The sequence below is a fragment of the Cydia strobilella genome, chromosome 14, assembly GCF_947568885.1.
Source record: "Cydia strobilella chromosome 14, ilCydStro3.1, whole genome shotgun sequence".
Lineage (NCBI taxonomy): Eukaryota > Metazoa > Arthropoda > Insecta > Lepidoptera > Tortricidae > Cydia > Cydia strobilella.
Window position 1 is genome coordinate 2862564 of NC_086054.1, and position 72089 is coordinate 2934652.

Here is a 72089-nt window from a genome sequence, read left to right on the forward strand (position 1 = left end):
CGCTAAGGAACGGACGCCTGCACGCGCTTGCCACCTAGCGGTCATATCTGTCGTAATTGACGCGTTTTGTTAGAGTGTAACTTCTATATCTAGTACTATTATTTATTCTGTGACACCATATGTGTACGTACACTCTACAATCAGCATCAATAAGTAGTAGCAGATGAAACAACGCGCCAAAATTATCTGTCAATACTCTTCTCAATAGTCTAATTTTTCTACATATCGAGACGATATCCACTACTTTGGATGCTGAACTACCCTATCTTTCTTAAACAATTGAAATGTTTTAAGTTTTTTTTTATGTACATTCAGTTACCAAAAACCCATTATTAAAATTAGGTTTTTTTATTTATTTGACAACGCTTGCAATCCTACCAAAAAACTCTACCAATAAATTTAATTTTAAGTGAAATTTAATTCAACTTAACTTGTATGCGCCATAGACCGAAAGTTAATAAATATATAGGTAGGTACATATTGACACTGCACAAATAGAGTTTTGAATACACTGAAGATCAACAAAATAAAAACCGGCCAAGTGCGAGTCGCACTCACCCACCGAGGATTCCGTACTTTTTAGTATTTGTTGTTATAGTGGCAACGGAAACACATCATCTGTGAAAATTTCAACTGTCTAGCTATCATGGTTCATGAGATACAGCCTGGTGATAGACAGGCGGACAGACGGACAGACAGACGGACAGCTGGACAGACAGACGGACAGCGGAGTCTCAGTAATAGGGCTCTTGGGTACGGAACCCTAAAAAGTACTTCATTTGAAGTCGACACTCGACACCTATATTTCGCAACCAATTTTTGCACTAGTTTCCAACATGTATTATTTTTATAATTTCGTTTGAGGTTTCTTTCCCTTTTACTCCAACATAATTGCACTGATAAAAAGTATGTAGGTAAAATGACATTTAAGAAATTTTACAAACTTTTAAAATTAAGTTTTTTCTTGAAGCATTTTAAAGTGGGACCTAGCAGTCAAGTTTGTTTCAACTCCAGGCCAAGTCAATAATGACTGAGTTTCTCACGAGTTTTTTAAGTAAAAGTTACTTTCGAGAGTTTCACTTCAATATTTATGGCTTAATAAACGATGAGAGTTTAAGAAAAATACGACCACCATTAACCCTGAGGGTGGTGCTTTAAGTATTAAATACTGGCCATTTGAGATAATAATATATTTTAAACTTTGTCCACGCAGCAACGCAGAAATTTAAATCCTATAAATGGTATATTTCTTTATATGAATGGCTAAACCGCTAAACGTAATATATCAAATTAAGTGAACTATTTTACAATCTGGAATAGATAATACTTTTAGCCAAGAATTCATCCCTTAATGCAATCTTGTACTGGAGTACTAAGGTCTTTCTTGGGAGATAGTTTAGCGACTTTACGAATATCTATATAGTCCCGGGAAAATTAGATTATAAGCCAAAAAAATGGTTTTCTGAGGGCCTGCGACGAAAAACCAAATCGAAATTTGTTATCTGCCTCTGTATCGCTCTTACTTGTTTTAACGATAGATACATAAAGAGGCACATAAACAAATTTCGATTTTCAGTCGTGTTTTAATTTATCGCCACTTGTTGCCAATCTCCTACTTTTCGCACTTTTATTGCTGAAATTGTAACTCATAAAATATAATACAAATATAAAAACGCTCAACTCTAATATGGGCTCAGTCTCACCCTCACCTTAAAACAAATTTCGTCATCCCGTTGTAAGGTTATTTTGATCTGACTTATATCAAAACAACCAGTGCAGCGAAATGTGTTTCTTTAACAAACAACATTTCACAATTCTGCATAAAGCTGTATAAACGAAAGCAGAAGTTGCAAATCCTTTTATTTTCAGTCAGGATTGGCACGGCCGGCGTGAGCCCGCGGAGACAAAACTGATTTAACTTTAGCTGTAATAGTTTGTGCCGCCCAGCTAGGGGTATCTTGGGTGACGATCGTTCAAGGAGACAAAAAAATATATTACAATTTCATTAGATTTACTTTCCTCAGAAGCTATTTCAAGATTATACATATATAGTTTTTGCATCCCGCTTTGGGCTATCACAGGATCATCTCTCATTTTCTTTAAATCACGTCGGTGACACCGAAAATTGTAATTTATTTAAAACTTGTATAGTGGAACAATCGAACCCATAGTAACATTAATTATACCAGAATAAAATCTGCACTAAGTATGTATTGAGTTTGAGTCAAGAATATGTTTCGTTTTATTTATTTAAATTAAATGCTACCCATGAATCACCAAGTAACTGAGAATACCAGTGTAATTATATAAAAAGAAAGACAGTCAATTTCTTTTTAATAGCCTATCTTATCTTGTGCAGGAAAGTCGCCTACGATGGTATGGCCATATATAAGCCGCAGACCGGTAGACTATGTCGGAAATAGATGCCTCGACTACACTGTCCAAGGCCCTAGATCAAGCGGCCGCGGTAGGCCTAAGAATCGCTGGCGGGCGTCGTGATAGCGGACATACAAGAGAACAATCTCACACCTGAGGATGCCGAAGACCGGGCAAAGTGGAGAAGATTGAGTAGGAAAACGGACCCTGGCGCTAAGCCGGGAATACGCTAGGTTGAAGAAGAAGAAGCCTATCTTGTATTCCACTGCTGGGCAATGGCCTCTCCTTACTTCCGCCACTCATCACGGTTTAGTGCATGCCCCCGCCAGTCGCTGCAAAAAGTGTCGAGGTCATCCCGCCATCTCTTTTTTGGTCTGCCTCTGCCCCGGCTAATCTGCGGTGTTCATTCGGTAGCCAATTTGGCCCACCGATCCGGGTGCATATGGCAGATACGAGTATGTCCCGCCCAATCCCACTTAAGCTTAACGGCCAAATATATATTGGCCCAATGTCCTTGGTTCCTTGGAGCTTGGGACGGATGTTGATGTGGGATGCTACCTGCGTAGACACACTAGCACCGTCCCACCTCCAACGGACTAATGTAAAAGCGGGCGGAGCGGCGGAAGCGCTGAAATTTTCAAACGAAAGAAATATAAGAGCCTCGGGAGACATCATTTTGTACCATTTGGAGTTGAAACTCTAGGTCCATGGGGTCCTAGCGGGCACAAGTTGTTTGCACAAATCGCGAAGCGTCTGGTTGACGTAACTGGTGACCGAAGAGCTGGCGGCTTCCTCGCAAAACGTATCAGCATTGTGATACAGCTTTGCCGCCAGCATCCTTGGTATAATACCTCAAGGGCCTATTTTAGGTTAGTTTAGCTGACATGTTTATATCTTGTATGTAAATAACTGACTTTTTCATATTTGAAATATTTTGACGACTAAACTGTATACTGCCAATGTGCCAATATCGTTCCCCCGCATAGCCGCGGTACTGCAGTCTCAGTGGAACGTCGCAAAGATTGCTACAACAAGTTTTTGAGACTTGCACAACTTAATCCGGGTAAGTGACGTTGATGAATCACCCTTGTATAACTTAACCGGCAATAGGAAAATGTAATCGCATTAATTGTTACACCAGGGTTGGATATTAAACATTTATCCAGTAAATGTATTAAGCAATTAAGTATTTTATTCTAAATGCGGCTAATTCTCATTTTATTTCCCCAATTTGTACGACCGATCGTTTCTTTCGAGGACGATTTATAGTAAATGGGATAATTTAACTTTCATTTTAGTTTTTGGGATTTAAGGCTCTAGTTTTATATCAGAGTTAAAGATTAAGTTAAGATTAATGTTTTTCTCTTTTTAGCTAAAGCTAAAAACGCACGTATAACATTTGTCATATACTGCTTTTATGACTTTTAAACGTAAAATCCGACTTTCCTGGCCGCTGTTATTTGCACAAAAGTACAATTAAAGCATAATAGGCATTTTAGGCATATTTAATGGCCCCATTTAGTTATAACATTTTTAAACATTTTCTAAGGTCTCAAAATGCTTTATTTATGCTTTAAATCTACCTTTGTCACTACAATTGTGGTCAGTAGGATGGCCAAAAATGTACGCAAAAACGAAAAAGTAATAATAATATTTATTTTTATCTACAACATTGACGATTCTCGCGACACTGTACGGGGGCTGTCAGTCTTCTTTGTTTACTGACTGCTTTAAACATAAATAGTTAGTTATACGTTGTTTTAAACTAACAGAGGATTTAATCGCATAAAAACTTACGTTTATTTATGGCCTGACGTTTCGAACGTGACGTACGAAGGGGATTTCTTCTTCGTGGAATCCAGTGATTAGCAAAAAAAAGGGGGAAAAACATCCCATCACATACCATCAGATGTCGTGTGTTGTATGTAGGCAGTGACAACCCTAGCGTACAAGTTAATAATCAAGATCAAGTGCGGGTAGTTCGCAAAACCCGTGCAGCAAGATGATGTTGATACAATTCCTCGCCAGTCTACCTGTAATCACGAACGTAACGTCACGTTCGAAACGTCAGGCCATAAATAAACGTGAGTTTTTACGCGATTAAGTCCTGTGTTAGTTTTAAAATTATGAGTGAAAATCGTGTTAGTTTAAATCAGTATATAAAGTCCTGTGTTAGTTTAAATCAATATAAAATACGTTGTATGTATACTTAATCTTCTTTCCACTGTATTTTCGTAGAACAACTGTCTTTCAACTGCAAAACTTCTCGGCGTCACCTACTTCTCGACTATAAACAGTTGCTAATTTAACAATGAAAAGTCGCTTTAGACTGCTTCCGGCTCCGTTCACCGGCGACCAGAAGTCGCACTTACAATTTAATTTGGTCGCGAAGCAGTAAGCTGAAAAGCTGGAATTAATCAGACTGGTTGTGGTCTAAATTAAGAGCTTAGCGAGGAGCGTAAGCGTTAAATTGCTTTCGATTATTCAAATATAATATAATATTAAACCTCATCTGGATAAATGTGTATACTTGAAAATACTATTAACTATTTTTCCTATTGCATGCGTGTTGCTTTCTGTTAAATTCCTGTAAAGGACTCGGCAGGACAGGCTCAGCCTAGTGTCAGTCACTGTGAAAAATTTGTTAACAATGTTTTCTGGCAATAAATATTTTGTATTTTTGTATTTGTAAAGTAGGTACATGTGACCTATTATGTGCATCACGCTGACATCTGATAACCTGAGAGCCTACTGTATAACGATACGAATGCAAGTATCAAGCAGGTGTTTACTCCTTTATTGAAGTTGAAGACATTACTTTTCCATTTTGACATTGTGTACGTTTAATAAAGTGGTTAGTTAATCTGATTCAGAAATGTCTGCCAAGTTAAACCAGTTTGACAGCACTGGCTTCCCTCGAATGCGGCTGACCCTTTTACTCCTTTATGCCTATACAACGAGTTAAACAATAAGTTATGAACGAAAAGTAACTCGTGTTTAACGCGGTGATATCTGATAGTAACCTGAGAGCGGTCTTTAATGACGATACAGATCCAAGGGCCAAATTTTATAATCGAAAAGTGACGTAGCCTTAGGATATCGAGTTGACATCGTCGATATATCTCTAATTTGTGTTTCATGTGACTATAGAGCCCTTCAATCACATATTGATGTAATCGGTACCATTGCAGAATTTCTATTCTAATATGGCCATACACTGCAAGACAAAGTAATATTTAGCTACATATTACATACCTTCCTAATATTTCTTTACGAAGGAAATTCGGAGTTTGATAAGTACCGAATAAAGACACAATTGTCAGTTTTATTGTTTTCACTTTCAAACTGAATTAATTACTCAATTGTTCCTAACTAATACCTTGGCTCCGAATTCGATAACATCATAATGTTCTAATGTACAGTGAGCTGTGAAGTGACAACTGCGAGCTGGAGAAATTATAAATGAATTCATTGATAAAGTCGCCATGCACTTTTGCGGCTGATGGTACCCAGCTACAAAATTGCATGGTTTATGAATAAATTTATTCTTGCGTCTGCTTGTGAAGTTTCAAAGAAAGTGTGGAAGTGACACAAGTTTATGGTGGCGTTCTTACGCCTTGCCCTCGAAACGCACGGTCACACATGGATTAAAACAAATGTATGGCGATCTACGTCGGCGTGCACCGAGTGCGTTTCGTGATGGCCAAAGCGTTACATTCTGTCACTCTAATCTGAGAGCGGTTTCAGATTAGCGTTTTATACGTGCCTATAAGCTCGTTTTTCGAAGCGCGTGTTGGCGCATCGTATAGACCAAGTGTAACGCCTAACGCCGAAATGACCATATACGCGCAGAAAAAAACGTTAGCCTAACCCCGCCCTAAGTGACCTCTTCTCTTATGCCTTGTACCATCGGACTGTGAATAGTTTGCCCTACTGAGTTGTCGTTACAAGATGTTCTAATTCCTACTTCGCGCTCCTGAATTAAACAGTACGCGTTTTATGAAGACAATGACTCCTTAATTATTCACTTAACAAGTTATTCTCAGTAATAAAACGAACGGTTTTATCTAGGATGGAAATCGCGTTTTAGTATAAGTAAAAATAGAAGATTAGAAATGATTTGTTTGCGATGCTGTTTGGATTAATATCGGATCATTTGGTAGGTATATTTTGTAAACTTGCAAATTTTGACAATTAAAACAAATTAGACAAAAAACTTATTTCCTTTAAGTTTATAAATGTAAACTTGTTCACGACAACATATGAAAACATAATATTAAGGCCCAGTAAGTTCGTGTTCTTCTCTCACTCTCACTGAAGCGAGCGAGATGGAAGTGCGGGCCCGGGAGCGCGGATACCTATCACATTTTAATACTTACGTACCTGTTCAAATATCTGAAAGTAATGTGTTATTTAACCGTCTGTTTACTCCCTAAAATTTGAATAAGAATAGGCCAATCAAAGCCAATTCTGATATGCAAAACTGTTATAGTTTTGATCTGACCTGTTAATGTCCCCGCGCGCGCGTCATAAAGTCGTATTATAACAGGATGAAAACTATGACATTAAATAATATTGTCTTCGGTTACCGCGGTAACTATCGCATATCATGAAATAAAACTATGAAAACGGAATATATCGCGTGTATTGAATTCATAATACATCCCGACGTTTCGTGTAGTTTCTCCTCAGTCACCCGTTGACGACGAACGCTGTAAAGGGTTCAAAACGTCGGGATGTATTATAAATTAAATATATGCGATATAATCCGTTTTCATAGTTTTATTTTATGACATTGAATATTGACTTCGTCTGCGTGGAATGATGATGATGATTGATGAAAACTATTATTTTTGTCCTTCCTCGAGCCTCAAACTAACTAACTATGTCCATTTAGTATTTATTTATTTATTACAGTGCACTTACAGTATTACACCAATTCACGCGTGCGTGTAATCTTTACGCGCGATTGAAGTAAAACTTCTTTCACGATGACGTTTATCGCTATGTTGGCACTTTGACTTGTGTCCTATTGTGCGTGTGTCACTACTGAGCGTTACTTGCGTCAGAAAAAAAACTGAGTTACCCTCTAGTCGCGCCTAAACAAGTTTTACTTCAGTAAAATAGTAAGGATTGTTGAATTTGAATCGGCCTCTCTATCGCAGAATGCAGAAAGTTTCCAGCCGTTTCATCCATTTGATTCCGAAGCGCTGGTAGCCTGGTAGAATCAGACTTGTAAAACTGCCCCGTCGCTTCGTACACTACGTATGAAGTTAGTTTGAATTTGAAAGAATCAGAATTTCTGGTATAGCCGTGTCAGACCTCATGTCGAATAACATATTGCTTATATCATATGGCAGCGGCATTTTATGTTGTATTAACACAATAAAAGTAACCATTTATAATTAGATAACATGATGTATACGGATACAGCTAAACAGTGTACAACAAAATACTAAAGCTCATTTTTCTCTAATAATCCATGAAGATACTTGTGCTCAGAACTGGATTCGAACAAGCTGGATTTAATACTATTTATTAGTATTATGTATTCAGTACAAATACTCTCTCGCGTAGGTCATGTCAATATTTGCACCGACAAATGATTACATCCATTAGATAGAATATAATGTAATAATTGTAATATGCATGAGTTAGTAAAAGACCATAGGAGTGGCGCCGGTTTGTTTAGACCTTTCACTTCACACATTCACTGCCAGCGAGCTGTTCTGTTTGTAGGCGAATTTCGCTACATGCGGTTTTTAGGGTTCCGTACCCAAAGGGTAACAACGGGACCCTAAGAGCCTATTACTAAGACTCCGTCCGTCCGTCCGACTGTCTGTCCGTCTGTATCTCATGAACCGTAAAAGCTAGAGAGTTGAAATTTTCACAGATGATGTATCTATTTCTGTTGCCGCTATAACAACAAATACTAAAAACAGAATAAAATAAATATTGAAGTGCTCCCATACAACAAACGTGATTTTTTTGCCGTTTTTGCGTAATGGTACGGAACCCTTCGTCCGCGAGTCCGACTCGCACTTGGCCGGTTTTTTTTAATCTTCGTAGCCGATAGCTCGAGCTGATAGTGAATGTGTTAACTCTTTACATCACATATGATGAGTTTCATATTTGCCAACCTGCGGTCACAAGATATACATACTTACTTACGCGGATGATAATGCGGGATCCTGTAAAAGCAATCTGCAGCATCGACACAACGTGACAAGGAAAAATAAACACCATTCTTACGTGGGCTCAAACACTTGAACTCAACGGTGCTTATGTTATATTTTCCCTTTCTTACACGTAAGATACTTATCTTTTTCCTTGGGACTTTACCGCCTTTAGATGTTTGAGGAAAAGTTTGATAATGCTGTTTAAGAAGCAATTGTTTGAATTTACCGCTCACGGAGTGCACCTTTGGATTTATATAGTATGTTTATTGATATAAAAAGTAATAGCTGAGCACAATCATTTTAACGTAAATAATTTAAGAGACGACGATGGAAATTCTTTTCTACCACGTTCAGTTGGCTGCAGCCAGCGTGTAGTTCCCGTACAAATTGCAGTCGGGTCGCAGTCAGTTTGCTTAGGCCCTATGAAAGATGACATATGTCTAAAATAAAATCCGGCCAAGTGCCAGTCGGACTCGCGCACCGAGGGTTCCGTACTTTTTAGTATTTGTTGTTATAGCGGCAACAGAAATACATCATCAAATTTCAACTGCCTAGCTATCACGGTTCATGAGATACCAGCCTGGTGACAGACAGACGGACAGACGGACAGCGGAGTCTTAGTAATAGGGTCCCGTTTTTACCCTTTGGGTACGGAACCCTAAAAAGAGTGATTATAACCTGATCTTCTAACACCTGGACTTCTCATGTTTATAATATATTTAGGTACCTACTCTGATTTTTAATTAAATTCCAAAAAACTAACCTCACTCGGATCTTTTTTCTTTCGTAATAATGGAAAATTATGTAAAGAAGTAAACTCAAATTTCCCTTTTGCATACTCTAGCATTTAAATATATATAGATGTATCCGTTTAGCTTTGTTTAGTTTCTTAAAACATACGGAAAAGAGAAAAAGTGAGGTTAGATTATTGGAATCTAATGGTAGCGTCGAGTTTAATATTTTGCAGATATTTCTCCCGAAACGCGGCGAGGTGACGGGCAACAGGTTTTCTCTCAAGACACATCTTGCTCCATCCTTCTGCTATAAACTTTGGATATACGGAAACCCCTCGGGGCTTTGCTGCTGTTAGGTAGTTTACTGTTATTATGTAAGATAAGATATATTAAAAAGGTAAGTCCCTGAGTTTGTAGCGAATTTTCTTAAACTGAACGTTGCTGGTTCAAACCTCGGCTCGCACGAATGAGTTTTCGGAACTTATGTTCGAAATATCATTTGATATTCACCAGTTGCCAGGAGAGCAATTAGAATATACCTAACTAATCCCAATAAAGCCTAGTTTATACTAGGTTACTAGGTAGGTAAGATGGCAGTCGTTTTTATTTTATTTTTTGGGATAAAAATGCGAACTTATTTATTGGTCGAGGTGTGTTTGCTATTTCATGCTCGAGGGAGCCGGAAAGCGGCAAATTCGTTTAGCGCAGCGGGCCGAAAGTTGACGCTTTCCGGCCGGAGGGCAGAAAATATATTCCTGTATACACAACATCATTTGTTTTTTTTGGTTGTTTGTTTTAAAACACACATAAATCTTACACAATATTTTATTTAAGTACTCGTTTAAAAACAAATAATACATTTAACATATTAAAAAAGAAATACACAAAATGAAATATAGTACTGTAACCAGGAGGTCTGAGCGACGGGTTGAGAGTGAAACGGCGGGTGTGAAAGACACTTTATATTTGAAAAATTAAACTAAGTGTACCTACGCTGTACCTTAATTAATTTTTCAAATATTAAGGCCGTTCCGTCGGTTTGCCGCTGTCTCTGTCACATTTCGCAAGAAAGAACGGGAAAGATCATGCGCGCCAAGTGTCAATTTTGATCGAATTTTGTCGATTTTTATTTATTTTAAAAACGTTACCTTACAATATCGAAATTCGAAAGCTATGAAATGATTATTTAAGTTAAGATTGTTTTTTCTTCTTTTTTTATTTATAGTATCATATAATAAATAACCGAGTAAAGTTGGATTAAAAGTCCGAGCTAGAGGTTACTTTGGGAATTAATTGTATCGAGCGAAGTGTCATAATTCGTGTAACGGAAGCTATGATATTAAAGATAATATAGTCAAGAACTACATATATTTTTTCCACGTCTAAGAATATCAACGCCTCTTAGAAAAACAGGATCATATAAGGAGATTTTTCGCCTTCTGGCTCAGGGAACCGCCTTAAAGTGTCTTTCACACTCGCTGTTTCACTCTCAACCCTTCGCTCAAACCTCCTGGTTACAGTACCTACTTAACTAGTTACAATAATTATTATTATTATTAAACAGTAACAATCTACTCAAATTAACGTATATAATTTCTATTGACAAAAAATCTTAATTAATCTCTTTTTTATTCAAGTATGTTAATTAATTTTATAAATACATCACATGCTTAGCTTGCCTTATTTCAGGAATAGTAAGGAATAGTAATATGTTTAAAACATTTTTACATTAACTTCATAAGAAAGCAATTCGAGATTTATCTAATATTCTTAATAGTGATTCCTTTAATACGGCAAAACCTTTAAAAGTTTTGACGTTTTTCTAATTACTTCAGTTTTACAATTGTTTGGTTTTAAGCGTCATTGAATACATATTACATGCATTTAATTTCATTTGCTGGCTATGTATTTATTAATAAAATATAGCACTATTCAACGAGAGTGGAAAAAACTACTAACTGTTTTAAACTTTATTATTTTATTCATAAAACCGTTAAAGGTACAGGCACTTTAAATAAATATGAATCTAAAATCAGTTCAATGAACGCGCTAACGGCAACACATGTTTTTGTAAGCTCATAAAATATTTAATTATTGCACATCCCTCTGTAGGTATTTTTAAATTAAATGAAAAAGAGATTTAGAAATAAAAAATAGTAACATTTCAATCGTGAATGCAGCAACATTGCTCTCGATAAAAAGAGTGGTGGACTGAACATTCTAAATGCGATTTCAATACGGTTACGACAGCAACGCTAATTATTAAAATAGTTATTAGAATAGGATTTAAAGGCCCTGTAGGTGTTTAGAGCAGGGAAATCCATGTTATTTACAGGACGCGATTTTAGTTGTGTTCTGCTTTCAGTGACAAAATAACGGCATTTTTGTGTCATTTTCAACCAAAAGGTACCACATTGTCGCTAGTCAATTATGTTGATTTCAAATTGAAGCTATATGGAAATAGCGCCTTATTGACAACCGACAATAAGTACCCTTTTGGTTGAGAATGGCACATTTCAACTCTCCTAATTAAAAGATGGACTCACGTTAGACAGGACCGAGTCCGGCCCGAGACGAGTACTCATCGAGCAGACACCGAGCTTTACGCAGCTCCATCGGATCCTCGATATGTCTGAATTGTCCGTAGGCCAACGGTTCGAGTACGTATTCGTCGGCACAACGAGTTTTGCTCGTAGCTTGAATGGCCGTCAAAAAACAAAACATGACCGACCCTCCTACGTTCCAGCGGGCTAAGCACGGTCGCATTTGTATCGCCTGTCACCATGCCTGTCACGTTCTAACAAGTATGTAAGTGCGGAAGTGACAGGCATAGTGACAGGCGATAAAAATGGAACCATGCTGCTACCGCTGGACCCATCGAACTTCCGAGCTTCGGTGATTACGTGATGCTTTACGAAACATTGTCGGAGCTGTTCTAATGCGAGTCATCCTTAAGTGTGGTGTGGTGCTGGAACTCTGGGACTATCTACAGAACAAGCTTCTCCTTATCAATCTTGACAGGATAAACGAAGGAGATGTCGTTAGCAGGCTCGGGGCGGGTCAGCTGCAGTTCACGCTCGAGGTGAACCGCGTAGATGTAGTACACCAGGATGAAGTAGGCTGCGAGACCTGTGAACAGGAGTGAAGTTAGGCGGTTTCCAAACGTTAATAATCCAACAACGCGATTCGGGAAATGAATTAGAGATTCACTAGATATGAAATAGTAAAGATATGTGACGTCCCACGGGTAAAGGTACCTAATGGCGGTTGGCGCTTACGCTATTATTAACGCCGCTCCAATTAATATTGCCAGCTGCCATAAGGTACCCTTTGCCGTGGAACGTCACATATCTTTACTATTTCATATCTAGTAAATCTCTAATTCGTTTCCCGAATCGCGCCGCTTATTTTTTACCAAAAACATATTTCGTTGCGTACCTGTGTACTAATGTGCGAAGGTGAATGACATGAAATACTCTAATGATGAATACCTGTATTCGAAACGTGTCACGCTAATTGTAACTCAAAATACGTGAGTTTATTATGTTTATTAAATTCATGATAATAGGATGAAGATACAAATTATATTAAACATTACCTAAAAACTTCAGTAATATTGAGTTGTTTTAATATGAAATTGTAGCAAAGACACAAAAAGATCAACAAACGCAGTACAATTTATATAACTTTCACGAAATAAAGAATAAATTCCCAAGTTTATAAATACAATACCTTCTAACGGAACTTAAATTAATACGCCATGACATTACAAGTCTTCATTTAGCATCAAAAGTTTCTAATTTAGAACAAAGATACCTAATTATTTATTTGTTTGTTAGTTAAGTACCTAAGTTAATTGTGCTTATCAATAAAAAAAAAGCATTATTAGCCATCAGCGTAGAAACCATCTGCCACAACATGCGATTCCAATATACAATGTAAAGATCATAAATTGTGTGTGGTTGTGGTTATGACCATCCATTAAACGTGCTTAGCTATTGCGAATAGAATACAACAAATACAGAGAAAATATATTTTCCACTTTTTACGACTTTAAGTACTATAGTTTGCGCTCCGTTTCAAACTTTAACTTCTGTTACTGAGTTGTATTTTTAAACTTGCTCTGCAATTTTGTTATGTAGTTTTGCTAACACTATTTTGTTTGACCGGTTTATGTAGCTGCGTGCTAAATGTCAACAGTTTCTGTCGTATATATACGCCAATGTCTTACTGAAACGTGAATTTTTCGCCATATTTTATGTCTCTTTCCTTTATGTTGCTTTCTTTTTGTCTGTTACCTTCCGTAATTCTCACCTGATGGTCTCATCGGAAGATCAGCGCTGGAAGTCGCCAGCAGCATGCTGAGATGGGGCCATTTCGTGACACTTTATTTTCACTTTGTTCTTTTAATGTATGTCTATTGTCTGTGTGTTTACGAATAAAAACTATTCTATTCTATTCTAATACAGTCAGCAAAGTGGATGAAACAACTAGAGATACGCAAAACGCTTCACTAAGTTGAAAATATTGATTCATATTTTCGCTCGCGGTGATATATATTACTCATTTCGCTCAGTTGATCTGTAGGCTATATTGTTCACGAGTGAGTAAAGAGAGATGTCAATCAATCAGATACACACGGCCATAAGTTCAACCAAGATGGCGAATCACTCCGAATTAATAATATAAATAAATAAACCGCAAACCTATTCGCATTATCTCACTCGCTCGTCACGCTCGGCCGGCTCGTTCAAATCATGAGTAGAAAAGAGCGAGCAATGAGCACTGAGATAGATGAGGTACTGAGCCAGTTAAATCATGAGTGAGTTGAAGAGTGAGTCCAATTAAAAGATATAGTTTATTTAAATCACTCACTCGTGAACGACACATGTCTAGAAACGACGCGCCTAAATCTGCCACCCTGGAATACTTTCCAAATAAAGAAAGATCTCTAAAGTTCGCGTTAAAAAGTCTTCTATCCCTACTGATTCTCCCAAGCTGTTCCCTTGGCTGTGGTTTCGCTAGATATACATCGAATACAAATGTTTTAGTGAAAAATGACGTAGTGTATTTTACTATGCAATATAAAATATATACCAGAATATACTACACAGTAAGGAAGGCTATGAACATCCCAAGCAACCCCAGGGGAAGAGGCAGAAGGCCAGCAACCTGGTGGTCCAATGTCGAAAAAGAGATGAGGACACAAAACCTTACAACACAGACAACCCAGGATAGATTGTCCTGGCGCCGACGTACGAGGAGGCCCGACCCCAGCTAAACTGGGAAATGGGCTGGACAAAGAAGAAGATACCAGAATATACTGGAAACGAAAATGGTGTGATAATTTGTAGTGTATTTTTTACTCGTTTTTGTTTCACACAAAACCTACTAAACATTTTCGGACAGTGTAGCTAACTAAAGTTAATTACAAAATAATTCGAAAAATCGCAAAGTACGTTTTCATGTGCATTTGACCATAAAATTACTTTGCCAACGTATTTAATTCCATTAAGCATTTAAAACTAGCCATGACTTTGTTTCATAAGACGTTTTAGTAGTAAATGACACACGACAACATCCTGTCATTAACAAGTTATTATGAATTAAAGGCGTGTGTTTCAAAAAACACCTTTATTGCAAAGGAATAAGGATGTGACATGGTTTATTTTGCTGTTTTGAAAAGTAAATATAACTTGGCGTGGCTTCTGATTGTTGAGATATGCTATGACGTCAAAATTAGCGATGATAGGAGAGACATAATGGCTTTATGGTTTAATAGGTACAGTCAGAATATTGAATTTCCGAAAATTTATAATCTGATTTCGTAACTAAGCTTTACGCTGGCGATATAAATATTTTATATGGATTTTGCACTGTCCAATAAAACCATTTTGACAGCCTACTGTTTAAAACAAAATAAATACTCCGTTTTAAAAAACTGCTCACTAGCTGTGCATTGTTGCTACAAAGTAGTAGGTATGAAACGGTTTTATGAAAATCTCGCAAATACACACGTACGTGCCCTTTTTTAGGCATAACCCTAAAAAAACTTGCTTTAACGCTGTTTCTGTCACTGACTGTACACTCGAATAGGTAAGTTGACCGACGTTACGAATACAAATTCTCCGCGCGTTTGAACCCGAATTTGTACGCAAACACCTCTGGCGGCCCGTGAAAAATGTCAAAGGCGAGCTTTTTGACGATTCACACGGAAATACTACTAACGGCTTTGCTTCTCTATTCTAACTCCGTTATAAAACAAACTCCGATCTAAACTTTATTCATTCGCAACAAAGTATAAATTAGATTGTGTTTTCAAATGCAGATATTGCTTTACGCTTGGCGTGGAAATAGCTAGTTGTCCCCCTGTTACACGAAAAACTTCAATGGAACATTGCGTAAATAAATACTATTCGTATTTTAGGAATCAAAGGAATTCGTGAAATTGTAGGATTAATTTTGTAGTACTAAAACTATAGTACATTGTGCAACATGGGGCGTAAGTTAAATATTGTAAACGAGAGTATAGTTAAATCGCGATGGCTTGCCGGAGCGTTTATAGACTCGATTTTGCAATATTATTACGCCCTGAGTTACACACAATGTTTTTCATCACACTTGCGATACAAAAGTGAAGTATAAAGACAAAAAACTGTTAATTATAATACTAGAAACCCTTTTTCTATAGTTCCCACTAAGCCTGCGTGCAATTCCACATTTACTGAGCGAGTGTGATGAAAAATATGTTTAATGTCATTGAATAACTATTAACGGTTGGCGCCCTATAAGTATCCACTATTATATACAGCTAGTATGGCGAATTGGGTCCTGAAGTTGGAGCTATTACTGTACTAGATTGTTATAAATATTAAAAAAACTAATCTCTTGTTTAACGTAGTAGCGCCGTTATTATTTTATAAGTAGCCTTTTCTCGTTTTCAATGCACTGCAACATAACGGGTTAAGCTCTAGCGACCCAGCATATAAGAAAATTTGGCAGTCTTTGAGAAAATTTTATTGAATTTGTTTCGTTTTAAAATCAAGGGATACAAGAACAGCAACTCTGTTCCATTTAACAAAGACTTAAATTTCATTTCAGGTCATTTGTACTAGTATTAGGACAGTGGGACGCTAGTGGTTAAAATGGCTGCTATTTGCAGGTCGTCGTCTTTATTCATAAAGCTTCGCTTTAATACCAGTGCTCGGGGAATAGTTGTGTTCATGATTCATTGCATATATTAAAGTATTTCATCATCACCAGACAAATAAGTATACTTTCAACGGGATACAGGTTTCTTGCTAGCTCGACGTGGATTGTTTGATTGTCACACACACTTGAAGTTGGGCAGGTTTCGTCACCATGTTTTCCTTTACCAAATAGTAAATGCTATAGGATTTCCTGCCGAGAAACATAATTAGGAGCCAGATTCGGATTCTCTAGAACACGGAAAAATCTACATCTAAATCTAATCTAAAACTCCCCGAGATTCAAGCTGTGGATCGGAGTCTGAGTGCCAGCACTGCAAGACATCACGAGGTAGACGAAACCAGCGAGAGACGGCAGTCGTACGGTGGCGATGCCTATGTAGACGCGGATCGGGCCGAGACTTTTCTAGAACATTTTCTGCAAAATGCAGTTTCTTGTAAAACTTACCGAGGTCCAAGCTGTGGATGACGATAGTCTGAGTGCCAGCACTGCAAGACATCACGAGGTAGACGAAGCCAGCGAGAGACAACAGCAGTCGTACGGTGGCGAAGCCGATGTAGACGCGGATTGGGCCGAGACTTTTCTAGAATTTCAGAAGAAGAAGTTAGTCTAGCTGAATAAAAATGATATTAGGTATTTAGACTTCCATCACGCTTAATCGCCTGCTACATTTGATGTGAACTTTATCGTTATTGGTGCTATTGTATATTTTGTAAAAATAGGCACACAGTATAATAATTAAACACATACATCTACATTGGCTTTCTTCCGGGTTCAGATATAAGTAATTCGCTTGTTGTACCTATGCAGCATAATATAATGTCCTAGCATATAGGCACAAATTATCTCTGTTTCATTTGAAGTCCTTGCTTGCAATTCGAATTTGAATTGATCGAGTTCAGATTTTTCACCCTTACTTTCATCAGTTTCATCTAAAATGTATCCGTCTTGCACTGCACTATAAAAACAAAACCAATGTTATAATAGCCAAATAATTCCTGATTACCTTATGCAGTCCCACAAGACACGCCACATTGATCATCAGCCAAGCAATATTAGCGCAGAGCACAACCATGAGCAGGATCCCCACTTGGTTGAGGAAGGGTCTCTCAACAGACTCGATGTCGGGCACCTGATCCGAGACCATGCGGGGACGGTCAGAGTCGAAGTGGTCGAAGCCGTGGGTCGTGATGCCGATGTAGGTGGTCAGGGTCAGTAGGGCAAGCGTGTGGTAGGTGTTGAATACCTGGAAGGTAAGAAGACAAATTGGAACAAATGTAACAGGATGGTACCATTATACGACTTGCTTACAGACAGGAGTCTTCAGGTTTTTCGTAGATCATCATCTTCGCGTTGTCCCCGCATTTGGCTACGGCTCATGGGAGCCTGGGGTCCGCTTTGCAACTAATTCCAAGAATTGGCGTAGGCACTAGTTTTGGCCTTCTGACCTTCCAACCCAGAGGGTATACTAAACATTATTGGGATTAGACCGGTTTCCTCACGATGTTTTCTTTCACCGAAAAGCGACTGGTAAATATCAAATGATATTTCGTACATAAGTTCCGAAAATCTCAATCGTACGAGCCGGGGTTTGAACCCGCGACCTCCGGATTGAAAGTCGCACGCTCTTACTGCTAGACCACCAGCGATTTTTAGCCACCAGCGCTTTTTCAGGTTATAAAAAAGTCGATACGAGTGTGTGTTTACAAAAATCAGTACAGTACTGGCTATTATATCAAGATTCTTTAAAAGAATACCAACCAGATTTAAATATCCGAGGATAAAACACCCAAGCCTCAATGGAATGCAACAGCAGCATTTTGTAAACAAGGACTCCGTTCGCGGCTGCGAAGTCGTGGACATCCTGAAAAGAATTGAAATCAGTTAAGAATAGTAATGAACAGACGAATGTGAGTTAGAATGTCAATGAATTACCAGTGACCTAAGCAGCCATGTTCTCAAATCTCCGTTATTCTTCAGATACAAGCGGATCTTTTTCCTTCAAAATAAGTATTACAAGATTCTATAGAACGGGCCCTTGGTCCACATTGATAAAACAATCAAAACTATTAACGAAAGAAGCGACGTTAAGAACTTTGTCATGATATCACTGGATTGGTCCAATGTCTCGGCATTTAAACGATCCAATTTCAATAAAAAGATCCGCGTTTATCGCGTTCACATATTCGTCATTATGTAACTCTATTTCACGTAGGTACTTTAAGTGTCAAATAATATCTCAATTAATTTGTAATTTGCATGCGACCATGATACAACTGAGATAAATAACTGATTTTTACTAGTAAAGTAAGTACCTACATAGTTACTTTTTTTCCGTGCACTAAGATTGTACACGTCTGTCATGTTTTTTCCTCTAACAATAAGAATGGGGCGACCATTAGCGAACAAAAAGCGACCCATTGCTTGTGTATAAACACAAGTCACGGCCGACTAACTAACCTACTCAGCGGCAGTAGCACGGTCGCATTTTTATCGCTTGTCACCATGCCTGTTACGTTCTAACAAGTATGTAAGTGCGAAAGTGACGGGCATAGTGACAGGCGATTAAAATGGAACCATGCTGCGCCCGCTGTTCGTGGTACTGAGACATTAGAACTTTACTAATATGATCGTAACAAATTTAATGTATTCTACACTTAGACGACATAACCAAACGGAGTAGCCATAAACAGGCGTTCCCCTCTGTCGAAAATAGGCGGCCAATGGTCATACACAATGTATGGACTGACGTTTATCTGACATGGCTATTTTTACTTTACGTATGCATTTGACGTTCCCCTCCCACGCAAAAATCGGCAGACTGTTTTTAATTACAGACAAGGCGTCTGGTTATATCCTCTAAGATTCTACAAGTTGATAAGCTAAATGTCAATATCAATGAAGTTTAACTACAGATTAATTAATAATAAGTAGTAATAGAGGTAGACGGGCAGATCATACATTATGTTGACGAGTACATCTACTTGGGCCAGCTAGTTTCTTTCAGTAACAGGCAAGACAAGGAAGTTGAGCGCCGTGTTCAAAATGCCTGGAAGAGCTACTGGTCTATGAAAGAGCTAATGAAGGGTAACCTTCCATTGTCACTGAAGCGCAAACTCGTTGACATGTGTGTTCTGCCTGTTCTAACCTACGGCGCCCAAACTTGGTCACTCACAGAGATCCAGAAGTCCAAACTGAAGGTTTGCCAACGCTCTATGGAGCGCACCACTCTAGGTGTTAAACTAGCTGATCGCATAAGAAACACCACGCTGCGCTCAAAAACCGGCATCGCTGACGTAGGCGAGAAAACCGCTAGGCTCAAATGGGACTGGGCCGATCACGTCCACCGCATGCATCCGGAGAGGTGGGCTAGCTTAGCAACCAAGTGGGTGCCGGTAGAGGGGCGTGGACGGGGCAGGCCCAAACGGAGATGGCGGGATCACCTGGACAGCTTCCTGAACAACTGGCCGGAGGAAACACCAAATCGGGAGTCGTGGAAATCAAGGGGAGAGGCCTTTGCCCAGCAGTGGGACACTTAGTAGGCTTAAAAAAAAAAAAAAGTAATAGTATTTCATACAGAACGGCCGTGTACCACTCCGCTCCGGATGGAGTTACCTCACCCTGTGGCGACGGATTGACTACAGTCGGAATTTCAGATTGACTAGAAACGAAACGACAAAAAATGCCACTGTATTGTCCCGGGTGCTTGTCTATTTCATTAAATAACATTTTTGTCTTGAACCAAGTAATTGTAATATCTTCTCCGATGATGAAACGTCACTTTTGACATATACATACACATAACACATACAGATCAAATTCATAACCTGTAATTACAATCAGAAAACGCCTCATGTCGTCATGCGTACATAGGTACATATTAACCCTCTTAGGGCCAGTTGCACTAACCACAATTAGCAGACTGATTAACGTCAAGCAGCAGAGAACTATGAAACTTTCCATACAATAAAATTTAGCGAACGGTAAAACGGTGACAGACGGTTTGGTGCAACCGACCCTTATCCATAAAATTTAGCAACCCTCTGTTAAATTGTGTTCCTTTCTAACAAACAAAAATTAAATGTCAAAATGACGGATGAGGACAAACGATTATCAAGGTAGGGACAGATTTTATAATCATCATCATCCCACGCTGACAAAATCGCGGGCAGAAACTAGTCTACAATAAATTAATTCTGCAAGTTCTGGTATAACGCCCGTGTTGCTCAAGAAACATGTAGTGCATAAAGCTTTAATAAGCAATAAATAATAATATTGTCTGCTTAGCGTCCTACTTTATAAGTAAAAACATTACTGCTTGTTATACACGCAATAAATACATATAATATAAAGTTTCATAAAGATAAAGATAGTTTATTATGCAAGTACCCAGGCATATTACAATGCGCTTATGAACGTCAAATAATTTTATTTTATTTTTAGTATTTGTTGTTATAGCTATCACGGTTCATGAGATACAGCCTCGTGTCAGACAGACAGATGGACAGACGGACAGTGGTGTCTTAGTAATAGGGTCCCTTTTTTACCCTTTGGGTACGGAACCCTAAAAAGTGTCCCCGGATTTTCATACAAATTATGGGTGTCAGTTTTACAATACAAAATGCATATGAAAATGATTCACAAAACTGATTTTTTTTTTCCTTTTTAAATCGATAGTCCTTGTGATTCTTGGTTAAAGTAACCCCAGAGTTATTACAATATCATATTTACATAAATTGTGTTGTTATAAATATAGACTAGGTATGTCTAAGAGTTATTTATTTTACAAGGGGGCAAAGCCTCCAAAGCAAAGGTTGTTTAACCTCTCTCTCTCTCTATTGACACCCGAGCAAGCGAAATATTTCAAAATTGAATTCAAGTTGAGTAAGTACCTACAATTAAAACTCGCAGCAAAATAGCACCGTGAAGATGACATTTGCGCTAGTGGCAAAATATCGGTATCAATATATTAACATTATGGTTCGTGTTTTAACTACGTATTTTGTATGAGATCACACATCGTTCAGTTTGGTTCTTTTAGCCGTGGTGCGGATTTTTTTTATTAAAGTACAATCGGTACATTGATTTTATTAACCATACTGGTTTCTCTTGCATAAATACATATTAGGAGTGATTTTGTTTAAATATAAGTTACTTCATGACAGGACAGTTATTACTTTTGTATACGAATACTGTGGATTATTTACAGTATGTTTTTTTTAAAGTCAGGATTACATACCTTTTTTTTTGTTAATACATATCTACATACATATTTAATAAAAGATAATTATTTAAGTCTTGATCTTTTATTTGAACATATATGTGACCTCTATAAGCGACATTATTAGCATTCACAACCTCTGTTAGCGAGAGCCTCTGTAAGTGAGAAAACGTTTTATTTGAACCTGGTTAAGTGGAAAACTGGATAAATGGAAAACCTGGATAAGCGGAACTAAACAGCCGGTCCCTTGCGATTCCACTTATCCAGTTTCCACTGTATAATTAAAAATTCGCAAATTAAACTTCATTTTAGAAACTAGTGCATGGGTGTTAAAAAAATTCATAACACCATTATTTTCCTGTACGTGCGTGATATGCATAATGTATATAGGTATTGTGTTATCGGTGGTCATGTAATAGCACATTCTTTGTTGTTCAACATCATTGTCTTGCGTAGCCGAGTTGTTTGAAAAAACATTTCAATATTTCTAAATCGTATTATCAAACAATATCGTATTTGGAATTCATTGCATGATAAGTAGTAGGTAACAAAACTAGAACATTTACGTACTTGCAATAAACTAACCTTGAATAAATATGAACTTAAATCTGAACAGTACATCTAAAAATATTTTAGTGACGAAATCGCGAAAAAACAATTTACCCTCCCATAGAAAATGGACCAGCCAAAATGTATGAAACAGCCAATTTTTTCGCGATTTCGGGGTTGGTCCCATAGTAAAAGTTGCTCACTATAATTCCAAAACCTCCCTGGCAACGGTAATGCATTTATGTTTTACCCACCCTGTATATAAAATACCATGTAAATTTATTGTCATGTAAAATCCGTACTATTTACAAAGTAACAACCTTTGTCAATGCGATTCGTTCGAACGCGTATCAAAATAAACATACTGTCACTTATTAAAAACGTCGTAAGTATACTACAATTTCAATCACATATAAACCCTTTTATAAATACCCAGCAAAAAAGATTACGAAATTGAAAAGCAACAAGTTCAAAGTTATGTACGTTCGAATATGAATAACATTTTATAATAGCCAAAGTATAAGAGCACCATTACGAATTATCAGTTTACAGCATAGAGTAACTTATACTAGAGCGGTACAGTCATAGTAAATTTTGTAACCCCAGTAAATTCACTGCCATCTGTCGACACACTTTAAAACTAAAAATGAAGATTTATAAAAATACGATAAAATGTATAATAAATATGGATAAATGATTTTTTTTATTTGCATTAATTATTTTTATGATTTTGACCCATGTTCTTTCACTGATATGCGTTAAAATTGTTAAATAACAAACGAAACCGTCAACGCCATCTATACGACAGTAGGCCAAAGCTAGTAGCGCCCTCTGAACGAGAATCAAATTCTCTTGATTTTTGAGGCACATCTTTGGTTAACAGTTTGCAAGTTTCGACGGACATGCATCACAATGTACCATACATTGCGATGCATGTCCGATTCAGTGACGTTTATCAATTCGACCTCATTCAGCACCTACTGAATGGACAAGGACAGCACTAATTGAGATGCGGACTAATTCTACGAATTTAGAGGTCTAGATATGAGATTATATTGTTAATACCAATTTATATAATAATATACCTATACAGGATGAATTTCAAATCGTGAATCGTAACCACGTTTACCGGTAAAGCTACTTAAGATTAATACAGAGCACTAGTGTTAATTACAATTAAGGACCCGCTTAATTAATTATGAACAAAAACAGAAAGTGCGTCCCCACTTGTCATCCGCCTTGGTCACCCTACACGAGTCACGTGACTTGCAACGCAATGTTTACCTAAGTGCAAAGGTTACCTTATCAATATCATGCATTAAATGCATTGTGCAGTTTGTTAATTAAACACTTATACATTTTTCCTTTAGTTTACTCACATAAAGAAGAAACAGATATTGCAACAAAAAATTTATTTACACATATTTTAATAAATGTGTATTCCTTAAACCATTTATAACCCGAGAATATAGACTTTAATGATTTTGGATTGGTTGGTTTCGTCTCTGCCCCGATTAGAGCAATAACTATATAAATTAAATTCTTTATTTAAGACCACCAAGGATCATTGTGTTAGTAATAATTTTAAAAATAAATAATCTTATCTAAGTGTTAGAACTATACATAACAATGCTTAATAAGTATTAATACCTATAGTCTGTATCTTTAGGTATTTAAAAGAATCGAATTTAAACTATCGTGAGACATATTAACTAACTTAACGGTATTTAAAAGAATGTAAACAAACTACAACTAGGTATTTTATTGTGCAAGTAAATTTTTCAAGTCAATTAATTTAACTCGATGTGCCAAAACTTACAGAAGTTTTACTACTATATATTATTTAGTCAAAGTAACAACGAAGCTGCTTTAATCTTGCTATTTTGTTAATAGGAATATATCGGGATGATTTGATTAATCAATAGTAATTTCGTTTTGCAAAATATGCTATTACTTCGCCCTATTAAAGAACCTAAAAGGAGATAGAATATTAAGCCATTTGAGGGTAGATGAAAACATTACACGATTAAATGAAATAGGTCAAAGCCAGAACGATGAGGAACATATCTAGGCAGTTTTATATTTGGTTGGTTAACTGATAAATATTTCAACTACCCGAAAATGTAAAAACACATTGTTTACATATATCATTGTTTATTTATCAAATTCATTTGTATATGTGACTGTTTGTGTTCTAAATAAACTAAAAAAAAAAATTTAACTACCTAAAGATACAGACTAACATAACTGTACATGTATTTATTTATTATTGGGTGCATGTATCAAGCATCAGCTATTCAAATACAGGCAATCAATTCTGTTTGCTAACATTCAACTATAAAAATATCGAAAAATTTATGAAAAATAATATATTTTATAAATTGTCGGTTTTCTAGGTTTTCGAGGGGGATTTCGAAAATTATGACCTTTTTACAATCCAAGATAGCACGGATAGTACGAAAAGAATTACCATTTTTGAATCCAAGCGGACAAGTACTTTTGGTGCATTCCACGAGAATGTCCCTTACGAAACGGCGTTCTTCTAATAGTTCTGAAAAGGCTGAGAAAATGATATTGGGTCTGGTAGTATTTCATGACTTTGCTAACAAATTGGCAGTATATTCTCGAGCTTTACGGATTTGATTGAATTAGCTGCCATACAAGGCAAAAGCATTTCGTAAGGGACATTCTCCTGGAATGTCCCTTTTTCGTAAGTCGTCATGGGTATCGTTTTCAAGATTGTAGAGGGAGTAGTGCGGTATCTATATGTATTTTTATGTTTTTGCGGATTTCGAAATTTATGACATTCTTTGACTGTTAAAATAGATGCTATAGATAACGTAAAGCATAGCCTAAACCATATTAATTAAATTAAACCGATTCGATTCGCACGTCGCTCCGAACGCCGAAGTTTGAACGAGACAACGCTATGCGCGTATTATAGCCACATCCCGCTCGCACGTCGTTCGTCGACGTGCGAATCGGACGCAGTGTCATGCCCGGTATATTTTCTAAATGTTGGAAAGCTACTAAATATTTGCAATTTAACTCCTTAGAACAAAATATAGCTTCTGTGACACCGTTCTCAATAAAGAAGAAGAATGAATGAATGAGCAAAGCAATTCGGGCAATTTTCAAATAAAAAGAAAATGTATTTGAAACTAAACTCTTTCCTAAAGACTCGCCGCGTCATTAAATAGAAAATCGGTGCGAATTTCATTTCCCCCAATACGCCAATTCAATGAAATTATTATTAGGAGCATGAAATATCATCTCAGCTCAGTCACGTGCAAAACGTGCTCAATTTTTGTACATCATATATAAAAATCTAATACTTTATTCTGGGAACAAAATACCTGTAGTTAAAAGTAGAATGACCAAGTACCTAATGGAAAAAAAACTTCTATTTAGAAAAAGATAAAGATTTACAGCCAGACCTCACTCACTCACTTGTGAGCTGGCCATACACGCTAGGGTACGCCTAAACTAAACGCCTAAACTGTACAGTTAAACTGGACAGGTAAACCCTAACTGGGTGGAGCACACACACGGCAGCGGTAAACCTGCACAAACTCTCAGTAGTGTATTAGCCATGCACCGTCGACAGCTGTGCTTGATATTGACGCAGCACTATTAAACGCCTAAACTAAACGCCTAAACTGTACAGTTAAACTGGACAGGTAAACCCTAAATGGGTGGAGCACACACACGGCAGCGGTAAACCTGCACAAACTCTCAGTAGTGTATTAGCCATGGCACCGTCGACAGCTGTGCTTGATATTGACGCAGCACTATTAACGTCCTTAACAAACTTTTTTTGAAGTTAATATTCTCGCTAATAGAAACGGAATATACTAATCTGTTACACAGTACACGCTATAATACCATTGCACAGTATGTGATACAAAATATTACAGTATGAAATATGTCAAAATAACAATATAAAAATAAAATAAAAACAAAAAAAATACAAATCCTATATGAGCAAAGAGTGAGAAACTTTTCTCAATGTACAAAACAACTACAAATGTACAGCGAAATACAAGTTAAAGTATGTTATTATTACCAGACATGCTAAGTATCCGATTGAAAGTAAGTTCTAAGGAAAAAATCATGGCCAATTAACTACGTCTTTTATTACTTTGCAAATTTGTCTTGTGTTTTTGGTTTTCTAGTATTCGATATGAAAAGTACATTGTTTAAGTCGGGTGAAAGGCACCAAGCCAAATTTCATCCCTTCGTTAACAATCTTCTATACTAATAGCTCCAGTTTAGCCTATTGTGACATTAAGGTAACTACGGAACCCTACACTAAGCATTGCCCGACATGCTTTTGGGCGGTTTTTTTATTTATTTATATCGTGGTATTCTGCACTGTTAATACGCCAGAGGCAGGACTCTGATTTATTAAATTCAATTAACTCAACTAGCGTTACATTCCGCTTACGAGACGTTTTTATGCAATCGCAATCTACTCGCGATCTGAAAATATCCGCGATCAACTGAGGCCTGCGCAGACGAACGCCACACACGCTCAGTTTTACCTGTACAGTTTAAGAGCCCACCGGTAAAAAATATCTATTTTCATATTTGCGCAGGTCAACTGTGCAGTCGTAGAAAACTGCACAGTCGAATGCCACAGACGCTCCTTTTAACTGTACAGGTAAAACTGCGCAGGCGTACCCTAGCGTGTATGGCCAGCTTAAGTCTTCACTACATAGTATAAAACAAAGTCACTTCCTGCCAGTGGCCCAGGCTATGGGCCCAGGTTATGGGCCCAGGCCACGTGGTTGTTAAAATTCCGTTTTAAAATAACGTTCAAATATAAATACGTAAAAATGGATCAACGAGCAAAAAGAAATATTCAACCGTTTAATGGCGACCGTTATAGCACGTGGAAGTTTCGAATCAAATCACTTTTAGGTGAACTTCAAGTGTCGTCCGTTGTAGAAGAACCAGCTCCCGAAAACCCTGATGCCGTGTGGACGCGAAAGAATCTCATCGCTAAAAGTACCGTTGTGGAATATTTGGGTGACGCATTTTTAAATTTCGCCCAAAATACGGATTCCGCAAAAACCATTATTGACAATCTCGATAAAATATATGAACGGAAAAGCTTGGCTACACAATTGGCGTTACGTAAACAGTTGTTAAATATAAAATTGCAACCTGACGTGAATCTTATCCAGCACTTCACAAATTTTGATAGTTTAATCACTGAATTGATTTCCGCTGGCGCCAAACTCGAGGAAATGAATAAAATATCTCATTTATTACTTACGTTACCTGCTGCTTACGATGGCGTTATTACTGCTTTGGAGACGCTCGGCGAAGTTAGTTTGAACCTATCATTTGTTAAAACGCGCCTTTTGGATCAAGAAGTTAAAATCAAGAACGAGACAGTCACCGGATTAAAAGTACTTCATGCGGCAAGCGAAAAATTCTCAACTCACATCCCATTTCACAAAAGGAAGAGACACATGGATCAAACATCGAGCTACGTCCCCGATTACAAAAAGAAGAAACCCAACTATCATTTCAAGACAAATCAACAACCTAGATATTCATCGCATTATATATCTAGAATGTGTTGTGATTTTTGTGGAAGACGTAATCACTTCAAACAAGATTGCCGTTACTTCAAGAAATCACAAGGAAACAGCAATGGCGGCGGCAGCAGCTCGCAGCAGCCGTAGCAAAACACCGCCCACGCTGCCGTACCGGAACAAAACAATGAGGACGGTTTCGCTTTTATGTTCTCGCAATGTAAGTTACCAAAATCTAATCATAACACTAAAGAAATTACTTTTCTTTTAGATTCTGGAGCCAATGACCACGTTGTGAACACACGGGACCTTTTCTTATCATATACTGAATTTACCTCACCCCTGAAAATAAATATTGCTAAAACTGGTGCATTCATACAGTCAATAGGACGAGGTCGCATTAATGTCAGCACCAACATGGGAATACAAGGTTCCCTCGAAGATGTTTTATATTCGACGGAAGCTGCCGATAATTTACTATCAGTAAGTCGAATGAAAAAGCAGGTATGGAAATTGTTTTTAATAAGGAAGGCGTTCGTATTTATCAAAATAATAAGTGTATTATGCCTGGCATAACTTGCAATTATCTATCTAAAATAACACTTGTTATTAATTTGCAAAAGGCGTTGAGTGTAAATGTAGACAGAAATTCAAATTTATACAATTTATGGCATAAAAGGCTTGGTCATATACATAAACAAAAGTTCATCAGTCTTAAAAATATGATTGATGATTATTCTGTAATTGATAAAATAATTCCACCTACCGACGAGTTGTGTGAGCCATGCATTCTAGGTAAACAATCTCGACTGCCTTTTGCAAAGTCAAAACCAGAACGCAGAAACAACAGGCCCTTATTTATAATTCAGTGATGTATGTGGCCCTATAACTCCCACTACAGTTGACGATAAAAATTATTTTGTAAATTTTATTGATGATTATACTCATTACACAGTTACCTACTTATTGCATTCGAAATCTGAAGTCTTAAAATGTTTTCAAGATTATGTTGCTAAAAGTGAAAGTCTATTTAATTGTAAGGTAGTTAATTTATATTGCGATAATGGCCGAGAGTATCTGTCAAATGAGTTCAAAGATTATTGTGTAAACAAGGGAATATCATATCATTTAACTGTGCCCTACACACCTGTCCAAAATGCAGTATCCGAACGCATTAATCGTACGTTAACCGAAATGGCTAGAACCATGGTTACAAGTGCGAAATTAGGTAAACAGTTTTGGGGTGAAGCCGTATTAACATCAACTTATTTAATAAACAGGCTACCCACTAAAGCGCTAATTGGCAAAACCCCGTATGAAATGTGGCATGGGACAAAACCGAAAATAAGTCACTTGAGGGTATTCGGTTCCACTGCATATGTTCATAATAAAACTAGAAAGACCAAATTTGACGAGAAATCATTTAAATCAATTTTAATTGGTTATATGCCTAATGGTTATAAATTATTTAATACTGAAAATAATCAATTTTTAATTGCCAGAGATGTATTGTTTGACGAGTCAAATTTTGGTGAATCTAGGTCAATATGCAGTGATGACATTCCTAATAAAATCAGCAAGCCGAACAATGAGTCGGTGGAGTTGATCAAGCCAATATGCAGCAATAATGAAATTCCCGCCAAAATCAACAAGCCAAATAATTCGGTGGAGTTGATAGGCAATACACAAAGTGACGTAAATAACAAGTCGCTAAATGACAACTTGTTATTCAGTCAGTGTTATTGTGTCAGTTACAAAGTGAAGTTAGCAACAAGTCACTCGACACCGAACCCGGTTGTTTACGACGTAGCGATAGAATTCGTAATCTACCTCCTAAAAATAATGAATTAATGAATGACCCAGATTTAGCAGTTTTATCGCTTTGTTCTAAACAACCGGTGCAATTCAATGATATTTTCAATCGGCCAGATACTAATGAGTGGTTAAGTGCAATAAAAAGTGAAACTGATTCATTACGTAAAAATCAAACTTGGTGTCTTGTGGATAAACCTAGTGGTGTAAATATTGTAAGTAGCAAATGGGTTTTTACTATTAAAAATAATGAGTTAGGTGAACCGATTCGATATAAGGCCCGATTAGTAGCGCGAGGTTTTAGTCAACAATATTTAGAAGATTATGACGAAACGTTTGCTCCAGTCGCGCGGATTACTACGTTTAGAATGATTTTAGCGTTTGCGAATCAAAATGATTTACTTGTCCATCATATGGACGTGAAGACTGCATTTTTGAATGGCATTTTAAAGGAGGACATTTATATGCAGGTGCCAGAAGGTATTTCTTCCAAGTCTAATCAAGTGTGTAAATTAAACAAAACACTATGGCTTAAAACAGTCCTCACGGTGCTGGTACGAACGTTTCGATCAGGCGATTAAGGGCATGGGTTTTGAAAGCTCGAAAGTTGACCCATGTTTGTACATATTGAATAAAAATTCGATTTATTTGAATGTGTATATAGTTTTATACGTTGATGATCTATTAATAGTAACTAAAAGTGTACAAACAATGCAACAACTTAAGAACTGTCTAATGAAACAGTTTGAGATGACCGATTTAAATGATATTAAATTGTTCCTTGGTATACGAATTGAAAGAACCAAAGATAAAATAACTGGACCAATCAACATATCTACAAAATGTTTTAAACAAATTTTCCATGAGTGATTGCAATCCCTCAAAATCACCTTTCCCAAATAAATTAAACTATGACGCATTGAATAGTGATGTACAATAATACAATGCACCCAGTAGACAACCCATAGGTTGCCTAATGTACGCAATGCTTTGCACGCGTCCTGATTTGTGCGCGGCGGTTAATATACTAAGTAGATTTCAAAGTAAAGGCAATGAGGAGTTATGGAAATGTTTAAAACATCTTTTAAGATGTGAAAGGAACTTTAAATCTTAAATTGACTTATCATAAATGTGATTACAAACAGCTAATGACTGGTTACGCGGACTCTGATTGGGGAGGCGATGAAACTGACAGAAAAAGTACAACAGGATATTTGTTTCAAATGTTCGATAATTGTACAATATCGTGGTGCACACGTAAACAAAATACAGTAGCCGTTTCCTCAACAGAAGCCGAATATATGGGTCTATTTGAAGCTGTGAAAGAGGCTATATGGTTAAAATCGTTATTTATTAGTGTATACATAAAAGTAACTAAGCCTATACTTATTTATGAAGACAACAATAGTTGCATTAGCATTGCTAATAATCCCACAAATCACAAAAAGTCAAAACATATCGATATAAAGTATCATTTCACCCGTGAACAAATAAATAACAACGTAATAATACTAGAACATATTTCCACAGGAAACCAACTAGCAGATATGTTCACGAAGGTGATTCCAATGACAAAGTTTCAAGAATTAAGAGTAAAATTAAATTAAATTTGATTCTATTATAATTGCATAAATATATGATTACATAAGATTACAATGTATAATTATTAAAATGCAATGGTAAGCTTAGATGACAATACTGTTTGATAAGTTTGATTGAGGTTAATTTGATTAGAGTGTATATTAAATGTATAAAATACTTGAATGTTTGAGGGGGACTGTTGGTATATTACAAAAATCCAAGTCTACCTTCCATTCATTTGTTCCTTGTATACATACATTCATTCACTCAATCTGTTATTCGTTCAATATCATTATTCTTGCCTTGCCTCACTTGAATACAGAACGTTGAACAGTCAACACGTATTTTTACTTTGCCGACCCTACCTATATCTTTTTTTTCGTAATGTTGGTTAAGGGCAAAATTTCTAATCTGTCAGTAATGGCCAACATAAAAAAGTACTATGTACTATAGACAATATACACGCCCACAATGTATGTACAACTTGTACAAGGTTGCAGTCGGCAGTTGTGGTACTTGTGGTGTCTTACCTGTGGTCTCTACTTTTTTTTTCAAGCTAGGAAAGAGAATTGAAATGCGCGGTTTCGTTTCGTTCAAGCGTTCAACATTCAATCTTGTATTGTCTTGGCTTCGTTGATTAGTTTTTTAGTTTGAGAACTTTAAGTCTATAATATTGCAAATTACTTGTTTTGTGATTGCTTCCGCCAGTTCCGCTGCAGTTGCTCGAAGAAAAATAAAAAAGCTAAAAGTAAAAAAAACCTGAGATAGAAATTGCTCTTGGGCTGATAGGTAAGTCATATAAATTAATCATACTTGTTTATCTAACCAATCTTATTCAAATGTATTTCTCTTTAATTTATATACATTTCAAATCCAGGAGAAAGTTACTTAGTCATCTGCATGTACTTCGTTTTGTCCAGATCATATTACAAAACTCAGATATATCTAGTCAAAATTCGGCCGGCCATTTATTTTTCATGTACCTATATCAAATTTAACTTTTTGTATGTTAGAATTTATTTACTGAGACAAATGAGTTGTAATTTGTACTTTAAAACACATACATAGTTCTTTTCTTCATTGCAAATGCAAATTGCGATCGCAAAATGTAGGCAAAGATTGATGCTGTTTTAACCTTTTTAGAATCTGGAATAACAATAGTTATTTGTTATACAAGGGTGCAAAGTTGTATTTTACCCGCGAGTGTGGAATTGAAACACGAGCAAGCGAAAGGATTCTATAGTTGAACCACGAGCGAAGCGAGTGGTTCTAAAATAGAATCCTGAGCGTAGCAAGTGTTTCAGCACACGAGAAGTAAAATACATTTGCACCCGTGTGTAACACAAAACTTTTCCTCTCACTATAGCGAGGAAAGTGCAACATCCACAGGCGTTAGATCATCTTCATCACTGGAATCACTTATTTTGTACGATATTATAACAGAAAACACTGGAAATTCTGATTTTTACGTGAGTCGGTGAGAATTGTTTTTAAGTAAAAAATTTGTTGACAATGTTGACATTTCTGTTCTGACCTGACGTATGAAATGTCAACGATGCGTTTTGAAATTGCATCGACTCAACTTGTGCGTTCAGAATTATATTTAACATCATTATAAAAAATCTAACGTTTCTTATGGAATTTTAAGGTTTATGACTTAAAATTATTAAATAAAGCTAAATTCGGTATTTTTTATTAGATTCTCAAACCATTTATTTAATGATAATTAATATCGAACGAACCATTATTATGAGCGTTTTACGTTTTGTTATCTGTCAAGCTACTTAAACACGCTCCGTTCAAGGTCAAATTACTTTCCCCACTAGTGGATAAAATGCGTTTTTCCCCGCTTGTTTTAAAGGATAAAAGACGGCTTTCCGAGCTAGTGAGGGGAAAAGTAAGTTATATGCATAGAATATTATTCTATTTATCTAACTAACGATTAATTAACATTCAATAACTACCTAATTAACATGGCATTGGCAAGATGAAAATGGTGAAGCATTTTTAGTTGATGTTATTTAATTTTCATGCGTTTTTTTTTAAGTTTGTGTTGCATGACTTGGTTTTAATGGGTGTTTTAAAGCCTAACTATATACTAACAAATTATCATGGATAAAGATAAAGATGGTCCACTAAAGAAAAAACAAAAAAAATGGACCTGGCACAAGTGGAAGTACTTCATATCCATTAAGTAACAAATGGCTTGAGGATGACATTTTTAAAAACTGGCTCTGTAAAAGGGAAAAAAAACAAGCAAGAACAAGCTTACTTTTTTTTTTATGAAATAGGAGGCAAACGAGCAGACGGATCACCTGATGGTAAGCGATTATCGCCGCCCATGGACACCCGCAACACCAGAGGGGTTGTAAGTGCGTTGCCGGCCTTTAAGATGGGAATACGCTCTTTTCTTAAAGGTTTACTTCAAGGTCTTACTTTATTTATTTTAAAACACATACATAGTTCTTTTCTTCATTGCAAATGCAAATTGCGATCGCAAAATGTAGGCAAAGATTGATGCTGTTTTAACCTTTTTAGAATCTGGAATAACAATAGTTATTTGTTATACAAGGGTGCAAAGTTGTATTTTACCCGCGAGTGTTTCAGCACACGAGAAGTAAAATACATTTGCACCCGTGTGTAACACAAAACTTTTCCTCTCACTATAGCGAGGAAAGTGCAACATCCACAGGCGTTAGATCATCTTCATCACTGGAATCACTTATTTTGTACGATATTATAACAGAAAACACTGGAAATTCTGATTTTTACGTGAGTCGGTGAGAATTGTTTTTAAGTAAAAAATTTGTTGACAATGTTGACATTTCTGTTCTGACCTGACGTATGAAATGTCAACGATGCGTTTTGAAATTGCATCGACTCAACTTGTGCGTTCAGAATTATATTTAACATCATTATAAAAAATCTAACGTTTCTTATGGAATTTTAAGGTTTATGACTTAAAATTATTAAATAAAGCTAAATTCGGTATTTTTTATTAGATTCTCAAACCATTTATTTAATGATAATTAATATCGAACGAACCATTATTATGAGCGTTTTACGTTTTGTTATCTGTCAAGCTACTTAAACACGCTCCATTCAAGGTCAAATTACTTTCCCCACTAGTGGATAAAATGCGTTTTTCCCCGCTTGTTTTAAAGGATAAAAGACGGCTTTCCGAGCTAGTGAGGGGAAAAGTAAGTTATATGCATAGAATATTATTCTATTTATCTAACTAACGATTAATTAACATTCAATAACTACCTAATTAACATGGCATTGGCAAGATGAAAATGGTGAAGCATTTTTAGTTGATGTTATTTAATTTTCATGCGTTTTTTTTTAAGTTTGTGTTGCATGACTTGGTTTTAATGGGTGTTTTAAAGCCTAACTATATACTAACAAATTATCATGGATAAAGATAAAGATGGTCCACTAAAGAAAAAACAAAAAAAATGGACCTGGCACAAGTGGAAGTACTTCATATCCATTAAGTAACAAATGGCTTGAGGATGACATTTTTAAAAACTGGCTCTGTAAAAGGGAAAAAAACAAGCAAGAACAAGCTTACTTTTTTTTTATGAAATAGGAGGCAAACGAGCAGACGGATCACCTGATGGTAAGCGATTATCGCCGCCCATGGACACCCGCAACACCAGAGGGGTTGTAAGTGCGTTGCCGGCCTTTAAGATGGGAATACGCTCTTTTCTTAAAGGTTTACTTCAAGGTCTTACACTGCTTTCTTACAAACCATAGGCCATTACTTGAGCGACATATGGTATCTGGAAAGCATGACACTAGTATTAAAGCCATAAGCAACACCCAGCCAATGACAAATCACTTAGACTTAGAAAAAAAGATGAAGAAATGGCTAAGAGAGCAGAACTCAAAATAGGTGCTTTTTTAGCTCAACACGGTTTGCCTTTGTCGTTGGCAGATGATTTTATACCATTTATTAGAAGCACTTTCCCAGACAGCAATATTGCTAAACTTGTCTCAATGGGACGCACAAAAGCAACAAAAACGATAACAAGTATTCTAGGACACATGTTCTGCTGAACTAATAGAAAAATAAAATAAAAAATCATTTTCAGCCTCATTATGGATGAGACCACTGATAACACAATCAAGAAGCAATGTGCCATTTCAGTTATATTCTATGATTAAATAACTAATAAAGTCCAAACTCAATTTCTCAGTATATACGAAGTAGATTCTGGAAAAGCAAAAGACCTGTGCATTGATAGTCTGTTAGTGACCTGGGTTTTAGCAGAATTACCAGTGATTCGCTCGAAAGAGCGGAGCGTATAACTGAGCCAGAACCCTTTTGTTTTGCTGCAACGCACAGCAATCCTACGGTTTATTTTTTAAGTTTTGTTTTTTATCTTAATGTTGCTTTTTTGTATCTCTTCTGTTTCTTTTTATATGTGTGTATTGTGGCAAACGAATAAATGGTTTATCTATCTATCTATCTATCAATGAAATGATAACATGGTTGGAAAAGCATAACATATACCATTACAAAACTTTGTGGGCTTTGCGTCCTATAATGAATTGGTATTCAAACACAGAGATATTGACATTTTCGACTCACGGCAGGCAGTATTTAGGAAGCAGTTTGTTAGGGTTCTCGGCCATCATCACACTTCCCAATAATAGTAAGCAATTTTACATGTAATAATTAAGTATTTGTAAAATGTTGTAATTTGTAATTTAGTGTAATTTTGAGTAGTTTTAGGATATTTTTTATAATTTTAGGATAGTTTTTGCTCGTTATTTTTTTTTTTGCTGTGCATGCTTACTTTGGATGGCATTCTTATGTAATACCTACCACTTAAGTACTCTTTGTAACAATGTTGAATTTTGTCTGTTTAGTGTGCCTTTTAAATAAATAAAAAAAATAAAAATAAGATACAACATGGTTGGTCAATTTAATTCTGTCTTTAGCCATTTAAAAGAAAAGTTGCCTGATTAACGTGTATAAAATGCAGTGGCATCTAAAGCCTGTTTAAAACTACCCAAATCAATAATTGAGGATCTTTTAAGCAATATAGGCTCTCCTCTCATTTTAGTAGAAGCTCCAATAGACAAAACAAACTTAGAGAATTCCAAACATTCTTCCCAGTAGACATACACAAAATTTTAAGCCCTTGCAACACAAAGAAACGGTACTATTAATTTAGAAACGGAGCCATTTTCCTCCTTTAAAGACTCGATTCTTGTCAGTGTTGCCCTTGAGCCATTATAGATGTCGCTTTTTGCTGGGGCCCATCTTGTCAGGGCGAGTCACTGTCTGCCGGAAATAAAGTACCGTTTTATTAGGCAGGCGTCCGGTTTTTTATCCTATAGCCCATCAGTACTTAGTCCATCTAGCTTTCACCCAATAACCTAATTCATTTTAGATTCTATCAACTCTCAATAGTCCTTACCCTTACACCCTGGCGTCTTTTCGCCCAATTCGAACAAACAGAACATTAGAATGGTATCTAAATTTAGTTATCGTGCGATTCGCTCGAACTTGTCGGTACTTGTATTGGCGCGGGCGAGACGCACGATAACTAACTAACATGAATCAAATATCATTGTGATGTCAGTGTACGTTCGAATTGGCCTGTTTGACTGATTCGTCGCCAATCATCGCGTCCGTCCCGCTCACGAGTGCGGTTAATTGCTGTTACACTCGCGCCGGTAATTATACACGCAACAGTGACTAGTCCTTCACATAATTACAGTTTATCTTATTATTTTAGTATTTTTCAACCTTTTTAAAAATATATTTTTTCCAGACCGCATAATTTAAGGGCAGTTAGTTTAGACTTTAATAAATACACTTTCATAGGTTTTATTTAAAATGTACGACTTATTTTTCTCTATAAAATAATTCAGCAAGCAATGTAGGTACGAATACTTTGTTCTAACTAAAAAAAGTCCAATTTACTGACGCGATGTAACTGTAACAAGTGGTGACGATATAAGAACTACATTGGCATAGCCGCTCGAAAAATTTACAAATAAAACATAAATTCTTTACAATTTGGTAGTTAAGACTAAATTGAAAAAATCTTTTAGAATCTTTTTTATAGAACTAAAACCTACGCCTAGTTCACTTTCCGGTTATTTTCAAAACACTATAGGTATGTGGCATGGGTGTTTCCACTACCACTTCTAATACCCCAGGTGCTAGCCCACCTGAATACGGCCAGAGGAATATACTTGATTGTGGCCCCACGGTGGCCGAAAACATTTTGGAGACCAGATCTCAAGAACCGAGCCTTAGCCCCGCCGTTTACAATACTTGCTCTAGATCAGGTATTAGTAGACACTGTCTCAGGCCGACCGCCGCCCCAAGTCAACCCGATGAACCTGGAAGTATGGAAATGTGGGGGTGGGCGAAAAGTGTGAGTAATTGGTCCCAAGAGCAAAAGGATTTGTTGCTATCTAGCTGGCGTGAATCCTCTTGAAAAAATATCAACCGGCTTGGAAAAGGTGGTCTTCATGGACCCATGATAATAAAGTCAATACCTTAAAACCATCAGCAGCAGACTTTGCCAGATTCTTAATAGATTTGCATCAAAAAGTCCAGAATACCAGTTAATTTCCAAACAATGTGAATCTTCCCGTGATGTTATAACAACTAGTTTACATGTACATATTACTGCGCAAGCAACCAGATGTCTCGTCCTACAGTCACTCAAACTTTATGAAGATGATGTGTTTACTGACTGTCAACTGCATGTAGCCGATGGTACCGTGGCAGTGCACAAGAGTGTATTGGCAAAAGGCACTATTGCCTTAGCTGTAGTCATCGTGAAGACTCTTCAGCACTTTAAGTCCTACATATACTTGGGTACTTTACCTGATGAAGGACTAGAAGATCTCCTGCTTTTAGCTGAGCACTATATGATGTACAACTTGAAGGCAGATTGCATTCAAAAGCTTGGTAAAAATGTGACACCAAACAAAATGGATTGCCTCATTGATTTGTCTTGTTCGAGCCATCATATACCACTTATCTATCAGAAAAATATAATAGAATAAGTTTAGACTTGTATTCATACGAGACTATGAATATATAAGCGTTCAGCTTGAACGAAACGAAACCGCGCATTTAAATTTTCTTTCCTAGCTTGAAAAAAAAAATAGAGCCCACAGCTAAGACACCACAAGTACCACAACTGCCGACTGCAACCTTGTACAAGTTGTACATACATTGTGGGCGTGTAGTAATTACATGGTATATTTTAGGGTTCCGTACCTCAAAAGGAAAAAACGGAACCCTTATAGGATCACTCGTGCGTCTGTCTGTCTGTCTGTCCGTCAGTCACAGCCTATTTTCTCCGTAACTACTGGACCAATTAAGATGAAATTTGGTATACATATGTATGTTTGTGACCCAAAGGTGGACTTGTAACGTAAACAAATAAAATTTAAACATGGGGACCACTTTTGGGGGGTAAATGAGAAAATTAAAAAATAAAGTTTTTCAAACTATATCGTCTTATATTTCAAATGAAAGAGCAGTATTTTTTTTATTATTTTAGGATAAACAGTTTAGAAGTTATTTAAGAAAATTTACAAAAAATGACCATTCCCCGCCTTTATCTCCGAAACTACTGTGTCTAAAATTTTGAAAAAAATACACAAAATAGTTCTTTACCTATAGATCACAGGAAAACCTATTAGAAATGTGTAGTCAAGCGTGAGCCGGACTTAATTACTTAGTTTTTGATCCGACCCCTATGGGTTTTTTAAGACGTTTTACATAAAAAATACATTGTTTAAATTGTGTAATGTACGGAACCCTTGGAATGCGAGTCTGACTCGCACTTGACCGGTTTTTTATGCTGGCCATTACTATCAGATTAGAAATTTTGCCCTGAACCAACATTACGAAAAAAAAAAGGATTTTTTTAAACAATCGTACATCAAAATGTACGATTTTAGTACGATGTACGCTGCGTACAAAAAAGGTACGCTGGATCCAAAAATAGTACGTAAAACCGTACTAAAAGGTACGATTTGGCAACACTGGAAATGCATACCCCTAAAGGTAATTAACAAACATTTTCTTTAATTTCCCCGTTTTTTGCCGCAAGGGAGTGCCTAATTGAATGATTTTTAAATCCAATAAAATAAAACTCTTTCACATTTTATTCCGGATCAGTAACTCATTGTATTTGTTAGCTGCCTAGACTGTGAAAACTTTATGGGACATTGAACCCAGAACGAATAAAAGTTTTTTGTTTACTTTTTTGATCGTATAAAATACATATTATCATAAGCAGTAATTCGCCTAGAAATCAGCTACATGCAAGATTTTTTTGGTAGATGTCAATTCTATACTTCCCGTGAGAATCAAATATGTTTCTAATAAACCTGCTATTGTACGAGCCAGAAGGCGAAAAATCTCCTTATATGATCCTGTTTTTCTAAGAGGCGTTGATATTCGTATACGTGGAAAAAATATATGTAGTTCTTGACTATATTACCTTTAATATCATAGCTTCCGATACACGAATTATGACACTTCGCTCGATACAATTAATTCCTAAAGTAACCTCTAACTCGGACTTTTAATCCAACTTTACTCGCTTATTTATTATGTGATACTATAAACAAAAAAAGAAGAAAAAACAATCTTAACTTAAATAGTAATTTCATAGCTTTGGAATTTCGATATTGTAGGGTAACGTTTTTAAAATAAATAAAAATCGACAAAATTCGATCAAAATTGACACTTGGCGCGCATGATCTTTCCCGTTCTTTCTTGCGAAATGTGACAGAGACAGCGGCAAACCGATGGAACGGCCTTAATTATCATAAGCAGTAATTCGCCTAGTACATGTAAGATTTTTTTGGTAGATGTCAATTCTATACTTCCCGTGAGAATCAAATATTTCTAATAAACCTGCTATTGTACAGTCGACGGCAAATGTGACGTTTTCACCCAAAAGGTACCACATTGTCGCTTATTCATAAGGTTGAATTCTAATTGAAGCTATATGGAAATAGCGCCTTACTGACAAGCGACAGTAAGTACCCTTTTGGTTGAAAATGGCATAAATATACGTTTAAATTTTCGCCTTATTTACAAAGGCATACGGTGCAAACGTGTAAACATATTTTTGGGTACGTCGAATGTACCCAATAAAAAATATACTAATTTTTTTTGAAATATTAATAGATTTGATTACTTATGTAGTCGGTGATGGTAAATGTAGGGTAGGTGTAGTTACACCAATTTACCATAATCAAATGTCATTATGACACTCCATAACAATTCCTATGAAAATGTTTTATTGACAATGAAACGTTTTAGTCTATCTACATACCTTGTAAAAGAAAAATTCTCATGAAAATATGTACTAACACAATAAATAGTCAAATTGTTACTACGATAACGTACCTATCTACTAACAAGTTTCCTATAGCTAGAAAAAAATTACGTATGCAAAAAACCCTACGCTAAATACCTACTCGATAACAGGAAAAATTTGATAGAACTGACACAACCATATTATTTAATCGCAGGCAACTCACTTCCCGCAAAAAAAAATCCAGGCCAACTACCAACTAATTACCTACATAAACATTAAAAACGCAATACGAAATTTTCTTTTAACACGCGTTTAAAAAGTAAGATTAATACAAAATCACTGGCCACTTACGTGTCATATGGCAGCGGCATCGCGAAAACAGTTGATTTATTTAAAAACAAACAATTCGAAATCCGAACGCGGCGATGTTGGTGCGAGGTTGGTGCGCTAGATCAGACTGACTCGCTCGACTGACTCGACTCGATGCGTCCGCGCAAAGCAATCACGTGGTGACGTAATGTCGGTAAACAGCTAAAGGTCGTATCTCAGTGCGAGTTTTATAACTAGTATAACTACACTAACGACCCGCCCCGGCTTCGCACGGGTGCAATGCTGATGTATTATACATATAGACCTTCCTCTTGAATCACTCTATCTATTTAAAAAAACCGCATCAAAATCCGTTGCGTAGTTTTAAAGATCTAAGCATACATAGGGACAGACAGCAGGAAGCGACTTTGTTTTATACTATGTATTGATACGGTTTTTTGCAGTTTTTTGGTAGATGCGGTAATGAATGCGAGCTCGCTAGTGGTAAATCGTGTTGTCGCATTGACAATTGGTTTGATACAATTAACAGTGTCAAAACTACGTTTGATTTGATATGGTACTTTTGTGGACAACAAAAACAGTGATACGACCACATATTCCACCCTCTTTTTTCTAAAACTTAGCAACTTTCTACAAATCTTTGTTAAATTTGTCTTTTTCTAACAAACAGAAATGACAAAATGACGGACAGGGAACAACAATTATCAACGGTTTGTTAGATTTGATGATACGTTTATGAATAACGCCGTAAGAGTATTTTTACTAAAAAGTTTTACTAATAATTTACGAGTTTTATTTTTCCTTATAAAAAATAATTCAGCACGCAATGTATCATATATTGCATTCAAAACATCGCACTTACTGACGCATCGTCATAACTGTCACAAGTGAAGTGACTACGCAAAACATTGCCGCCCAAAAAAAACAAAAATTAATTGCACTACACCTCGATTAAATTGACTCGATTATGGTGTAAATTTTATTTTTATTTGGCAAATATCTACCAACATATCAGGCGTGCGAAACGCCTCGCTTCGGGCAAACTCGGCTCCGTTCGGCTCAGCATTGCTCCGACCAATTATTAAGGTTGGCACTTGACGTCCCTTTGCGTGCACGATCACAGGTAAGATAGTTACTTGAATTTTGACAACCCTAAATATCCGAAAGGGATAGTGCCGAAAGGACAGCATGATTCGACCCTGAACCGCTGTCAAACTTAGGTTATTATTTATTCTGGGATTTCTGTGCAAATATGAAAATTATATCAATATACATCTAGATATGTAGAGGTTTGGCTGGGTAATAATACTTGCCTTACGCTGTAAGCATGGCTAATACATTGCCAGGTGCGTCCCTGACGCTGCCCAACTTTGCCAGTTTGCCCAACAAGTTTTCTCATTACAAGCTAATATTGATTATCTTTGCCCTTATTTGTGCCCGTTTTATTGTGTGTGTTGGGTTCAGTTGGAGTTTGGGCATTTGTGTTGTTAATTTGGTTATGGCTTTTTCTCTCAGTTTTGTTTTTAACCCTTTTTATGTTTATATATTTGACGCCAATGTCTGTCTGTCTGTCTGCGTATGTCTGTGGCATCGTAGCTGTCCAACGGATGGACCGATTTTGATGCGCTTTTTTATGTGAATGCGAGTTTCCTTGCGGCAGTTCTTGGCTATGTTTCAGCTCTTTCTCAAAATGATGTAAGGCATTTTGGCATAAAATGGAGTTTTTTGGCATATAACGAAGGGTTTTTCAAAATGTGGTATTTTCTATAAAAAGGGACCTTATTGTCGATGGCGCTTACGCCATTATTAACGATGCTCCGATATATATACAATGCCGTGCGACGCTGTGCGGCGTAAGCGCCATCGACAATAAGGTCCCTTTTTATAGAAAATGCCTCATTTGTGCCCGTTTTAATGTGTGTGTTGGGATTATGACGTTTTGGGGTTCAGTTGGAGTTTGAGCATTTGTGTTGTTAATTTGGCTATTGCTTTTTCTCTCTGTATTCCGCTTTGTTCTTAACCCTTTTTATGTATATATATGTTTGACGCCAATGTATGTCTGTCCGTGTGTCTTTCTGTGGCATCGTAGCTCTCCAACGGATTAACCGATTTCGATGCGTTTGTTATGTGAATGCGAGTTTGCTTGAGTTTGTTTGAGTATGATTAAGGCATTTTTGGCATGAAATGGAGTTTTTTGGCATATAACGTAGGGGTTTTATTTATTTTTTATTTAATAGTTATTGATTATTAGTGGCATTCATGACTGTAGGATAACAGGAAAAGGAAAAAAGAGGAGTGTTATAACACGTGTTTGTTAGTTACCAGGACAAACATTGGTCTGCAGGCCCCCGTGGTACGAATATGCTCGAGTTACAATAGTCTTACTACTCGCAAAAATTTCATTGACATCTTTCACGACCATCTACCTATATTTAAATCTAAGATATTGCCAAAACGAAAATAGTAGTAGTAAACCATTTGTATTAGTATTTATTAATTTGTTTAAGGATTGCCGTAAAATTGTTAATAATGTATATATTAGTTAATTGTTAATTGTTTTAAAAATTTAATGTTTCTTTTAATGTATAGTTTAAGATCTCGTTCCCAGTCCTATTATACACAGTCAACGCTATGTACTCCTTAATTGTCGTACTGTATCAGGTGAAGTACCTTGACACAATTTTAATGCAACATATGTAATACATACGATGTGGATGTACTTAATAAATAAAATAAAATAAAAAAATAAAATAATACGTGCGCTGTGGCAACGGTTCGATTTGGCCCAATGCAGTATCTGTAATGGCATTATAATAAATAAATTTCTGCAGCGAAAGTGTTATCGTGTATCTGTGTGTCTGTCTTTAGCTCTCTACGCATGAACCGATTTGAGTACGTAATTTTTTAATCGAAAGTATTGTTATATCGAGATTGTTCTTACATATGATGCAAGTCACTAGATGGCTTCGTTTTCATTTGGTTGAGGTTTTTTTTAATATATAAGGTTATTATGTATTGCAGATGTAGGCGTCAAGACCGCTAAGCTTAAGTGGGACTGGGCGGGACATGTCTGTCGCATGCATCCGGAAAGATGGGCCAAAATGGTTACTGAGTGGGACCCACGGAGCACCATAGACGGTGCAGGCCGGGGTTCAGGCAGACCAAAAAGGAGATGGCGGGACGACTTGGACGCATTCTACCCCAAATGGTGGGAAAATGGCGATGACAGGGTCGAGTGGAGAAAACGAGGGGAGGCCTTTGCCCAGCAGTGGGACACCAAAATAGGCTAATAAAAATAAAAATAAAATATGCAGATAAAGATAGTTTATTATTTAAGTAGGCATATTACACTGCGCTTATGAACGTCAAATAAAGCTACGCCGGCTCTAACCCTACACCTTCTACTACCTATACTATATTTACCATTTTTAGTATTTCAAAGTCAAGGTGATATGGCCACTTTTTATAAAAGTTGCAATGCGCTAGCCATTGAAGCCACGTCATTTTAATACCTGTCAAATGTATTCAAATGAAGTCGAATTATGACGTTACACTTATAACATTATTGAGTAGAAATTCCTGATGTGTTTATCAATAATGTCCGTTTATTGACATTTTATGATACTCGTATTGGAAGGAGAACACATGAAGAATTTATGATATCATCTATTCTAAAACAACATCCTTGCAATGGCTATTATTTAAAAAAAATCGACTGAGTACCTACATATTTATTGTGATAAGATGAAATATTTAAAAAGACTCCGCTGTCCGTCTGTCCGTCTGTCTGTCACCAGGCTCTCTTGAACCGTGATAGCTAGACAGTAAAAATTTTCACAAATTATGTATTTCTGTTGCCGCTACAACAAATACTAAAAAGTACGGAATCCTCGGTGGGCGAGTGCGACTCGCACTTTTTATGTTTCTCTGTTCTCTGTTTTATATAAATTTCCTTTTTTTGTGTTTGTGCTCACGAATATATAAATATATATAATAATTTATAAAGGCAAAGTTGTACCCTGAGAGCGTTAAAGGATCACATGATTTTAAATTCTATAATGCATTTAAAATTAAGCACGTAGGTACTTTCATCATAATCTAAACAGCCAGGGAGCTTACAAAGTTCGTAGGATCATCGGGCTTTATGAAACCAAGTCTAAAATTGTAACAGTAGAACCTCGAAAACAGGAATATGCAGGGAAAAGTCAAAAATTCGTGTTGACAATTTTTTTGTAATGTTGATTTTTAACTTAATTTAAAGTGATTTTTTAAACATAAGTTTTTGTTCGACTTAAAAGAAGTTTCATTAAAAATAATATATTCTCAAATAAAACAAAACAAAATTGAACATTTGCATTTCTTCAGATATAATCACAAGTACACGTAAAAATATAAGTTTTAGTTCTTTTTTTCGGGGTACCTGCGTAGGAAATACATATGTATGTGAGATATATATATATATAGATCGGATTTAGTTTTTAGTTTTTTTATGATGAATTGACCACGATGCCACCTGATCCTGCCTACCGTATAATTAATCGTTAGTTACTTTGGCTTAAAACCGCCTAGAGGTTTTGGGGTTTGCAGGGAAAAAAACACTAATATTTAAAAAAAATAAAAAATTAAAAGTAATTTTTTTTTGAAATAAAACTATGAAAACGGATTAACGGGTGACACCCGTTGACCACGAACGCTGTAAAGAGTTCGAAACGTCGGGATGTATTATAAATTCAATATACGCGATATAATCCGTTTTCATAGTTTTATTTCATGAGTAACTATCGCGGTAACCGAAGACAATATAATTTTTTTTTGTTAATTTAATTTAGTACATAAGTTTTGTTCTGACTGCAATGTACCTACTTATACTTTACACTAAAATTGTGTGTTTTGCAGCATCCAAATAAACGTTTTATCTATCTATCTATCTAATATACTCGTATTTCGTCAAACCGAGGTTCCAGTTATCAAGGTTCTACTGTATATAAACTAAGTTGCAAACAGCTTAAGCGATAACTGAAATGAGTTAAATTAAATTAAAGTGCCTCGCTCGTCGATTTATTCCACTTGGCTAAGGTTTTTTTTTTAATTAATTTTTTAACAAGCAGAAACGTTTGCGAACGATGCTATTAAGCTTATGATGAGGTCTTGGTGGCTCAGTTGGCAGGCGCTGGAGTATCGATCCAGAGGCCGTGAGTTCAAGTCTCACCCAAGGCAGTAATTTTTCCACTTTAAAATTTATTCTAAGTTTAAGCATCTTTCGCAGTTTCTGCTTGTTAAAAAATTTAGAATGGGTAGCACATCGTAACTGGTGAACTTCCAAAATATGACTTGGAACTCCGGTGGCCGTTTAAGAAGTGATTCTTAATGCTCTTATGGTAGATGTCGCTAGGGTCCCCTAGACTTATATAGTGGGAAGATTTGCTCACTATGGATAAGGTCTTGGTGGCTCAGTTTTTTTAAAAAGTAGTTATTGTGCTCAGCTTCTGATAATATAATGTCAGGATTTCGAAAATTGGAGTGGTTTAACATCTCTATGGCGGAATTACGCATATTTAACCGCAAGGACATCAAATTGACTGGTTTCTTACCGATAAGTCATACTAATGTATAATCCTTTTATTCATAAAACTTTTCAATTTTGTTTTAATCCCTTCCTTACAAATATAACTTACATAAGTCAAAATGTCAGATTGAGACAAAGGATTAGACGATAGCCATTAAACGCACAGACCTGTCATCATAAAACTTTTCAATTTTGTTTTAATCCCTTCCTTACAAATATAACTTACATAAGTCAAAATGTCAGATTGAGACAAAGGATTAGACGATAGCCATTAAACGCACAGACCTGTCATTTTTATGTGATTAAAAATAAAAAAAAATCGTTTATTTTCAGACAAATCATAGGTCCATAGCATTGTTAGTAAGTTCTTAACTAAAAATTAATACTAAAATTATTAATACTAAATACTAAAAAACTAAGATACTACAACTAAAATGAGTTAGTATTACTTAATAACATTTTAATTTGGACTAAACGATAGCTAATTCAAGCTTGTAACGTGTTTATGAATAACGTTATAAGAGTATTAACCTAATTATTTAAATGTTATGTTAAAAAGTGAAGCCAAAAAGCGATAATATCCATATCTTTCGTTATTTCGAGAAAAAGAGGAATTATAATAAATGAATTTACGTTATTACGAATATCTCATTTGAAGATGAGAGAGGTATGTCTCAATTTAGAAAACTCGAGAAAAGTTATGACCTAGTTTAGTGGTTATAAAGTGCGAGATACTATTAGGACCCAGCTGCACCGGTGAGGCGGCAGATGGCTGAAATAAAACTTTAATGCAAGATGCCAGCGTCTGTAGTAATTACATACTTATTCAAATATAATTTATTTCTACTGACAGTTTCATTTAAAAAACGCTCAAAAAACGCCAGTGTGGGGTTAAACATCCACATTTTCCCTTGAAGCATAAAGCACTCGGACTCATCCAGCCTTCCAAACTGCCAATATAACAGGAAAAAACAAAATAAAATCTGATCCTCTGCCACGTATTCCCAAATCCGATTGTCCTAGACACAGATCACTTGTCTACTAGATGAAGCACATAAGGCGACACGCGGTAATAAGATTGTGTAGTACGTGTACTAAAATCAAAAAGACGCAATTCCCTCTGCTGTACTATTCCCATATGATTTGTAATCAAGGGCACACGCCATGAAAAATTATCACTCGGAAACTAGCCTATATTTGCGAGGGCAGACTCTAAGCAACACCGTAAAAGGTTAATGTTGGCTGGATAAAAAAAAACGGCCAAGTGTGAGTCGGACTCGCGTTCCAAGGGTTCCGTAGGTACATTACACAATTTAAACAATGTATTTTTTATGTGAAATGTCTTTAAAAAACCCGTAGGGGTCGGATCAAAAACTAAGTAATTAAGTCCGACTCACGCTTGACTGTACATTTCTAATAGGTTTTCCGGTGATCTATAGGTAAAGATCTATTTTGTGATTTTTTTTTTAAATTTTTGACCCAGTAGTTTCGGAGATAAAGGGGGGAATGGTCATTTTTTGCCTATTTTCTTAAATAACTTCTAAACTATTTACCTTAAAATTATAAAAAATATATATTTGAGATTCTCACAATGAGCTCTTTCATTTGATATGTAACACGATATAGTTTGACAAACTTTATTTTTTAATTTTCTCATTTACCCCCAAAAGTGGCCCCCGTGTTTAAAATTAATATGTTTACGTTACATGTCCATCTTTGGGTCAAAAACTTACATATGTGTACCAAATTTCAACTTAATTGGTCCAGTAGTTTCAGAAAAAATAGGCTGTGACAGACGGACAGACGGACAGACAGACAGACAGACAGACAGACAGACAGGCAGACGATGCACGAGTGATCCTATAAGGGTTCCGTTTTTTCTTTTTGAGATACGGAACCCTAAAAATCACGAAAACGTCGTATATCGTTACCCTGCAGCAGTATAATTTAGTGCATAGCAGTAAAATTTTAGTGGCGCCATCTGATCGAGAATCAAATTTTCATTTTCGAGGCACGTTTTTCCCTTAGACTGTATCCATCTATTACGGAGTTGTATCTATCTTTGCTTAAAGCAATACATAAGTCACAAATGATGGTCAAAGTGGCATCGCCACTTTACTGAGCAAACGCTCTAACACAAATGGCAACACATCGTGACGTCACTGTCACTTTGCTTAGAAGCCGTTCCGATGTATGGAAAACAAGGAAATTGCTATTTTGTGGGTAAATTGTTGCGTTTATGTATATTGTTGCTACACAAAAATGTTTTCAAACTTTGAGGTTTTGCATTTTTATTATTATTCCTTTTTTTAAGTTTCCAATTAATTGCTCATTTTCTATCTATTTAACTAGATTCAGCTATAAAATTCAACATGTGTCAACTACCCTATTGACTTTTAAATGATAATATAGGTATTGAATGGGGAGACAAGACAAGAGAACAAATATGATATTCTCATGACAATGTGATAAATTGCTAGATCGTTTTCAATGTTTAATTTTATTGTCACCTAATCATACTAATATCGTATAAGTACTTATTAGTTAATTTCCAGGACGGACATGTCGCAAAACAAACACCGCATGTGGAGACGTGCCTCGAGGATGAGGCACGAAACGCGTGGAGCGTGCAAATGCACGACTGTAAGCAGAAAGTGATCCACACAGAAGCCCCTGTACGGCTACCATCAGTTTGGCACTGACATAAACGCCATCGAGAACGTACGTTCTATGTATCCCGCTCGTACTCGCATATTAGTGCGAGCGAGATGCATAGAAAGTAAATTACGTTCTCGATGGCGTTTATGTCAGTGCCAAACTGATGGTAGCCGTACGGTTCCCGCGATCTTCGAACAGGCGGTTGAAAAGTTTAACGACAGCGGCTATGGCCTTGTTATGGAGACGCCTGCTTTCGAAGCTGTAAAAGGTGGGCTTTATAAGAACAGGAACAACGTTACGGTTTAGGGATGTACCACAAAATAGCTAGTGAAGTATACTTTCAGTGGCCGACGTAGCCCTGACAGCCGCAAAGCTTAAATTAGACTGGGCCGAACACATCTGCCGTTTGCCCAACGACTTGTGAGCCAAGCAAGCTACCGAGTGGACACCAAGAATTGCGCGGCAGAATTCGGGGATAGAATTTTCCAAGTAAAGGCTGGCGTCCACTAGGCTCGCCGAGGCAAATCGCAATAATTCGCCTTCTATACATTTACTATGAAACTCCCTCCCTCCCAGACCCAACTCCCTATCTCCCAGACCCAACGTGAAAACCAAAGGGATTCCATCTACCTCGTAAGATCTGGTGTCGTCTGAATAGGTTGAGAACAGGTCATGGCCGCTGTAATTATTCTCAACATAAGTGGGGTTGGAAGGAGTCTCCCCTCTGCGAGTGCGGCGAAGAAGACCAAACCACTGAGCACATATTTCGGCGCTGCCCGCTTCACTCCTATCGTGGCCCAGCTGAGGACCTTACCTGGCTTAACAACCTCAAAGCTGTACTCTGATTGCCTAAATATGCATGCCATACGGTTAAATAAATACTATAAAACTGCGTCTATTGATGAAGAGCCGCGGCGCGTCGAATCGAATTTACCATTCATAGTAAATGTATAGAAGGCGAATTATTGCGATTCGATTCGATTCGCCTCGGCGAGTCTAGTGGACGCCAGCCTTAAAAGAGCACCAATTTGGAATCTTTAAACGCTTTAAAAAGCTGTCTATAAATAGTATGTCTATGTTCCCAACGCATTTTTATTTCCAAAGTCAACATTCCATAAATCGTAAGTCGCCAGGGATTCTTCTAATGTCTCTAAATGCGTTAAGGGACTTAAGGGACGTTGTAAGGACACGGGGTGTAAGGGACAAGTCGGGACGTGTAAGGGACACTTAAGGGTATGGAAATGTGCCGCGGGCGATGGGTGTTTTGCATGTCGAACAGATAAAGTTGTGGATTTAACGGGCGTTAAGATTGATGTTTTGTATAAGTAAGATGTGTGGGTGTAATAAATAGCAGGTAACGTGGATAAGTTCTTTCTCGAACTTATGCCATTGGTATACTAGTCTTAATAATTTTTGCCAATCATTTCAGGCTGAAATTTGTACGAAAGAACACACTACTATCGACTATTTAAAGCAAAGTATATCTATAGGCCTATGTCCAGCAGTGGACGTCTATCAGCTGACATGATGATGATGATGATGATATATATATACAGGATGGCTAAAAAAATTGTGCATTCCCGTTGCCAGGGAGGTTTTGGGATTATACTGAGCAACTTTTACTTTGGGACCAACCACGAAATCGTGATCGATCGTTTATCTTACCACGCTATCCTATAGACTGAAATGATAGCTGACCGAGTGACCGGGTCGTGTAGACGCGGCCTGCGGCTATAATAATTGGCTGTTTGCATTTTTCTTAGTGGATACATATTTAAAAAAAGTTAAAAACAATACAGTAATAAATTCCCATCCGCTAAAACAGGACAATAATGGTTTGAATTCTTTTAATTTGAATTTGATAAAGAAGAACTTTCTGTACAATTTTTGCTACAATAAAGTGAACATTTCCGAGCATATTAGATTTTCTGTTTTCATAGTTTTATTTCATATTGGAGAAAATAATATTTAATGTTGTTAGTACTACTATAATACACATTTGCTAAAGAGCACTAAAACAAAGGATTCAATTCCCTTTGGTTGCGTGCTACGTCTCTATATCTTGAAATGGAAACACACGGAATATTTATAAGAATTTGAGATTTTACGGCACAAATAATTATTTTTTGTGTATAATAATAATTTAGTATTTACTACTTCTATTTATATCTGATTTGTGACAAAACTTTAGTTAAAAACTAAACTAAGATAAGTAAATAAATCTAAAATAAATTAATAGTCAATGTTAGGTGACAATCGCCAGAACCGCAAAAGAGGGGCTTGGCTTTATAGTAATGGCAAATATTATACCCCCACTTTTAGACTTTCTGCAATGAACACATCAGTTATTGGCCAAACAGAACCCAGAGATGGGCATTAATCGATTAATCTTTTAGTTAACTAATCAATCGATTAAAAATATCAATCGTCATTTTTTAATCGCGATTAATTTAGTTGCGATTAAATTAGTTGTGAGAATGTTCGACTAACAACTAAATTAGTTTTAGTTTCAATCGATTAAATTTCACGATTAAATCTATATTAAAACTACGTAGTCGCCCGTTTTTGCATTTTTTATCTTGCAATATGTAACTACAAGTACGTATGTATGTAACATACGGAGGTACTCGTATGTTGTAACTATGTTAGTTTGGGTAGAATTTTGCGACTTATTTTGAAGCAGATATCTTCATCCGATTGAGCTAAAATTATGTATACACGTTTAATTTGAAATGCTTGAATGACAATGCAAATAATGCCATAATATTATTATAACGATATATTGGTTATAACGACAAATAGCGAAAAACTGCATTGTTTACAAATCGCAAACAATAAAGTAGGTTGGTGCATTATTAATACTTTGAATTATACGATACTGAGTAAATCTTAGACATAAAAACTATCAATATTTTGCTGTCTCTGACAATAGTAAAACTCTTTTTAGTGTCACGCGGTGACAAAACAATGGGATAATCCTACTTACCTGGAACTGGAAGTTGTTTGTTGCATTTTGGTGCAAGTGCCGACGCATCTTCTAAAAATAACACGTTCTATTGAATGACACATCTGCATGTTGTTTATTATTTACGCGCTACGCGGTCTATTTTGTTTTCAACGTGTGGTCATTAAACTTACTTACTTTAGTAGCAAAATAATAGTGAGAACAGATCTCGCTCCTTAGAAACGGTCAAAATATCGTAAGTAATACATGACTATTTTATTTTTAAACATCCGTTAAGATGTCCTAATCAGTCTGTCAACATAGCCATACCGAGGTATTCTATTCAATTTGCTTCTAACATTAGTCGCGAGAAAATAGTCTAACTAATTAGTCGATTACAAAATTTAGTTGTCCGAAATCAATCGGCAACTAATTTAGTTGCAACTAAGTTAGTTGCACTCTATACAACTAAGATTGATCAATCGTCGTTTTCAATCGTCAGTCGCAATTAATTCTTGTAATCTTAATCGTTAATCGTTAGTCGATTACATTTTGCCCATCTCTGACAGAACCCTGTATGTTTCCAGTGAAGATAGTATTAATAGCGGCTCGGGGCTGTTTAATGACGTGTGAGCCGCAACCGTTATCAGCGGTCAAGATGTAGTCATATGGCTTTACTACTGTGTTGGGATATGCGGGTATCTTTGCCGATCAAATAAGGTCAGATGATTATATGGGGCTTCTATGAAAAGGGACCTTATTGTCGATAGCGCTTACGCCGCACGGCTTCGCGCGGCATTGTATTTATATCGGAGCATCGTTAATATGGCGTAAGCGCGATCGAGTTGATTTTAATAATTCCTTTTTTATAGAAAATACCACATATACATATATAAATCCCCTTGAGGTGCGTAGGAATAGGTAAAAATATCCATAGTTTTTTGGATCCTAGTGTAAAGTAGTAATGTCAATGATATCAGTAGGTAGTCAAGATGTAGGGCATGTAGGACTGTGCGAGTATCTTTGCCGATCACCTCACAAATAAGGCCAGATGATAGACAATATAGCATGTATCTTATAACGCCTTTTAGGTATGTAGAAGTTGAGAAGAATACGCGTACTTTGTTGCTAGCGTAACCTTTCAATTAATGAGTATTCGAGGGTGCGCTCTAATTAGAGGAGAGACACTTATGAGCCCAGTGGTTGTGGTAGGTAATATTAGTGTAGAGAAACATATTTGAGTGTCCCAGTGCTAGACAAAGGCTTCTCTCCAGATTTTTCATAACTATGTAGGTATTTGCGTCGAAAAAAATACTCGTATAACCCTCGACAGGAGTTTGACGTTTAAGAACCACCTTGATAAACTGTCTGGAAAACTGAAGACTAGGAACAACATAGTCCAGAAGCTTACGGGAAGAACATGGGGTGCGAGCGCTGCCTGCTTAAAGACTACTGCCATGGCCCTCGTTTACTCGACGGCGGAATACTGTGCACCCGTATGCATGAATAGCGCACACGTGGCCAGAGTAGACGTTGAGCTAAATCACACAATGAGGATTATTACGGGCTGAATTATACCAACACCTACTTGCTGGTTACCGGCCTTCAGCAACATTGCACCACCTGACATCCGCCGTCAAAAATGTCTAGCAGGGGAATTCACTAAAATGTCCTGTAATACTCTGCTGCCGATCCATAAAGACCTAAGTAACCTCAAAAACACCGACTTAAGTCCCGAAACCCACCAGCTAAAACCTTTAACATACATAGCCCGACATGGAAAGATAGCCTAGCGTGGTTAAAAGAATGGGAAGACCAGCAACACAAATTAAACAACACCCTCTTTGAATTTAGCACAGATGAGCGGCCCAAAGGATTTAATGAAAGCCGACAAATATGGTGCAAATTGAACCGCCTGAGGACTGGGTTCGGTAACTGTTTATACCTGTGGCACAAGTGGGGATGGAGTTCGAGTGGTGGTGACCAAATACAACGGACCCGCCGAAGATTTCAAAAACCTAACGAAGAATGCGAGTTCATATCTGCATAATTGTACATTTTTAATACCTACTGTAATAATATATTTTTGACGACCGGTCTGGCCTAGTGGGTAGTGACCCTGCCTGTGAAGCCGATGGTCCTGGGTTCGAATCCCGGTAAGGGCATTTATTTGTGTGATGAGCACAGATATTTGTTCCTGAGTCTTGGGTGTTTTCTATGTATTTATGTATTTGTATATTATATATATCGTTGTCTAAGTACCCACAACACAAGCCTTCTTGAGCTTACTGTGGGACTTAGTCAATCTGTGTTAGAATGTCCTATATTTATTTATTTATTATTTATTTATTATTTATTATTTTTATAACCAGTGTGTCAACGCCATACGATAAATAAATAATTGTTAAACATGAAGTAAAATGTAACAAATAGTTTTTTTTTGTTTTGTGACACCACGCGAATAGTCGTTTATGAAATGCTTTTGCCTTGTATGGCAGATACTTGAACCAAATACGTATTTCTGGTGATACGCCAACGCGCGAATAAACCTAATTGAAGTTGAGCAATCCGACAAATTTCTTAGTTATTAAAAATGTTACAGCTCATTTTAGCGGCACTCATCAAGACGCAAATTGTCCAATTTTGATATAGAGACATTCCAGAGTGCAAGCCACTAAAACTGGAATGGCCAATTTCCTTGTATCATAACAAAAGCCAAAGCCTGGTCGATTTCAATCGCGGCTAGTAGAAGAAAAAAAATGCTATTGAGAACACCGTTCGAACCCCGACGTGACGGACATAACCCAGTTTTCAGTGAGTGTAAAATGCTAAAAACATTGTGTCTGACAGATAATAGGCACTAGGTAAAAATAGTAATTTCATAGAACATTTACTACGGTGCAATAAGCTAAAAAAACCGGCCAAGTGCGAATCGGACTCGCGCACCGAGGGTTCCGTACTTTTTAGTATTTGTTGTTATAGCGGCAACAGAAATACATCATCTGTGAAAATTTCAACTGTCTAGCTATCACGGTTCATGAGATATAGCCTGGTGACAGACAGACGGACAGCGGAGTCTTAGTAATAGGGTCCCGTATTTACCCTTTGGGTACGGAACCCTAAAAAAAAGTGTATCGGACGTATATTCTAATTGGCACATGGAGCCAAAAAATTTGCTTCTCAAAAAAATATGTGTGGGTAGTAAGTGCTAAATTAATACACAAACGCTAAAACTAAGTTTTTTGTTGTGTACTTAATTGTGATCGACTAGGATTAACCCAAAAAACTAGGTTACATACATATTAACTGACTAAAAACTTCGTGTTTCAACAACCACTCAGAAAAATGAAATCCGAGTAAACAAAGCAAACCAAAAATACAAAACATTTTAAACGTGGTCAAAAGGAAAAGGTACCGGTATTATGATACAATTTATTCAAAGCTCTGTCCATATAAATTGCTAACGAGGATCGAACAAAGGGGTTCGATAACGAAGATTGTGAGCCAATAACGAGTATACCTTCTAAGGTTATATCTATGTCTTTATTAGGTTTTTATACGGAACGATGATAGTACGACACGATTACTCATAGCCTTAGCCATACCATTTAAGAGGAAAGGGAACGGCCGCTTCTTCATACAAACGTAGTCCCCATTTTCCTCTCTGGATATTGACATTATCAAAAAATTTGACTTTTTTTAGATTTTTTTGTTTATTCTAAAAATTAGGAGCGAAAAACAGATTTCATACAAATGTTTAAATGCTCCTAACTCTGATTGAAAAAAAAAAACAAAATCGCGAAAACCAAAAATTACGTCGGGGCATAGATGTGTTTCATATATAACCAATTGTGTCAAAAAAAAATATAATGTTCATATCCAGAGAGGAAAATGAGAACTGGCGCGCCGGTCCTCCACTTTCGTCTTAACGGACTCTGGTTTTAGGTGACTGTAGTATATCACAATACTATATGTAGGTATGCATAACCAATAAGTTATAGATATAAGTATGCGGGTAGGCCGCTCGCGCTTGACCATGTTTTTAGTTTAGAATAAACCACCATTGAAGTCACATCGTGTTTCTACCCTTTACATACATATCATTTGGCGCAGTCGCGAATCTACAAGTCATTTTGTGTAGTGGATAGTGCAAGTGAAAGAATATTTCTGTGGGAAAATTAAAAGCATTTGATATTAATGAATAATGACGGATAGTGGTTAACATATTGTACATATTCCGAAGACCACTGCACGAGGCATTACAGATCAATGTGGGGTACGTGACGCTATTTTTTAACGGGATGATAACGTTTAATAACTTAATTTTAAAACGGTATAGAATACATGACGGTATAGATACAAATGATGTAATTTTGTTCTCAGTCCTTGCGTCTCGCTCGTACAGTCATGTACGGACAAGTCCGAGCGAAATGAACGCGCGAATGATAACCAAGTGACATGACTTAAATATCGTTGTATTGTATTGTATTTATTTATTGCATTTCATATGTACATTACAGGTTTTACAAGTACTTAAGAGTATAGGTAGGTACACAAATGACACATGAAACCCTGATGGGCGCAGCAATGTAGGTAGATAGCTAAACAATATTAATCGTTTCATTATACAATTAGGCACATTGTTATTGTCACAGGTATACACACAAAGGTTGGCCTAAAGCAAAGGGGGTGCAAAAAAAAACTTAGATTTTTTTTAGTAGGTACAATAACATGTCTGTTCTGGCGCTCTGTTTGATCGCGATCATCGCGGTCAACCTAACACACTCCTCCTCGCTTCGCTCGTCGTCGCACCTATCTTGTCTGTTACTTAAATTTACTGTTCCAAATGATTGATTTTAATTTGTCAAGTAGTGGTTTCAACTTGCGGGTCAAATATCTCGGCCATTTTTGATTTTAGAGAAAAGTTTTTCCTACAAAACATGCTTATTTTAACGCATTCTCTACGATAACACAATAAAAAATAGGTGTCATAATAACATCACTCCAATGAAAATTGCTTGTCCAACCCACATGGTTATGAGCAGATAAACTGGATGAGTTATATTTAGTATTTACTTACAAGTAGGTATTTAATTTTGAGTTGAAAATATACCTCTTGTATGTGTTTAAAACCTGAAACCGATGTGAATTTAGTAGGTATTTAAAAGTTAGACCAGCGTTTATATTTATTTCACTGATTACTAGTTTTCATTAAAATAGTCCTGTAAGCTGTAATAACATTTTATGGTTAGGTATTGTTTTAAAGTTTTATAAATATTTTTTCCAATTCGATGTCTTATATCATTTGTTAATTTGTTATAAATTTTTATGGCCATATTTTGTGGGCTTATGCTATGTAGTTTTAGTCTTGAGTTTGTTGTCTGTATCAGGTTATTTTTATATCTCGATTCGTATCGTCTAGGTTGATCAGCAATTTTTTTAAATAGGTCGGGGTATTTACGTACAAATTTGCAAATTTCAAAGATATATATTAAAGTTAAGGTTAAGATTTTAAATTTTATGAAGTAAGGTTGGCAACTGTCAGGGCAATAGATATTTGCTAATATTCTTACGCAAGTTTTTTGGAGAATAAACAACTCGTTTGCATCCGTGCTATTCCCCCATAGGATGATAGAATATTTTAACCATGAATATGCGTACGAATAGTAAGCTGCAAGGGCAGATTTTAGGTGAGTGTTTTTTTTTAGTTCTCCTAAATTAATGCATAGGTGAATTTTGACATTTTAGTTGCAATCTTTTTTACGTGCGCTTTCCAATTTATATTGCGGTCGATATCCAAGCCGAGAAGTGTAAAGGTATCAACGCATTCTAGTTTTATATTATTGTATGAGAAATGTATTTGTAACGGGTTTTTTTGATAGGGCCTAAATTGCATCACTTAGTTTTTGAAAAATTTATTTCTAAGATGATCATTCATCCAGTGAGTTATATTTGTCAATATGTTTTTGAGATTTTATTTTCGTAAAGGTTTTGTTCATTTAGACATGATGTAAGCACGGAAATATCTGTGGCAAATAGTATACAATTTTTATTTATTATTTTTGGAAGGTCGTTTATATAAATCAAAAATAGCAAATGTCGTTCTGATGTCAATGCTCGAATTGTCCTCTTTGTCGTAGAGTGTAAAATGCCCGTTAAAACCATTGTCTCCGATGTGATCGCGCGATATTAGTGGCGGAGATCGGCCGCGGATGCATGCAAACTATCTGCTTACGTTGCCCCCGTCCGTTAGTGGCGATGACGGCTTATTGGATCGTTGATTGTAACTAAGATGGCTGGGAAATTTAGTTTTTAGCGATCTAAGACTTCGTGTTTGAATATCGCATGAGATGAAATTCTTCTTCTTCAGGCCTTATTCCCATCTCTTTTTGGGGTCTAATCCTTAGTCTCCAGAGTGGTCTTTTCTGGGTCGTTGAGTCCGTGTTGGAGTGTTTGAGGTCTTTCTTTATGGCGGATATCCATGTAGTTCGAGATCTACCGCGATGCCCTGGTCTCGGTTCAAGTTCCAGCACTTTTCTCGTCATGTGATCGGCAGGCCTCATGACATGACCATACCAGCGAAGTCGAGTTTCTTCCAGCTTTTCAGGTATAGGCCTTATTTGAAGCTGCCACGGATATACCGAGGGAGATGAAATTATTAATTACATTTAAAAATGCGCAAGTATAAAGAAAGATTCACGTTTGAACGAACCGTTTCGGGCCGAGGCTTCTCACACTTCGTTTTCTAAATATTCGGACGCCTCGGCCCGGACCCGGATTGTTCTAGCGTTAGTCATCCTTAATGGGTTAATTATAAATAATTGACTAATCACGTTACGCTACCGATATTCCGGAAATTGCAAAACAATTTTGTTGAGTTGATTGACAGTTTTCTTTTTCTTTGCCATTGTCGTATAATAATATTCTGTCGGTAGCTTTTAACAATTCTTGTGTTGTACTAATATTATAAAAGTAGAAAGTCGATGTAACAAGAATAAACTTCGACTTTTAAAAACTACTGATTTTGGCATAGCACCCAACACCCAACAATAGAGCGGCGGCGGTAGCATAGTCTGCCTACCAGTCACGTTATAACAATATGTACGTGTGAAAGTATGTTGCTCAGTATAATCCCAAAACCTCCATGGTAACGGGAATGCATATTTTATTTTTTAGCCACCATGTAATGAAATGAAAAGTAATGAAATAGATAACATACATTCAAGAAAAAGCGACCAAATCCACCGGTGGCCGAGGCGTGAATCGACACCCCCCACCCCGCCGCGGCCACCGGTGGACTTGGTCACTTTTTCTTTAATTTATGTTATAATATCTATTTTAGTTTATTTTATGCAAATTATGCCACCGAATATCTTCAAACAACAGAACTGGTCAAATTTATACAGAAGTAAGTTGGAAACAAGTAAATCTGGGGAAGATTCGGAAACTTTCTAACCATGGGCCTTCCCGAAGTTCAAGAGAAGTAAGTTGAGATAAAATGAATAAATTGTGTACCGTAAAATGGGGTGAGTAGGAGCAAAACTGACATTCAAACCTCGATAACATTTTATTTTTACGCACACTGAATGGTGTATTGTATAATAAGTACTCCGGACGTTTGTATTTTAGTTTTTATTTTATTTTGGGTAGTTCCATTTCATAACTTTGACGATAAACAGGAAATCCCACCTCACCCCTTAGTCCCTCGTAATTGGGGTGAGATGGGTTTTCATACAAAGGTGATTTTGGAAGATTGTTGGATCGTTTTTTTTTATTATGAGTATTACTATAATAGCTCCATTTTCAATTGGAATACATTATTTTTGTAGCAGTAGCCTTAAAATCCCATCTCACCCCCCTTTCATCCCTTCTCTCCCCATTCATAACCCAACTCTCCCCGCGAATCCTACTCACCCCATTTTACGGTACACGTGTTTTTGCAAGTTCCGTATGGAGGTTTTGTTGAAGTTACCTTGTTTAATGTTTTCTTTAAATGTAGAAACTGTAGCAAAGCACTTCAGGTATGTTTTACTAGCGCATTTTCATGTTGAACTTGAGTCGTCTGGCCATATATAGCACGACGGCGATCAGTCAAATAGTTTCTTAACTGACTCATTTTAGGTACTTCAATATCTTCCAGTTTTATGAGACTTTGCATTAGTGCTTTTGGTTTAATTTTTAAATCAAACAATTTATTAATTTCACTCTTCACAGTCTCACTCAAGCCGTGTGGCGAGGCGTTTTCCTTTTTTTGGTCATGATCATGATCAGCATAAGTTCTGAACATTAACACAGACTGAAGTATTTTCAAATAATAAATACATTCTTGCAGAACATTGAGGACCACGCCTTTTCAACTTTTTGCACCTATAGTATACTTTTTTTCCGTCTTCTGTGTCGTGGCAATAATGCGATGACCACATACCTTCAGATGCCGTTTCAGCTTGTTCACAGTTATCAATCTTTTCAATCTATCTTTTGAACACGGTACGCTTATCACCATGCCTGTCACGTTCTAACAAGTATGTGAGTGCGAAAGTGACGGACTTAGTGATAGGGGAAACCATGCTGCGCGGGCAGCGGTGTCAGCATGGTTACATTATTATCACCTGTCACTATGCCTGTCACTTTCGCACTTACCTACTTGTTAGAACGTGACAGGCATGGTGACAGACGATAAAAATGCTACCGTGCTAAGCCCGCAGGACTAACTTTGCTCTTTTTACAGGCACTTCATTGTCACTACTGTCCGTGTCTAATTCATAAAAGGGAATTAGTGACCTATGTTTGTCGCTTTTCTTATTCTTATCACTAATATCTTCCATTTTACATCGAGAGCACTTAACACGTCAACACAAGTATCAAAACTGATAAATACCACCGACACCGCAGTGTGACTGCTAATAATCGTCGAATGAAATGCACGCGATTGGCTGCTCGTGTCACGTGATGGTCACGTGGGCTGATTCCGCTCCGCCCGCACCTCTGCCGATTTTTCAAAACAAACGCAACCCACCTTATTATATCCGCTTACCATTTATTTAATATGCATACGTCTCAATTAAACTGCCAACCAATTTTTAAATCTTGCTGACCAAATAATAATTTTGCAGCTCAAGATATTGATTTATAATTTATTAATTTTATAATGTTGACCGTTTGTGAATTATTTGCTAAACAAGAGTTGCAGCTCGATTTTTATTTATTGCCGACAACATATTTGTATGCTGTTCAAATGATTTAATGGCTATTTTTTTGCAGATCAGTTTTAAAAATAGCTTATCGTTTAATTACTTCCCAAAAAACACAGACTAAAAATCCGTATCTTGTTAGTATTACTTAAACTAGGGGAACCTATACACTTAAGTGTTAGTCTAATTGCAACATTCCTATTATTTACTATAAAATTAAAAGCAAATATAAAGTCGTTTTAATACCGCTTTTTATTTCCCTTAAATTGCGCGTAATATTTCCCTTATTTCTGTGCATTGAAACCGAGCGGATATCATTGATCACTTCATATAGATTCCGTATTCTGAAGCATTTAAATGAATGATGGCCCTTATGAGAGATTATTTTTATAATCGAGTTGCTGTCACGTGAAATGTTTACAGAATTTTGTTTTTAAGTTTAGCACATTAATTTATTTAGAAATGCAACATTTAAGTAAGTAATTAAAATTCGGTAAAAACACATTGCTTCAATTTTTTTTTTCATTTTAGCCCAACTAAATGAGACTTGAAGGTACAATCATAGGGATAATCAATCGACGCGAGAGGTGTAGCGACCACTACCTACACATAGTAGGTACGCATAGTCGCCCTTAAACTTACAAAATATTATTTTAGTCATGCTTTATCAGACCTTTCATGTAGCTTTTTATACTGCAACATTACAGTACATTTACATACATTTCATTCCTTATATATATTTCATTATTGTAAACGTTGGTGTCACTGAATCAAACGGTAGGGCACTGATGGGTTTAGAGCTGTTATTAATTTTAGAAAAGCTTGGTCGCAGAAATGAAAACGATGACATTGAAAATGATAACGCTAACCGTGGAAAAATGCTAATGTTCGTGAGGCTACATTTTCAACAGTTTGACAGATATCAACTCATTAACTATCCAAAAACTAATGCGTCATAAATAAACAAAAAAATATTGGGACAGTATTATTAAACAAGCCGACCTAGCCCCACAGTTAGCTCAGTAAGACTGTGTTGTGATATGATTATTGTCAAGAGGGCGCTGTTATTTTCATGTATAGGGTGACAGTTCAGATTAGTATGAAAAAATTTGTTCCAGTGAAATTCCGAAACATGGCGCGTGATCATATATTCCTGGTCAGGCTTTAATTTCATAGTTTTTTGACTTAAATTCCGACGTTTCAGCTGAACGTTTGAGTTGATGAGCTAAGTCATGTTACTCATGTTCCTTCGATTTAGCTGCCAAGTGGTCTGTGATGAGTGAAAATGGCGATTTTATAAAGTGTCCAGAGGTGAAATATAGTGTATTTTTTTCACCCGCATAACTTTATAGGCGCGGAAGCGGAGCGCTCGCTTTGGGAAATGAAAAATGTATAGGCTTCATTTTTTGGTTAGGATTTTTTACAAAAAAGTGAAAAAAGGAAAGTCTGAAGTGTATGTAACATATTCAAACATTCGGCTTCTCATATTTTTGAATTTTTTGAGAAAGAAAACATTGCTTTTTTAGCAATTTCGCCGCCTACGCCTGGTGTAGGTTATTTGTTTGAGTAATTTCTTTAATTTTTATTTAACCATCAACGTATACTAACACCATTTATAATATAAGTAGGAATTAGTAGGGATTTGTAATGTTCCTTGTTTTTGCACTTAGTTATTGTTTCGTCTCATTTTACTTATTCGTTCTATCTATTCGTCACTCAACTTACCTCTTTGCTCGTCGCATGACTTATCTAAAAGACAATTTAGGTACAGAATTTACCAAACAAGACAAATACAGATACAAATACGATGCACTGAGTTCCACTCTGTATATAAAACGATACAAAAGAATGAATGATGAACACAGAAGTTTAAATAAAAAAATACGAATGACCCAAAAAGATCGATATTGTAATTTTTAATAAAATTTCCTAATCGAAATATCGTCGAATAATTATGAATAATCTCTCTCATTTTACTTATTAGTTCTATCTATTCGTCACTCAACTTACCTCTTTGCTCGTCGCATGACTTATCTAAAAGACAATTTAGGTACAGAATTTACCAAACAAGACAAATACAGATACAAATACGATGCACTGAGTTCCACTCTGTATATAAAACGATACAAAAGAATGAATGATGAACACAGAAGTTTAAATAAAAAAATACGAATGACCCAAAAAGATCGATATTGTAATTTTTAATAAAATTTCCTAATCGAAATATCGTCGAATAATTATGAATAATCTCTCTCAAAATGCTGCTAGTCAACCAAGCTTTTCAAACACATTCCACCATAGTAATATAACTTTGAAATTACGAACATATTATACCTTGAGGTAACCCCAAATTCGAAACTCAAGTTCCGCGCCAGGTGTACAGAATACGCGAAGTTTCCTCGTTACCTCATGGTCACCGGGGCCTCATACATCGATACGTTACCGTGTGGTCACCCGACAATAATTTACAGCTTCAACCTTGAGCCATTGAATTAGAGTTCAATTTTGCATGTGAATCATTTTCATTGTTGAGAAAATTGGTATTGTGATCGATGGCCAGGCATTGCAGTGTAATGATTTATGCCTAGATATATATCAATGGCGTATCATTCTTGGGAAATGCAGTCGCTTAAGACCTTTTCCAGTTGGATGGAATGGTTTGTCTGGAATATTGTGTCTAGGTAGAAATTGCTTGCGTAATTGATATGAATAAATTACTTCCGGTTGGTAAGGGTGATGGAAAACGTCGTTAGGGAGCGGTAACGTTTGCAACTGGTATTTTGGAAGCCAATGCGTCTTGGACAGTAGATTATCTACATTGATGATTTGACTATGTCGGCGGCAGATCGTAAAATCGGGCATATCGAGATATTCCTAGGCATTATAAACTGTTAATAATATTTAAAACTGTTATTCCTAGTCATATCATGAAACGCCGCCATTTCATGATCTGACTAACGACTACCAGCCATATCGTTCAAACCTCAACGTTTGACGGTTTGCCTGGCAACGTTTAGGCATAAGTAGGTTGTGATATTCCTAGGCAGATCATGAAACGCCGGCATTTCATGATCAGAATAGCGACCGCCAACCATATCGTGCAAACTTCAACATTTAAGCATATCAAATAAGTAGAGTGTCCTATTTTTTCGCAAATGAAAACCATTGATAAGAATGAGATAAAACATTTAATGAAATAAGCAAATACCTACTACATATTCTTAAAATAATCAGACTTCAGAATCAGTCATCAATCAATACAACCTGACTTTTTCTTAAATGTAAAAAAATCTTTCTGTCCAGTTTCCATAACGTCGTATTTAGACCCTACAGTAATAATACACGTTTGCCCCTTGCATGTGCCGGGGCACCTATTTTGCTTGATGTTTTCAATAAGTAATAATAAATAAGAAAATAAATGAGGGCGCCACTTCCTACGTAACTGTTACATTTTTGACGTAAAATGCAACTATTTAGTATGGATTTTTTTAAGTTCCATTTTATTTAATTTCTACTATTTTATGCGACTTGACTTCGTCTTAAATATAAAAAAATATTTTTGTCCAGTTTCCATAACGTCGTATTTTGACCTCCAGTAATAATCCACGTTTGCCCCTTGCATGTGCCTGGTCACCTATTTTGCTTGATGTTTTCAATAAGTACCTAACCTTAAAAAAACAATTAGTTTAATTTAAAGTAACTGGCTCATAGGTTACTACTATTTTAAAGTGTTTTAGCTAACATTCAGATGAAATATAACAAGTATAACAATAACATATAACTAAAACAATAACGCGTTAAATCAGTTCCGTGTTACTCGACTTTTAAGTGTCAAATCACCGACCGGTAAAATAATTAAGCACGTTATAATAAATCAATCCTGAACAAATTATAAAATTAAGAAATCACACGATGTTATGACATAATACAATAATTCGCTTGAGATAAAAATCACTACTTTTGTAATGTGTAGATACACTTTGTTTTTAAAGTAGATAGGTACTGACCTCCAAAATACGGGCTTCTGTCCAAAGCTTTTTTACGTTGTGCACGGAATCAACTTGATTATTATAAAACTCGTGGAGCTGACGCTGATAAGCTTTTTAAAATCCTCGTTCATTATTATTTTCTTCATTAATTTCCGTGAAAGATTCATTATCTTGTGACGCCGACATCATAAGCTTTTTAAAATCCACTTTCATTATTATTTTCTTCATTACTTTCCGTGAAAGATTCATTATCTTGTGACGCCGACATCTTTCGCTCAGTTTCAAGAAGTAAACACGGCTGATGCACGGCTAGCAATGCACTCACGAGAACTTGCCAAAGTTGCGAAACTTTCCATATGAGATTTTCTCGTTAACTTCTGAGAATGTTCTCGAGAACGAGAATTTATTTATTTATCGTAGTTTATGTCGCAAATCTTATCAGCAAATTTCAAACATGTTGCTACTGAACAACAAATACAAATTTCATTGTCGTTTCGTTGAAAACACGGTGGGGTAGTAAGGTACGTCTCGTTGCCTTGCAAATTTCATTTCATCTAAGCACATTCTTCAGACATTATTGAGCGCGAGCGCAGAGCGTTGTCCGTCAGAGCGAATATGATAGCCCGCAGATTTGCTCACTGCTCGAGGGAGGTAAAGCTCAGTCTCTTTAGAGCCTATTGTACTTCCTTCTACACCAGCAGTCTGTGGGCAGACTATACGCGTAAACGGTACAACGCTCTGCGCGTTCAATATAATAACGCGTACAGGGTGCTGATGAGGCTGCCTAGGTTCTGTAGCGCGTCAGGGATGTTCGCGGAGGCGCGGGTAGACTGCTTCTACACCACTATGCGCAAGAGAGCAACCTCCCTGGTGCGCAGAGTCCGGGCTAGCTCCAACAGCATCCTGACCATGATTGCAGACAGGGTTGACGGTGTTTATTTGAACAACTGCTGCCTCATTCATGTGCGCAGGAACTTATAAATATTTAAATATGTAAATAAATATGTAATACTGAATTGATAATAATATAATTAATTTTGCTGTTACTAACCGTAGTATAAGATTACCCATAAGCATTACTAACACTGATTGATCCTAGTTGGTCGTTGAATAAAGAATTTAATTTAATTTAATTTAATTTTAATTATCAACGATGAAAATAATGACAAATTCAAAAAGAGAACATCTTAAGGCGGCATTTTTGGCTACAAATTTCAACATTGCGAGACTTCGTAAAGATATTTTCTGATTGGATAACCAACCGAGTTAGAGGTTGATGCTTCAAAAATATATAAAGTGTACGACTGTTTCAGAGCAATAAAGCAAAGCTTGATTAATGAATCTATACATGAGATTTTAAGTTTTAGAGATATTGAATTTCTCAAAAATCAATTTCAAAAACGAGAAGATGCCAGTTCATTACTCAGCTTGTATTTTGAACCCGCGAAATAAAGGACGTGATTTCACAGGATCTGAACACATGATAGCCTGTGATAGTGTCTCGAAATTCGCACGTCAGAATGGTAATACAACAGAAGTATTTCAACAGTTTTCTAATTACCAGGCTAAAGTCGGCCTCTGGGGCAATCAATGTTTAGAAGACTGAGAAGATCGAATGGAACCCTCTGCATGGTGGAAATTCCGAAACTTGAAAAGACAGAAGAAAGAAAGTTTGTTTGAAAAGACTGAACTAGGCCCCGTAGCAGTCACAATTTTGACTATGCCTGCAACGTCAGATGCTGTGGAGCGATCGTTTTCGGCATTCGCAAACATTCATACTAAAAAAAGACACCGACTGACAGCAAATAGAGCCGGGAAAATAAGCTACATCGCTTATAATTGGAAAATTCTAAATAGAAATTGAACGCAGTTTCTTCTCCCTCCGGCAGTCTTGTGAAATAAACTACTTCTTGTGACAAATTCATCTGGTCAATATCTGTTATACAGTAATAAATAATGTATTATCTTAATTTTAATGTAATGATAACTGATCATCAAACTGAGTACCTAATCAATAATCATAAACACCCACTCGTTGAAACAAGTCAACGCGTCAATTTGACACGAGTGACACGACTGACACGACACGATCAAAGAGTCCAAAGACACTCATCAAGAAATAGTTCGGTAACTTAGTTTAAAAAGTAAAGTGTGAAGTCCGAAAGTCGATTTGATCTCTGAAATACAGAGAGAATTTAAGCAACTTATTGGTAACTTATCACATCAACAAAATAGCTAACTGTAATAGACAGTAATATATGCATAATAACATTTAGTTTTCAGTTATGCCTATTTAAACTTTATTTCAAGTATATTCTCTTGTTCAAACAATAATTTCCATGTTGCAGGAATGTTCTGAGAAGATTCTCGAGAACGTTTCCGCTTTTTGGGAAGGTTCTGCAATTTGTACGTTGCTATGCACGGCTGACATTGTGGATAGCGAACGCAGCGCCACCAGTGGCAAAAAATGCAATCATTTTACGATGCGCCTGATATGAAGCTAGGAATTTCGACGAATGCATTGCTCGTATCGATCTGCCGCCTCTTTTAATATTAAGGCAGATCGTGATATGCCTGGGTTAATCTTAGTCAGATCATGAAATGACGGCGTTTCATGATATGCCTAGGAATATCTCGATCAATTATTTTACGATGCGCCCGGTATGAAGCTAGGAATATCAACGAATACATTGGTCTGATAAATGGGGCTGGCGGGACTCTGCTCTCTGCGACTGTGGTGAAGAGATTCAAACCGTTGAGCACATTATACAGCGCTGCCCTCTGCACTCATTTGCAGGCCCCAGGCCCAGGTGTTGAATGGCACCCTGGCATTAAGGACTTAACACACGGACACTCAGTATAGGGTATTTGACTGTACTTAAAATATTTTGTTTTTTATTTTACACCATGCATGAAATAAAGCACCAGAAGCACCAGATTAATGGAGAAACGTAGACAGCAGTTATTTTTAGACATAATTTATATTTTAAAACCCGTATAAAACTATAAAGAGTACGGAATTTGATTGTGACGTCACATGCTAGTGTCATATAAATTCCATAGTAGCAAAATCGTTTTGACAGTGCGAAAAAAGAAACTGATTTGACTAGTAGTCAAATACCCTATTAGGGGCGAAAATGAGATGGGAACAACCCCTACGTGGACACAGGCGGATTCAAGCACAAAATAAAAATAGACCTTTATAAGCAGTGATCGGAATAGGCAGAGTATAAATACCTAAACTTGGTAGAACAAAGTCATAAAGTGGAGACTGCCTTGCGATAACATTTTTTTTCGGGACTAAAGTCCCGGAAACGTACGGAGTAAATAATATTGTTATAAATACGGTAAAAAACAATGCATTCCTCGTTTTTGTTCAATACAAGCAATAGGCGTAAAATAAAATAACCAATTTGTTTCTGCAACTTTCCATATATATTTCTTAAATCTAAATACACACATATTGTCAATTAAATATTAGTTGCGAATATGATCCTGATTCTGACGACATATACTTAGATTTAAGAAATATACATAATCATTATTATTATTTTTTAATGTTATAAGCTTTATTGAAAAGATGATAAATAAAATTTACATTAATTGTATAAAACAATCATTGTACGTCGCGAGACATATTACAGAGAACAATAGTATTTTATACAATAGTGATATAATCAAGCTTTTCAATCTCGTACCTTAACTTAAGCAACTCAGAAAGCTTCGTTGCTTAAACACGGTACTCGACTGAAAAGCTCTCTATTATATCACGATTGTATAAAATACTATTGTTCTCTGTAATATGTCTCGCGACGTACAATGATTGTTTTATACAATTAATGTAAATTTTATTTATCATCTTTTCAATAAAGCTTATAACATTAAAAAATAATAATAATGATTATGTATATTTCTTAAATCTAAGTATATGTCGTCAGAATCAGGATCATATTCGCAACTAATATTTAATTGACAATATGTGTGTATTTAGATTTAAGAAATATATATGGAAAGTTGCAGAAACAAATTGGTTATTTTATTTTACGCCTATTGCTTGTATTGAACAAAAACGAGGAATGCATTGTTTTTTACCGTATTTATAACAATATTATTTACTTCGTACGTTTCCGGGACTTTAGTCCCGAAAAAAAATGTTATCGCAAGGCAGTCTCCACTTTATGACTTTGTTCTACCAAGTTTAGGTATTTATACTCTGCCTAATCCGATCACTGTTTATAAGTATTGTAAAGGAATACGCCTAGTGGGGAAGATGTTTAAAACATAGAGGATTGATCTTCAATATATTATTTTCTTTTCTCACATTTTAGCTAAGTAACAAATCGTCTATACAGAATGACTGCCTCTTCAGGAATGGCGATTGTTGACTTGTTTACAGTATATAACACAGACAAATTTACCTACTTTTAATACAAACAAGTTTTATTTCACCCAAAAATCTAAGGAGTATTCTATTCCTTCATTACCAAACCACAAGCAAACGTACCTAAGGAAACGGGTCGTAATTTTCGGCCAAATTGCCTATAAATTTATATTATGGCCAGTCTTATTAGAGGTACAGAGTCGGCTAAATAGGTTTTGTTTATTTTATTACAGTGGACAAGGTTTTAGTAGTTATTTTTGTCTGTTTTTGGGCTATTGTGAGCGATAAATGGGTCAAAAACGTTTAGGAAAATCAGCAAAAAATATTGATAGACAAAATAATGAATTTATTGGTGTAAAGAAACATGATATCTTTGTAACCATGGTTGAATCAGAAGAGAATTTATGCTAAGTCCTTTTAGTACATTGACCCACCTGTTACTATCTCTATCGCACGTGCACGCGTGCGTGCGTATATATCTGTCCCGCGCGCACACTGTCACTGACCATCGCATCGTCATAAATTAGTTCTTTTTTTTTTATGAAATAGGAGGCAAACGAGCAGACGGTTCACCTGATGGTAAGCAATTACCGCCGCCCATGGACACCCGCAACACCAGAGGGGTTGTAAGTGCGTTGCCGGCCTTTAAGATGGGAGTACGCTCTTTTCTTGAAGGTTTGAAGGTCATATCGGTCCGGAAATACCACAGGCGACAGTTCATTCCACAGTTTAGCTGTGCAAGGCAGGAAGTTTCTAGAGAAACGCACAGTTGAGGACTGCCAACCATCTAAGTGGTGAGGATGGTAATGTTAATTAATCTAATCATAAATCGTTATTAGAACATAACTTCAAATTCCTAAAATGCCTTCCCATTTGAAAAATCTATTGAAATTACATAACCTATCGCTGCCTTAACTTGCCTTATTTATATGATTATAAATGTATGTATATATATGTGTATATATTTATTGTATTTGTTATACTTGTGTCTTCGGTTTATTAATTTATAATGTATATCGGTACTACCCGTTCAAAGTTGCAAGTACTTAACTTTCCTGCTACCCAACGGTTGTCTGGAAGAGATCGCTTCTTAGCGATAAGACCGCCTATTGTTACCTTGTATTAAGCTTGTATCTCTCTTTGTGTATTTTTTTAACTTTATGGTGCATGGTAATAAAGAATATTTAAGTAGGTACTTACTTACTGCCTTACTTACTTCAAAAGCGACATTCCTTCAGTGAATAATTGTTTAATTGCAAACATTACACAAAACGAAGCAGTTGCATTCCTGGACGACCTCAATTGTTTAGTAACTGGAAGTAAACAACTGATGTTCTTAATGCTATCTGAAGTACTGAACACAGCGCTTCATGCAACCCAGTGGAGATGTGATCTTCGTTTAATGCAGAAAATGGGAATTTGTTGTAGTTGTAGTAAAAAAAAAGACGGACAAGTGCGAGTTGGACTCAGTTCAGTTCAGGGTTCAGTACTTTTTAGTATTACATCATCTGTGAAAATTTCAACTGTCACCGTCCGTCCGTCAGACTGACTCTACTGTCCGTCTGTCAGACAGACAGACAGACAAACGGACAGTGGAGTCTTAGTAATATGGTCCCGTTTTTACCCTTTGGGTACGGAACCCTAAAAAGTCAATTCAATGGCTTGAAATAGCGTTTGTCACTGTCAAATTGAGCACCGGGCGAAAACTATTTACTTCATCTCATGATATTAGGCAAATTCTTGTGTACCTATAAACATAATTTAGAATATTAAGAATTTAAGAATAGATGATAGAACAGTTTAATTGTTAAATGTTGTTTCTATTTTGTCCTGAACAGCAGTCACAATATAAACGGAAATATTTTACGGCAGGTACCTCTTTTATCTACCAATTTAATGTATTCGTAAGTGTCATTTTGACTTATGTTTTAATGCGAAAGGAATAAAAGATAAATTAAGTGCTTGATTGTTTTATGCTTTGAATATGGGAGTAAACTGTTTAACTACCATGATTTGCTTATTAATTGTCTGCCATACGTATTTCTTCAGAGTATTTTCATTCAGAAAGGTTAGTTTTGTTACTCGTATTTACTTTGCTTCCAGGTTTTATGGGAACTAAATATAGCTTTATCTAAAATCACAATACAATCATCAATTTAGTCTACAATGTATATAAAAAGGACTTACAACTATTCCTACTTATATAATATTAAATTATAAAATTGACTTCTAAATATATTTAAACGTAGATAAGATATATATGTACATAAAACAACACCGAAGACCGAGCAGCCTATAATATAGAAGCTTATTATTCAACTTCATCATAAAATAATAAATAGTCTTACAAACTAATAGCCAGATTAGTAATCCCTTATCGCAGAACGCCGGCAGCTATGACCCTTAGCTATAAAGCCTCTAGAAGCCCTACAAAGGGCCGTCATTTGACCTAAAAAGCCCTTTACGTTTGATAAATTCCATCAGATAGGCTACACAATACAGT

General features: G+C 36.4%; 1 protein-coding gene across 1 annotated transcript; it reads right to left on the reverse strand.

The window, feature by feature from the left end:
* Positions 1–10763: 10763 nt before the first annotated feature.
* On the reverse strand, positions 10764–41025 carry LOC134747044 (uncharacterized). The gene is made up of 5 exons (XM_063681602.1): positions 40879–41025; positions 18260–18362; positions 17505–17744; positions 16946–17081; positions 10764–12418 (listed from the first exon to the last, which is right to left on the reverse strand). The coding sequence occupies exons 1-5, from the start codon at positions 40896–40898 to the stop codon at positions 12276–12278; spliced, it is 642 nt and encodes a 213-aa protein (XP_063537672.1). The 5' UTR covers positions 40899–41025; the 3' UTR covers positions 10764–12275.
* Positions 41026–72089: the final 31064 nt, after the last annotated feature.

Excerpts from the sequence above, each read along its gene's own strand:
- LOC134747044 (XM_063681602.1), bottom strand. The coding sequence starts at position 40,898 with ATGCCGCTGCCATATGACAC. Across the intron at positions 17,082-17,504 it reads GTCTTGTGGGACTGCATAAG|AAAAGTCTCGGCCCAATCCG; the intron begins GTAATCAGGAAT and ends CTGAAATTCTAG. Across the intron at positions 12,419-16,945 it reads CATCCACAGCTTGGACCTCG|GTCTCGCAGCCTACTTCATC; the intron begins GTAAGTTTTACA and ends TCCTGTTCACAG.